General features: G+C 38.4%; 2 protein-coding genes and 1 long non-coding RNA gene across 3 annotated transcripts; 2 read left to right on the top strand and 1 right to left on the bottom strand.

Moving 5' to 3' along the window:
* Window positions 1-34,165: 34,165 nt before the first annotated feature.
* LOC149819412 (uncharacterized) lies at window positions 34,166-51,155 on the bottom strand. Its single transcript, XR_016427315.1, has 3 exons — window positions 50,873-51,155; window positions 36,044-36,212; window positions 34,166-34,961 (listed from the first exon to the last, which is right to left on the bottom strand). It is a non-coding gene; the product is annotated as an uncharacterized LOC149819412 (long non-coding RNA).
* Window positions 42,622-46,737, top strand: LOC149819413 (uncharacterized). Its single transcript, XM_089985207.1, has 2 exons — window positions 42,622-45,841; window positions 45,928-46,737. The coding sequence occupies exon 1, from the start codon at window positions 43,933-43,935 to the stop codon at window positions 45,667-45,669; it is 1,737 nt and encodes a 578-aa protein (XP_089841333.1). The 5' UTR covers window positions 42,622-43,932; the 3' UTR covers window positions 45,670-45,841; window positions 45,928-46,737.
* Window positions 51,156-54,887: 3,732 nt separating the features above from the next.
* LOC149819411 (bifunctional protein FolD 2-like) lies at window positions 54,888-60,825 on the top strand. The gene is made up of 5 exons (XM_089985968.1): window positions 54,888-55,032; window positions 57,284-57,467; window positions 58,536-58,693; window positions 58,870-59,082; window positions 60,364-60,825. The coding sequence occupies exons 1-5, from the start codon at window positions 54,919-54,921 to the stop codon at window positions 60,592-60,594; spliced, it is 900 nt and encodes a 299-aa protein (XP_089842094.1). The 5' UTR covers window positions 54,888-54,918; the 3' UTR covers window positions 60,595-60,825.
* Window positions 60,826-72,089: the final 11,264 nt, after the last annotated feature.

Genomic DNA, 72,089 nt, shown 5'->3' with positions numbered 1-72,089 from the left:
ATGTTTGCATTTGCATGGTGGGGCCAGCGAAAATCGCTCATGCATTTCTGTGGAAGCTGCCCATTAAGAAAAAAACATTGCATATTTACCATTTAGGTTGGTCTTTAAGATCATGACTAGGGGTGTCAATGGGTCGGGTTTACCCAGACCAAACCCTATAGGGTCCGGGTATGGTGACAAATAAGAAGACTCTATTAAGACCAGAAAGGTCCGATTAATACATGGACTCGGGTATTGTTTGTGAAATTTTATACCAGACCTGGACCCGACCCAAGTTCCAATTAAGGCCTGCAATTTTTCAAATATTCACACTCATAAATTTGTGAGAGGAATATCCAATTTCTCCTACTTCCCTTATTTGTCCTAGTCTAAATCGCACATATATTTTGTACTTGCGCAGAAATATATATGATGTTCATGGCTCATGGTACTGGTAGTGCAAATCATTCACTGGGTCATGCTGGACCCATAGAGCATTCACTAGGTGTTGTCTCAGAATCTCTTAGACGAACATGATTGGTGTTCACCCCTTTGCTTCACTGGTGCATGCAACATAAAGCTGTCATTCTGCTCCAAAGAATGTGTGGAAATAGCTTTTACTATAAACAATATTTTTCTTAGTTACAGAAATGATTAAAGTTATCGTGGAAGACAGGACTGCAAATGAAGTTCAATCTGAGACTTTCTAAACCTCGAGGCTTGAGCCATTAACAAAATTCAAAATGGTTAACTTCAGTTTTCAGTAGGCGTTTTGCCTTTAAAAAAAAACATCCCATGTATTATGATCACTTTACTGTTATGCTTACAAAAAGGCTGGGCACTTAGTCATGCCTAAGACCAATTCAAGGCTTTGTTCACAAGGGTAACCAAGGTCACTTAACATTATGATGAGGGCAGCTATCTACATCCACAGGAAAACCATGTTTCAATTGGAAACTTCATGAGGGGCAAAGCCCACTCAAAAAAGGTATGTTTGATGTGTAAAATTCTTTAGCAGTTGTTTCTTGTCTACGTTGACATTTTTTTCCTACCTATTTTCTTATAGCTGAGGTCTTTAGAGAGAGAGAGAGAGAGAGAGAGAGAGAGAGAGAGAGAGAGAGAGAGAGATTATCTTTGAGTTGACTGACCTGTTGGGTCTTTCTTTCCTTAGAGCATTTATTGGGGAAGCTTCTGTCCCTTGAGAAATTACAGAAGATTTGGGTGGTCTGCTGCTCTGTTTTACTTTTCTGAATAAGCTTCTTTATGGTGTGGGGAAAGACTTTTTTGGGATAACGACCCGCCATCAAAAATCAAAGGTCCAACCCGGACAAGGTTGCTGGATCGACGGTAGAACGTACCTATTGCTTTCGATGGTTGCTAGCACAAGACATGATCCATGCATCATTTTCAAAACTCATCCACAGCTGTGGTTAAATTAAATTCCTATATAAACTGTTTAGACAGTCATATGTTGCTGCCACTAGGGTCTGAACAATGCTGGGCCGGATCCCACACTTGCATGAACAGCCAGACCCGAATCCGGATTTCACTCTGGTTGGTATGTATCCATGTCAAAAATCTCTCAATATTTTGATACTTTGGTTTTTCTCAGAAAGACCTCAGAAACGGCATGTATAAATTATATACAATATGTTAAGTCTGAAAGCATAAAACCACACAATATATCAATCAGGCATATTTCTTTGGATATGAGCCAAGTTATCAAAGTTGGATTTGAACCAAGTGAATCAACCACACATTGATGAAGAGTGTGCACCCTGTATTCACGGTTGTGATGCCTTTGACCCACCAGGATCTAGCCTTACTTGGACCCAATCTTTAGTGGTAAACCCTGGATTCTTGAAGATTGGACCAACCCCACAGTGCGGGTATATCTGTTGTGGGTTTGATCAAAGGCAGAATATAAATTGTGATGTTGGGGGCCTTTAGATATCTCAATTAAGGGTGTCAACGAGTTGGGTTTGGTTCGGACCCAGGTAGAAGCAGACTGGCCCGATTTTTGGGGATGGTATCGGATCCGAACCCAGGTCTAATTGGACCCACCATAAGAGAAACCATACCCGGACCCGATAAGAACTGCATGAACCAGACCCCGGCCATACCCAGTAAAACAATATTTATCATGTTACATTGAAAATTTGTGGGTCTTAATGGGAACTCGGGTCAGGCCCGGGAATGGTATAAAATTTCACAAACTATACTCAGGTCCATTTATTAATCGGACCCGAGTCTTCTTATTTATCACCATACGCTGACCCTATATGATTTGGTATGTGTCGGGTCCGGATAAACCTGGCACCCCTAATCCCAATGTTTGTACTAACCAACAGGGCTACCCCACAGAGAATTTTCAATAAAATGAGTCTAAGCTTTGTTTTTTAATGATGAGGAACCCTTACTGAGAACCAGGTCACTTAATGGGCCTGCCCTTGCGAGGTAAACCCCAAGTGGGGTCACTGATCCAAATCCTATGAAGCGCACCAACAATTTGTTGCTACTATCACCAGCAACATAAAACTATTTGGCTAATCTTTGATGCCATCAACGGGCACCATTAATGGTGCATTGCATGTAATATTCGACAATTTTTCTTTACTTTTGTAGTTTTTAGAAAATAGCAATAAAGATAGATTTTTCATGCAATTGTCCTGTCTAGTTACGCTCTTACAATTTTTTTCAGAATGGTCTTCATTTTGTCGAAATTAGAGTTAAAATGAGTTTGGAGCCTGTTCAACAAGTTTTGAAGGTATTTTGGTTATTTTTTAGTTGTTTAGAGGGTATTTTCATTTCAAAGGACATAGTTGTACAACTCTGAGTTGACCAGGTCATTCAACTGCGTGAGGAGATACATTTGATATTATTTGAATTGGTTTAATGCAATTCTTGTGATTTGGGCTAAACAAACACTTTTTCTTTTTTGAAGGCATTTCGATCTTTTTCGTTGGGGCAGCAGCTGCAGCCATCGCCCAGCTCAGAGCAAGTCAAACCTGCCAGGGTCGGCTGGACCTTGTCACTTTGTTGTTTTACCTTTTGGGTTGTTTACCTTTTGGTTAGGTCAACTAGGTGGGAACATAGTTAACCCAACTAGTGGGATACCTAGGAGCCCACGCCCCTTTGTGATTGGGATATGGTTGGAACCCAACCAGCTTTGGATCACTAAGTGTGGAATCGAACTAAAATACCTTAGGGGTCGACTCCTACATTTTTGAGATCAACTTCTGTGCATTTTCATGTTCTGGTTAGTTTGATAGTCAATTCTTTTGTGATAGAGTCAACTCCTTTGCAAAATGGTTGACTCCTAAAAAAAGAGTAAACTCCTTTGTATAAAAGTTGACTCATTTTATTAAAGAGTCCTCGAGTGGAGAGTTGACTTTTGAAATATGAGACTTGACTCATTTATATTATTTATAATGCAGTTAGCTAGGGTCGACTCCCGAGTCAGGAGAGTCAACTCCTAGGTATTGTTCATGCTCAGTTTAGCTCATAGTCGACTCTTGTGCTTGAGAGAGTCGACTTTTGAGTAGATTTTGCGATAAATATGTGAAATATGTGTGATTTTTTTATTGTTATACTTGGGTTTTGGTGGAACGAGCCCAAAGGATTTTTGCATTGGTTGGTTGAACCCATGCTATTATATCTTTGATCTGCACCCATGTTTTTCATGAATTTTTAGATTCATGGTGCATTTTGACAAGTCTTTCCTTGAGTTATGTTTTAAGAACAAAAAAATATATTTTTATAGCTATTGAGAAAAGTGTATATGCAAATCAACATTAGTTTCTATTATATAAAGTGTTTACAAACCAACTTTCTATAACAGTTTTATGAATTAAAATTCATGTAGCTCTCTCTTGTTTTCAAAGTGTTTATAAATATGATTATGTATATGTTAGATAAATATAAACTTGTTTCTTATTGCAATGTATGTTTAAAAATTTGGTTTTGTAACCAATATATGAATTAAAACTCTACTTTAACTTGACGGGTGTTTTTAGGAGTGTTTTAGCCGAAATCAAGACACTTATTTTTAAAGAAAACCCATGTTTTAAAGATAAAATTTTTAGAAACTAAATGCGCAGCAGATTTCATATAAAAATGAACGTTTGAGCATGTTTCTTGGTTTTACAGGCTTCTAGTGTTGCTGATGTTTAAGCATTTGTGTAAAAACTATGCTGAAAATGAATATTAGTTTGAAATATATATGCATTAGCTTATGCTGCTTAAGTTCATATTCATGTTATGAATGTTTAAGAATCTATTTTATACCTTAGATTTTATGAATGATATGTGTTGGATCATTTGTTTTAACTTTCTGCATATTGGGTTGGAGTTGTTGGGGTAGAATCACCTTTTTAGTGTTGTTTCTTAGCTTATAAATGGATTTGTGAGAGCTACCTGATTCTGCAAAGGGTAGGAGTCGACCCTTGCTGAACTGGAAGTCGACCCCTACTGTTTGAAGAAGGTTGGGTAGACCCGAGGGTCGACCCTTACTTTAGGATGTTGCCTCCTCTCTCTCTTGACATGATCGACCAATGTTTTTAAACAAGAGTCGACTCTTATTTTGAAAGAGTCGACCCATTTCAAATGAGTTGACCCTTGTTTAAAGGAGTTGACTCTCTCTTAGTGGGCTTTCTCATATTCACATAAAATATATGTGAACTTTCTCATCCTCGCATAAAATATATGTAGACTCCATCATCCTCACCTATATTTATGTGAACTTCCTCATCCTCACAAATATTGATTATTTTTTTCTATATTTTATGCAGCCTTTGTGGGGTTAGCAAAAAATCGTGTGAATCTACCTTATAGTCAGAGTGTATGATATAATTGAAAAGTCTATCTTTCAGATGCCGTTTCTCCCAAACTGCTCATCTGATCAAGGCGATCTTTGTGGCATTGGAAAGATAAAGCGTCTATCTGTCGGTACTTTTTATTATTTTTTTTTTATGCAGGTGGTAAGAAAATAACATAGAATAACTAGGGTTGGCACAACCATGTCTGTTCATCTTCTTTTTTTGGAATGTTACTGGGGATGTATCTGAGCATTCTTTTGTCAGTTTTTAGCGATTTAGATATTGTTGGAAAGATATTTTTGATCAGTTTCTTTGTTCTTTTTTGTGTTCTTTCAAAATTCTTCATTTCTTGGGTTAAAACATCCTTTAAAAGATAAATTGTTTGGTTGTTTCAATCTGTAGAGCATGCTTGTATTCCAGTTTTGGAACTCAAAAATGAAAACCCTAGAGAGCTGACTTAAAAAAAAAAGTTATATGCGAGTGTCTCAAGTTTTCAACGATTATCAAAACACAAGTTTTTGATGTCAGATAAGAGAGATACAAAACTAAAAACATAGACTATTTTGTAAAAAAAAGTTACATATTTGAGAGAAAATTCACATATATTTAAGAAGTTTGCATGTGAGAAGAGTAAAAATGACTTTTGAAAATCGAATATTTGCAATTTTGGACATGGGGAGAATAGTGAAAATTTTAATGCATTTCAGAAAATGTGTCATTTTAGCCATAAAGTACAATCATTTTTCGAAAAAAAAACTCTTAAATCATGTTTAGCAATATAACATTTTCATGTGTAAGCTAACCATGCTTATTTTGCATGTAATATTTTTGTGTGTAAGTTAGCCATGCTTATCTTGAAGAAATATACTCTAGTTGTTTATAATATCCCAAAAATAAGTTTTACAATATATTGGTAATACTTTAACCTACTAGAATAACTAAAAACCATGTGCATGCATTCTGATCTCATTAAGCAAAGGTTAGATTCTTGGAATCATCCGCAACCAAGTCATGACTTAGAATCATATTAATTTTTGGTGTGACTTTATCAAGGTTGTAACTTATGAGTATTGTATCATTACCCGTATCCGTCTAGCCCAAAATAAGATACATATTGTACCATAAAAAAATCATAATTTTTAATAAAAAATAAAAAATCATGAAAAAAAAATTAGCAAAAATTCTAAAAAAAGCATAACACATGAAACGATGATTAATTGCATAAAATATAACCATAAAATTATATATGAAACATTTATGTCTCTATGAGCTGCATAAAACATTATCAAACATCAACTATCTCATAAGAACAATGCAAAATATTAAATATCTTGCAATTAAACATGCCACAAGACTCATACTTTTATATTAAATAAATAAAAATATTATGACAATAGTTTTCACTCATTACTTGAGTGCCTTATCGTTATGTTAAATCATCTAATACCATCTTCGTTGAAGGAGTGTGAAACCTGATTTCTATCTTAATATAAAACTCTATTTTTTGTTGATTACCTTAACCCACTTTCTTGAGTAGAAAAATAGTGAAAATGCCCCCAAATCGTTCCCACGAGTCCAAGAGTGTGTGGATACCTCTCTAATGGCTTTTACACAAATAAAAGAGTTGGCCCTCAAGAGGTATTTAAAACTCAAAACTGAAAATTTATGATTCAGCAGTTTTTTAAGTAATTCGATTATGTATCATATGATGCACCTTATATTGTAAGATACAAGTATGTATTGTATAATGTATACAATGAAGATATAATATGTACTTGTATTATAATATGAGTATGTATCGTATCGATCTTTCTTATAATTTGTACCATACAACATTAGTCTTTATCACTATAGAGTTATGCTACATCAAGGCCATAAGAAGATGATGAACATACTTCGGAATAAGTTAGGTACCAACATTTCTCTCTAAAAAAAATATAAATACTAGCATGTAATGATAGTGGAAATTTAATTGTGCAAAGTGGAGTTAAGCCAATCAGTTAGGCCTGCAAATTCTGTCATAGAGAAAACTTGCATGGCAAGATAAGTGTTCTTGCAATTGTGTTCCTTGGTATCAATGACAAAACCACCAACCAGGTAAGTACAGGTTATAAGTAGGGATATAGTTCAAGGATACATATTTGGTACTCTCTACTGTCTGCTGTATATACAATCTAGTTGGAAAATCATAGGTGAAATTTGTATCTGCTCAATCTAATCAAATGGATGTCACTACAAAAAAACAGTTGATTAGCGACGGAATTTAGCGACAGAGTTATATCGTCGCTACTTAGCGACGGATTAACGAGAGAAATGAATCCGTCGCTATATTTGGAGAATTTTACGAAACTAGCGACAGATTATATTCCCTCGCAAAATCCGTCGCTACGTAGCGACGGATTGTGCGAGAGAATATTTTGTCGCAATAAATACGGCAGTTAGCGACGGAATTGCGATGGCTAAAATTTCGTCGCAACATAGCGACGGCCTAGGCGACGGAATATTTTCTGTCGCCTTTTTCGTTTTTTGAATTACGATGGCTTAGCGACAGAATTAATCCGTGGCTAAATGTCGCATTACCCCTAATCCCAGCCCTCTTTTTCCTTTCTCCTTTCGCTGCTCCCGCCCGCCATCCTCTCCCTCCTGCCGCCCTCTTCCTTCGGCCGCCCTATCCATCCCGTCGACCTCTCTGTCGGCCCCCACCGTTCGCCGGAAGTCGATCTCCGTCAACCTTCCGCTGCCGCCGCCGCCGCTCGGAGCAACCGCAGGTATTTCTCCGTTAAATGGATTGGGGGTCGACCCCCTGCGTTTTCCGGCAGGGGGTCGACCCCCTGCCGTGTCCGGCCGGGGGTCAACCCTGGTAGGGGGTCGATCCCCTCCCGTGTCCAGCCGGGGGTCAACCCTGGTAGGGGATCGACCCCCTACCGTGTCCGGCCGGGGGTCAACCCTGGTAGGGGGTCGACCCCCTGCCGTGTCCGGCCCCCCCGCCATGTCCGGCCGGGGGTCAACCCCCTGCCTTGTCCGGCCGGGAGTCAACCCCGACAGGGGGTCAACCCTGGCAGGGGGTCAACCCCTTTTGATGTCCGGCAGGGGGTCGACCCCCTACCGTGTCCGGCCGAGGGTCAACCCCCTGCCTTGTCCGGCAGGGGGTCAACCCCTTGTCATGTTCGGCAGGGGGTCGACCCCGGTAGACGATCGACCCCGGTAGACGGTCGACCCCGGCAGGCGCTCGACCCCGTGAGGGGGTCGACCCCGGCAAGAAAAAGCCCTTTCCCATTGCACCCTCTCCTTCGTTGCACTCGAGTTCAACCCTCACACATCTCCATCCACAGCCTCCTGAGCCTCTCCCATGTCCATCAGAGCCTCATCGGAGTCACCTACATGTGCCTCCAATCGCCAGAGCCACCTCAACTAATCTTCCACAAGAGCTGAGCCCCGTTGAATGCTCAGCGGGGCCCCCCACACCTCATTTTTCAAACGGCGCTGCCCATTAGCAAATTTAGTCACAATTCCTACAAATATGATATTCGTGGATCCATATCCGCCCAAGGATGAGTTGGCAGGATCCTATTGTCCTAAGCTTGAAAGGGTTTTTTTTCATGGTGACTTCATTTTAAAACATCATTTTTTTTGTGCAGATTTCTCAACGGAACTCGCTTGTGCCCCTCCACCCGTGGTAAGTAAGTGACAAAAACAATGCAAATCGGGTAAATACCCGTGGTGAGTAAGTGATGCAAGCGCATCACATGTTATTTAATTTATTGAATGTAACACTTTATTGTTCACACACTCACTTAGTTGTTGATATCTAGGACTGCTTTGTTGGAGTTCGGAGATCATGCTGAGCATGATTTTAATGTATGAATATGGAAGTGTTCTTATTTTTGGAGTACGGAGTCCATGCTAGGCATGGTAGTAGTTAGTGGGATATTGAAGTGTGTTTGCTGCAGGTACATGTTTGAGATTTGTTTGATATGAATTATTTCGATGTATTGCAATGTTTGATGTGATTGTATCCATGCTTACATGTAGTTACTTTCAATTTGATTATGTCTACCATGTGAAATTGTATACTGAAATCATGCTTCAAATGAATGTATCGTGTCATGAATAGTTTGCACATGACAATTTTAAGTTATCAATGCATGCATCATAATTCTTGTGATTGTATGACATCATATATTGCATGATAAATTTGATATTTTCTTCATCATAGTATTCTGATGGTTCTCTTTTAACTGGTTAGGATACTATTCGCAACATCATACGACAAAATGACTGCAAACCGTGAATGGATGTACCGTAGGATAGTGGACAATGAGTTATCGCATGAATATATGGATGGTGTTGACAGTTTTATTGAATTTGCAACGGCAAGTGTCAGTACAGTAGATCCCACAGGTCAGATTAGGTGTCCCTGCAAAATTTGTAAGAATTATCGATTTGTAGAACCTCATGGTGTTAGACATCACCTATACAGGAAGGGTTTTGTGAGTGATTATCAGAACTGGACGTTTCATGGAGAAGAATTTAGAAACGATTTTGATGCACGGGTGAATGTGGTGCACGATAATCCATATACGAATTTGATATTTGATGCCGCAGGAACAGAACTGGGTTCTGCTATGAGTTCTAGTGATGTAAGAACTGCCATAGATGAAGAATCACCAAACGATGCAGCTAGTAGATTTTATGATTTACTTAGAGATACTGATGAGCCACTTTGGAACGGTTGTGAGAGTCACACTATCTTATCTGCAGTTCTTCAACTAATGAATTTGAAGTCCGAGTATAATTTGAGTCAATCATGTTTTAACCGTTTGTGCATGATTGTGAAGAGTATGTTGCCCAAAGATGAGAAATTGCCACAAAATTTCTATTGTGCGAAAGTTATGGTCAACGCTCTAGGTATGGGTTACAAAAAGATTGATGTTTGTCCAAATCACTGCATGTTGTATTTCAAGGAGCAAGAAAACGACATATCATGCCCGTCATGTGGGCATCCTCGGTTCAAGCCAAAGACAAGAGGCAATGGTAGCACGAGATCAAAGGAAGTTTCATATAAGTCGCTTCGCTACTTTCCTATCACTCCTAGATTGCAACGATTGTATATGTCTTCAAGGACAACTAAACATATGAGATGGCATGCAAATAAAGTTCGACACGATGAAAACAAGATCACGCATCCTGTTTACGCTGAAGCTTGGAAGCACTTTAATCGTACTCATCAGAACTTCACAATGGAAGTGCGAAATGTTAGACTCGGTCTATGTACAGATGGATTTAATCCATTTGGGGGTAGATCAACTCCATACTCATGCTGGCCAGTATTTGTAACTCCATACAACCTTCCACCAAGCTTGTGTATGAAACGTCCAAATCTTTTCTTGTCTCTGTTGATCCCTGGTCCGACCTCACCTGGCCAAAATCTTGATGTATATCTAAGGCCATTGATTGATGAATTAAAAGTACTGTGGGATGACGGTGTTACCACATATGATGCCCACAAAAAACAAAATTTCAACATGAAGGCTGTTGTTCTATGGACAATCAGTGACTTCCCTGCATATGATATGTTATCTGGTTGGAGCACACATGGGAGGTTGGCTTGTCTGTACTGCATGGAGGATTCCAAAGCTTTTAGATTGAGGCATAGAAGGAAGCCTTGCTGGTTTGAGTGCCATCGTCGATTTCTACCCAGCGATCATCCGTTCCGACGTCAAAAGAATGCATTTAAAGCAGGCACAACTGAAACGGAAGGTCCATCCTCAAGATTGTCCGGCATAGAGATTCTAAGAAGATTGCGATACTTTCCAGATGTATTAACAGATGCCCGCAGTCCTACACCCTTCCGTGGATTTAGGAATGATCACAATTGGACGAAAAAATCTATTTTTTGGGAACTACCGTATTGGCCGACCCTATTGATACGACATAATTTGGATGTGATGCATGTAGAGAAAAATGTGTTTGATAATGTGTTCAATACAGTAATGAATATTAAAGGAAAAACGAAGGATAATCCGAAGGCCCGTATGGATTTAAAATTAATATGTAAAAGACCAGAATTGGAACTCAAAGAGTATAATGGCAAAGTACTGAAACCAAAGGCGAAGTACATGCTCGGACCTGATCAAATAAAACATGTATGCCAATGGTTGAGACAACTGAGATTTTCATATGGATATGTCTCTAACATTGCTCGGGCTGTGAAGATTGACGATTGACAGTTATATGGGTTGAAGAGCCATGATTGTCATATCTTTATGCAACGATTGATACCCCTAGCATTCCATGATATGTTAGTCAAACCTATATGGGGGATATTGTCTGAGTTGAGCGGATTTTTCAGAACATTGTGCGCATCGGAGGTCGTTGTATCAGATGTAAAGAATCTCGAGGACTCTGTCATCACCACTGTTTGTCTGTTAGAAAAGATATTTCCGCCAGCATTTTTCGATGTTATGGAACATTTGATCATACATCTGCCATATGAACTAAGGGTTGGTGGCCCTGTGCAATATCGATGGATGTACCCATTTGAAAGGTATATGTTTTTTTAGATTTGTCTCTTTAATGACAGATATTTAAAATTTGAAATGTATATTCTTGTCAGATGCATGTTCGACCTAAAAAAAAAGGTTCGTAATAAAGCAAGAGTAGAAGGCTCTATTTGTGAGGCGTACACTTTAGAAGAGATTTCAAATTTCTCATCTATGTACTTCGAACCTCATATTCCAACACGTTACACATGCCCGCCCCGTAACGATGATGGAGAACAAGTAACTGTAGCTGACAAGCTATCGATATTTCAACCACTTGGGCATGCATTTGGTAGTTGCCGATCAAGGCTATTGACAGATCGAGAGCAAGATGCGGCACACATCTATATTCTTTTTAATTGCTCAGCGATCGACCCATACATCGAGTAAGTATATGTATATGCAACTCAATTATAAATCCTTTTATGTTCTATATGTGGATACATGGCTCGGTAATATAAGTAATTGTGGTTTGCAGACAATTTGATCTGGAGTTGCAAAACGAAGTTTCACATCTCACTGATGCAGAAGTACAAAAAGAACGTGAAACTAAGTTTGTGGAGTGGTTGAAACAGTTGGTAAAGAAGCTAACATAAATTTTGTACTTATAAACAACACTAAGTTACTTAATTGATCGTGATCACAATCATTGTTTATGTCTGTGTGTAGGTTTGCAATGGTGATGTTAAAGATCAAGGAATATGTGATTTAGAAAATGGTCCGACCAAAGTTGTGCAATGCTACAACGGGTATATCGTAAATGGTTATCGATTCCATACAAAAGACTACGGTATAAATAAATCAACTATAAATAGTGGCGTGTGTGTCAAGGGTAGCAGCTACGGTGAAAATGAATATGATTACTACGGTGTTATAGAGGAAATAATGGAGTTGACTTACTTAGGCATGAATAACAGGGTTACGATATTCAAGTGTCATTGGTTTGATCCAACTGCAACAAGACTCGACAACGCTTCAGGCATTGTGGAGGTGAATCATAAATCCAGGTTTGGAACATATGAACCATTCATATTAGCCTCGCAAGCTCAACAAGTTTATTATACTTCATATCCGAGTATAAAAAAGTCAGATAGAAATGAATGGTGGGAAGTTTGCAAGGTGAAATCCAAACTATACCCTGAGTATGATCAGTTACAGGAAGATGAGTTAGCTGAAGACAGTGATTACTATCAATCAGATGATGTCTATGATTTCGCTTATGGTCACGATGTTGCGCATGATATGCATGTCATATCTCCATTGGCCGATAAACATTCATAGAGGAATGTGATCCAAATGATGTACCAAGTGGATGGGCAAACAATGAAGAAGAAGAAGAATAAGAAAGTCAAACTAATAACGAGGAAGAATTCTCAAGCTAGTGAGCAAAATCTTATACTACAAACCTCTATTTAAATGCATTGTAATACTTGATGTGAGTTGTATTGCAATACTTGGTGTGAATGATTAAAAATTTTATTTGAATGTATTGTAATACTTGATACGAATGATTCGAATGCATTGTAATACTTGATGTGAATTACTTGAATGCATTGTAATACTTGATGTGAATTATTTGAATGTATTGTATGACATATGTTATTTGTTAGAATATGGTTCGTGGAGGTTATAGTGGTCGCTCATCCAGTAGTAGCCAGGCTCAGCCTTCATCTTCACGGGCTCCTGTGATAGGTATATCATATAACTAATTGGATGCTTGATTAGTTCAAATGCGCATTCTGAGAAGTTCTAATATATTTTTTTACAGATGATGTTGCGCCTGTACACGACCAACCTACACCAGTTGATCACACAAGTCAACAGCCAACACAGGAAACAGGGTCTTCTCAGCCTGGCATAGAAAGACTCATTCGAATAGTGTATATCGATAATCGACCGTAAGTATTTTGTTTTCAATTATTGCATATCTTTTAAATATTTTATATTGATATTTACTGTGTAACAATTCATGTGCAGCATGAGGTTTGAGCCACAGGAAGTAGTACGGGAGATTAGGAATTCACTTCTTCAACATCTACCAAGACCAGTTACTCAATGAAAAGAGTACCCAAAGGAGGTGTTAGACAGATTGTGGTCCTCATTCATAGTATACAGTTGTTCCTTATAGTTAATGTGTTTCATATTTAATTTATTTAAGCAATGTCTACTAACTTTCTGAAAATATTTGTAGGCTTCGAATCGCTTCGCAACTACGGTGGAAGAAAATGATGCAAGGAATGTGTGGCAGAAGGTGTCTGCCAATCGATTTGCAGACATGTTGCACACTATGAAGACTGCAGCAAAAAAAACATCTGGCGTAGTAGATGATCCATTACTGTGGAAGGGCCATGGTCCTATTACTATCAGAAGAGATTACTGGGATGAAATGTGCGATAAGTGGGCGGGAGATGCATTTAGAAATCGCTTTGCGAAGGCTGCACAAAATCGATCGAAGATGCCCGAAGCCCATCTACACAGAGGTGGATCTAAGACATTTGGGAGCCACCTAAAGAAAATGGTAACTCATCAATATATAATATTAATTTTATAAGTACTATTGCAAACTTGTGTACTAAATCTTTTGTCATTTAACTTCGCAGGAAGCAGAAAAAGGAGGCAGTGTACCATATAAGGATGTGTTTGTAGAAACACATAAACGGAAGACCATGGGAGTCTTTGTATCAGAGAAGGCGAGAACGACAACGGTATGTATTAATTCTATTAATAATCATTGCAATATATATGCAAGTTATCATTAATTATTAATGAATACTTTAAACATTATTTTATAGGAGGCATATGAGCAATAGATGGCAGAGCGATATGGCGATGACGCTACTCAGCATCCATCATTTGATCCTACAGCATGGGTGACTGCAGCAGGTGAACCCAAAAAAGGTCGCGTGTTCGGGTTTGGGAGTAATATGAACACTTCACCAGTTATTGGTTCTTTCAGTTACGGCTCACCGACTTCTTGCGCCGACATAAGCTCCAAGCAGCCGACTATTCTTTCCGGTGATGATGTACGCCATATCATTAATGAATCACTGAATAATTACTTCCAATACACCATCGCCCCCTTTCTCCGAAATGAGATCAAGGCCGCTGTTCAGGATAGGGGATCTTCGATTCCAGGTCCCTCTCAGGTATAATCACATATTCAGTTTTTTTTTCTGCCTTAGAACACATATGAGCATATTATAATCACATATTCAGTTTTTTGACTGCCTTAGAGCACATATGAACATGCTATAATAACATATAGAGTTTTTTATTGCATTAGAGCACATATGAGCATGTTATAATCACATATAAAGTTTTTTTGTCTGCCTAAGAACACATATGAGCATGATAGAATCACATATAAAGTTTTTTTGACTGCATTAGAACACATATGAGCATGCTATAATCACATATTCAGTTTTTTGACTGCCTAAGAACACATATGAGCATGTTATAATCACATATTCAGTTTTTTGACTGCCTTATGAGCATGCTATAATAAATATAGAGTTTTTTTATTGTATTAGAGCACATATGAGCATGCTATAATCACATATAAAGTTTTTTTGCCTGCCTAAGAACACATATGAGCATGATAGAATCACATATAAAGTTTTTTTGACTGCATTAGAATACATATGAGCATGCTATAATCACATATTCAGTTTTTTTACTGCCTAAGAACACATATGAGCATATTATAATCACATATTCAGTTTTTTGACTGCCTTAAAGCACATATGAGCATGCTATAATAACATATAGAGTTTTTTTATTGCATTAGAGCACATATGAGCATGCTATAATCACATATAAAGTTTTTTTGCCTGCCTAAGAACACATATGAGCATGATAGAATCACATATAAAGTTTTTTTGACTGCATTAGAACACATATGAGCATGCTATAATCACATATTCAGTTTTTTTACTGCCTAAGAACACATATAAGCATATTATAATCACATATTCAGTTTTTTGACTGCCTTAGCACACATATGAGAATGCTATAATAACATATAGAGTTTTTTTACTGCCTTAGAACACATATGAACATGCTATATATCATTTATGATAGAATCACATATAAATTTTTTTGCTTTGCCTGCCTTAGAGCACATATGAGCATGCTATATTCACATATTCAATTTTTTGACTGCCTTAGCACACATACGAGCATGATCGAATCACATATATAGTTTTTTGCCTGCCTTAAAGCACAACTGAGCATGGTAGAATCACATATAGAGTTTTTCTAGATGCCTTAGAACACATATGAACATGCTATAATCACATATTCAATTTTTTGACTGCCTTAGCACACATTTGAGCATGATAGAATCACACACACACACACACACACACACACACATATATATATATATATATATATATATATATATATATATATATATATATATATATATATATATATATATATATATATATATAAAACTTTTTGTCTGCCTTAGAGCACATATGAGCATGATAGAATCACATATAGAGTTTTTTTATTGCCTTAGATCACACATGAGCACATGATAGAATCACATATAGTGTGTAATTTATTTCATTATATTTTGTTTATCAATACTGACTGTTCTTTTCTTGTGTAGGCTGCTAGCGATAATCAGCGTAGTGGAGCTGAAGGGACGGATAAAGACAATGAACAAGAAGACGCACAAAATCTTGGCGATGATTAGAGGACTGTGTTGAAGAAGTTCTATTTTTTTTATGTTTCCTAATTGTAATTGTTGAATTGTAAATAATTAAACTTTTTAATTTTAAGGTGGAACGATTAATTGTTGTAGATTCTTGTTATATGAAATTTTTTTTGTGGTTTGTTTTTTATTTACAGGAAATATAAATTGTACAGGAAATAGAAATTGCTCGGTATTTAATTTTCAAATAATTTTTTTTAATTTTTTTTCGTGTTTGCGACGAATTAGCGACGGAACCATCCGTCGCTATTCATATTAATCTAGCGACGGCATAGCGACGGAAGTAAATCCGTCGCCAAGACGTAGTCGCCGTTTAGTACCGGCGGATTGGCGACGAAATATACCGCTCGTTATTCCGTCGCAATTAGCGACAGATCTGGCGACGGAATTATTTTGTCGCCAGTTAGCGTCGAAATATTCGCGACGTAAGCATACTGTCGCCTCGTTGTCGCTAATCCGTCGCTAACATGGTTAGCGACGGAGTAGCGACGGAATGTGGTCGTCGCTAATCTACTGCTTTGTTGTAGTGTGTCTTCTGCTTTATTTGTTAGGGATTGGATTCATCTCTTTTTATTTTATTGTAAAAATATGATTTTTTGAGTTGTGAAATTTTGGTACGTTGTGGGCTAGTGATTTTTGAAGCTTTTGGAAAACCAATTTATATGTTGCACAAACATGATCCAAAACCTGTTTTTTACTACAGAAACTATATAAATAACGTCTATAAGTTTATATATGCAAAAAAGGTGAAAAAAAACATGAAAATAATGGTGTTTTAGACTATGTGCATGTACAAGCGACTGTAGCAAATTTATATCGATACTTTGGAAGACTTTTTCTAAGAAAGTCATGACACCAACTTGTGTTATAAAGAATGATTAATGTCAAATAATTTCTTTCTCAACAACCAGGAAACCATTGCATTGCATTTGGCTGAAGGTTCTAGAAACTCTGCTTCTGTTAGGCAATGGCACTGACAAGAATAATTGATGGCAGCAATAATTAAAATGGTACCACACAGCTAATGAAGTGAGTATATTTGAGACAAGTTCGGACCACATAGTTAAAAAGATGACCTAGTTTTACACTTGAAAAAGGGCCAGATTCCAATTCGACACTGATTCAGCCAACAACCTGCATGGCTATCTGTGGGCCAAGAAAAACCATTTACTAAATTTTTCCTGTTCTTCATTAAAAGAACCATGCACTAACATAATATCATCGGTACATGGTTCGTAGGACAAGCTTGGAATGCCATTGGAGTCATTGGGTGGATCAATAAGACATTCATATTAATCCAGTGGAAAGGTAAATATTAGTTTCCTATAATGTATATACAATTTATTTTATTCTGATTAACAATGCAATAATAAAACCTTTTGAGTATTTTCGTCAAAAAAAAGACATTCGAGTACCACTGGTCAGGTCGCTATTTCTTTTTTTTTTTTATGATGAGGAATCCTTGCCGAAGTGAGAAAAAACCCCGAGTGGGGCCCCACGACCACCATGCCTTAGGTGTCCCACCTCTAAGTCATGTCACTATTCTAATCAACAACATCAAAATCCTTGACTGCTACTGGTCTTGCACGTCTTTTGAACGGATGCATATGAGAGCGATTTGTGCAAATTGGTGTCGTAGCTAGGACAGTGTGCATCATCAACTGTCTTCGTTGTTCATGATTGCATCTATCTTCCGGTGAACGCATCTTCACTTGAGACCAATGGTCTTGTCAGCATTGTTGCGGATCGGCCGCCTGAATCAGCGGATTCGTATCGTATCAAGTTCCAATTGTTCGTGCTCTGCTCGTTAAGGGTGAATTCCTACTCGTGCTCAGATTGTGGGATCATCAAGAGTTGAGGCTGAAGCACTTGTGTTCAGGGCCGCCGGCTGGCCTCTTTGATATTTGAGGCCACCTAAATATATATATATATATATATATATATATATATATATATATATATATATATATATATATATATATATATATACTCAAATGAAACATGGCACATGCATGTGCCTCATGCTGAAGGCCTCCAATGAAAAAAAATTATGAAGAAATATGGGCCTCCAATGAAATACGCCTAGAGCCTCAACTCTCCTGCTTGTGTTTAAAGTTTAAACACTCCTTGCCCAACACCAGTTGGGACCTTATGATCTCTTATGCCATGAAACCCAGATATCCCATTATATCGAAGCAAATTTTTTTTTTTTAAGACAAGCTGGGGTCAGGCAGACCCCTACCAGTTATACATACACTTATACCATTAGGTTTTGAACCTGTAACGTCCCAACACAAGGTGACATGCACTAGCAACTCCTACCAGACAAGCGGAGCCCCGGTTGGTCTCTTAGCTACTTACATCAAGATTACAGTACACTTCTCCGCCCACTGTTCTATATATGAGGCTTTCTTGATATTTTCTGGACATATTTCTCAATTCAAAAGCTAGAATGAAGATACATCCAAACTCTTTCAACGAAGTCGATTTTCATGATATTTTAAATAACAATTTGAAGAGAATCAGAAATATCTTTTTCTTTTTTGAAAGGCAAGCTGGGGTTAAGCAGGCCCCTATCAGATTCAATTCACGGTAAATATTGTGTACATTTGTCAATCAGTTCCAATGGGGAACCAGTCTGGGGGGTGATCTTTCCAACTTTTCTCAACACCCACTAAAGCTAATTTTGATAACTGTTTTGTTATAGAGTTTGAGTTAAAATTAGGTTTTTGTACAGAGAATCTATCTAAGCTATACAAAAACTTCTTCACTGATTGAATGATGTTCTGACCTTGATCATGACCTTCAATAAACTTGATAAGGTGCACTGCAATGTCCTTTCAACCTGTTTCCAGAATAACTCTTCGATCAAGAAAAAAAAAAGAAAGTAACTGAAATATGAAATATGGTATCAAAAATATGCTTGGGCTTCAAGCTCGATCTAGCCAAGACAATTCAGTGTCTAGGTACGGCTAGAAATTAGTATTGGTGTTCATGACCTTGGAGACATAGACCCCAAAGAAAGCCTAAAAATTGTGAACTATCTTCACAGCCAATGTTACCAGTACCGGTGTCTGTCTGATACTCATCGTATTGGCAGAAAATCGACACCCTTCACCCTTGAATCGGCTAATTTTTAATAAATTTTAAAAAATATTAAAAATTAATTTTTTAATATTATTTTAATGGTTTATTATTATTATTTTCTGGCAGATACAAGACGATTCACTTGACTATTGGTATCGGCGATACAACTGAATTGGACCGATACTGACAACATTGTTCACAACGTCAAATTTTAAAGAAGAAATAAAGGATGAGCCATGATTTGCCATATCACACTACATGCAAGTGGGGTACTGTCACAGTGACTTAGACCTAACAAGGGTGGCTACTGCGCAAATGCGTGGTCCACAACCCTACATACCAAGCAGACTGCTTATTTAATCATGGTGGACAAAGGGTACATACTTTTAACGAATTTGAGGTGCAACATCTATAGTCCAATTAGTTACTGAAATGGGAAAAAAAGACACAGATGGGAAAATCTAGGCTTCATTCCTATTGTGAAGGGGTTGTTTTTTGGGGGAAAAGAGTCCTATGGTATAAGAAGGACCAAACAGAGCTTTGAGAAAAATTTGGTAGGGGGAGCACAATTCGAGAGCAAGCATGGTGGCGGGGTTACATAGGTTAAGCAATCAAAGGCAATGATCCCAAAAGAAGACGTGATTCAGTGTTCAGAGCTAGGGCTAATGTTGAAGTAGACCTAGATTGTAAGATCTATAATTTTTCAGCAAAAGTTCTGAATAAATTCGTGAGTCATTTTTATGTGAAAATAGCATATGAACCCAAAATATAAATCGAATTAAATTCAATGAAGTAGTTATACTTAAGATATTCGTATTTTCGTGAATATAAGCCCTAACTTTCTTCCTGAGTAAAATTAGGACATTTGCATGAATCACCTTTCTTATTTTCGTCAATATGAAGAGAATGATGTACTCAAGAATTTTCAGAAAAAAATCATCGAAAACCCAAAATTTTTGTCGGACCCACAAAAATATTTCTCAAAAAATTTCTTGTGAGACCCACAAAATATCCCATGAATTTTTCCATGTGGGCCTCACATCAAAGGAACCTCCGGTCTTTATCCAGAAAGCCAAGGGAAAATCAGGAAAAAGATAACTTTGAGACCAACTTTTCTTTGGCTATAAATAGCTCCCTCTCACTCTCTTCTCATAAAAATCACCCCCTTCTCTCTCTCTCTCTCTAAAACCTCTGCTACCTAGCCTAGCCCTTTTGAGTCTGCCTGACCTGGTTCAAACCTACTTGACTTGGCTTGAACCTAGTTGAGTCTAGTCAAAGTCAAAGTCTCTTTTGATCCTAAAACCAGGGTTAATTCACTTAACCTAGACCTAGCCTACTTGAACTAAGTCTGAACTCACTAACCCAGTTGACTTAGACCGAACCCAGTTTGGTTCAAACCACTTGGGTTTAGCAGCTTAACCTGCTCTTCCACTTTCTCAACTAGGTCGAATATATCTGACCTAGTTTGACCTCTCAAAGGAAGGTTCAAACCCAGTTTGAGGCAGACTGAGCACACCAGAGCCGTTCTTCACCGATTGGAGGATAAGTTTGATTCGTCAATCACTCTCTCTCAAGTATTTGATGATTTGTGTTATGCTATATATTGTATACATTCAAAAATAGTATCTGACCCTAGTCCTTGGTTTACTTCCTCTGGGGCACTTCAGTGTTCATACGCGTCTTCTTGTGACTATCGTTGGACATTTATGATAAAAGCTCATGCGTATTGTAGTATATATTGATTTGAGATTGTCGTCACATTGAACGATGCCAAGGCTCCTGCTTTCTATATATATATATATTTGCTTATGCTTTTAAAATTATCATAATATCGAACGATGCCAAGGCTCCTACTTTCTGCAATTTAAATTATGCTTTTAAGATTGTCGTCGCATCGAACGATGCCAAGGCTCCTACTTTCTGTAATTTAAATTATGCTTTTAATATTGTCGTCGCATCAAACGATGCCAAGGCTCCTACTTTTTGCAATTTAAATTATGCATTTAATATTATCGTCGCGTTGAATGATGACAAGACTCTTGCTTTCTATAAATATATATGTATTTGTTTTCTACAAGTTATTTAGTTTATTTTTTCTGCCGAACATTAAATATATACTCATTTATGTCACCACATTATAAAGCACATGCTCCTTCTTATATTACATATATTATGCATAAATGAGCATTCAAATGGAGATCAACTCTAAATCACCAATGTGATTCCATTGTTGCTCTTCGATCAAGATTCTGCTTATCGAATAAAGCCCCTATTGAAAAGGCTTTGCTTTTACGTAAAATTGCTTTTTAGTAAAAACCAAAGTCACTTACGCATGGCCTCGTTATGGCCAAAGGTTCTAACGAACCTCAATGGATACGAAGTACGCACAATGGTGTGCATCCATCTCCGAGTTAAGCGTAGCGATTTCTCTATCAAAGAGAAAAAATATTGTATTTTATTTATCAAAATATTTCATAAGGTAACCTTATATGTGTTGATGACATAATAATAAAAGAAATGGTTCAACAACTCATTGATGAATTTGGTGTAGAATTTTCTATAAAGGACTTAGGAGTTTTGCATTTTTCCTTGGGTATAGAGGTTGTTAAGAATAACCTAGGGAGTTTTGCATTTTACGTACCCAAAGAAAGAAAATATATGATCTCTTTGTCATAATAAGTATGAAAAATTGCAAGCCTTTGTCACTTCCTGTTGCAGTCAATGTATAAATATCCAGATACAATCTCTAAGACCTAACTCAATGCCGCAGTATTGTGGGTGCTCTCCAATACATGATCTTCACTAGACTAGACATATCCTATGTTGTGGAATAAGGCATGCCAATTTACGCATGAACCAACATATACCCATTGGCTTCTTGTAAAGCATATTCTAAGGTATCTCAAGGGCACCATTAATTTGGGTCTTCAAATATCCCGATCAAATAATTATGTATTGTCTAAATTGTTCTATCTTGGCTCAAATTTATTATCATGGAAGTCCTCTAAGCAACAAATGATGTCAAATCTAGTACGAAAGCTGAATACAAGGCGTTAACTGGTTACAACAACTAATGATGAAACTTGGGATCCAATAATCTAAACCCCCATTCATATGGTGTGACAATCTCAGAGCTACTTATATGTCTGCAAATTCTATCTTTCATGCTAAAACTAAGCATATTGAAGTAGATTTTCACTTTGTTAGAGAAAAAGTTGCAAAGAAAGAAATTGAAGTCAAGTTCGTTCCTCCTCAAGAGCAGTCTGCAGATATCCTCACAAAACCATTAGGAGGATCAATATTCAATCACCTGAGAAACAAGCTTAATCTCAAGGAGATTAGCTTGAGGAGGCATGGTGAAGTAGACCCGGATCCAGCTCAATATGATACAGGCCTGTCTCAGAATCAGTATGATCTAAATCCAACTCAAGAATATAATTGAATAAATGCTAAAATGAAAGAGAGATATTTCTTGCGACGATATTTGTTTGCATGTAATAACTGGATAAAGGCCAAGACCAACCCTGGTCGGGCTAATTTTTTTTTTTTTACTTAAAGAAACCCCTTCAGACACATAGACCTAGCTACGTTGGCTCAGCCTGCGGTACTTACAGTCTCTGTCCATGTCAGCATAAAACTCTGAGGGCTTAGCCTTTGACCACAGGAAGTCACCAAGGTTCGGTTTATAAGGGATGACACCCATGGGATATGAACCTGGACTGCCCGTCAAACAGTCTAGGCCCCATTCCACTATGCCAAACCCATAGCAATACGTGAAGCCTAAAAGTTTTGTTGAACAATGAATGCATGACTGAAAATGCTTCTCCATTAAAAAAAAAGTCATTTTAAAAAAGCAGGGATAAAAATGAGCCACATTAATTTAGCAACTAAAGTATACGAGCTTACCATTTAAGGGACAACTTTCTTCCACTAATTTCAAAAATGGGTCGCATGTTTCTGAATTTCCCGTTACTGACCTCATATTTTATGAGAAATACCAAACAAAGACTTACCCGTACTGTCCATTAACTTAGGATAAACATCAGTTAAATTAAATAAAATGACAACAATAATACACTCCACAGTCACCAAAATTCTGTCCTTCTCTCTAATATGGAAAACTAAAAAAAAATCGTGATGATGGATGTTGGCAATATCAAGAAATTCCAGAAAAATGAGGCCTGTTTTGGAATTAGGGGCAAAAGGTTGGCCACTCGTTAGAGTTTACCCGATTAATAATGTGAAACGAGGTCAAAAGACAGAAATACATGTGAGTTTATTCCATCAAAATCAAGTCAGCGTACGGGAACAACAGGGTTCAGATCCAAGACTCGATGTGCATCGAACCCAAGATCCAAAAAAAAATAAATTTATATTAGATTTTCTTGGAATTTTTTTCTATATAAACTTTTAGGTCCTAATTTTTTTCTCGAGTAGTGGGTTTTTCGGGCATTCTAAAAAAATGGATTTTTTTTCTAAGCTTTACTGAAAAGTACCTGTATTAAGTGGGGGATTTGCTATCTGTGGTCCGACCAGTTTATGACTTTTAAGACAATTGAACATATTAGGTCTCATTTCTCGTTCTGCCCCATAGTTTGGAAGTATTTTATGATAGATCTGAACCGTTAGATGTATTTAGAGTAGTCGATTTTAGTGCGAATTGACTCTTGGATCATGTTTTTTTATGAAAATACATGATTTTATGAATCGAGAAAAACTGATACCTTCGTGGCCATTGATTTTGGATTACCAGGAAAACCTGAATATAGGTCAGATGCTAGTGACCCCAAAAGCCAGTTCCTACTAAACAAAACCTATAGATCACATCTATGGTGTTAGATGTAAAAAAAAAAAAACCAAAAAATGATATTTTTTAAGGGGGCAGGAAGAGCGCATTACTCATCTTTTAATTTTATATTATTGAATAACATTTTATTTATAGCAACAGCTCAGCTGGATCATCAAGATACACCAACATATCCCTATTTATTTGGTAGGACAGAGGGCAATGCTATGCCTTAGCATCATTTTTTTTTTGTAAGGCAAGCTGGGGTTAGGGCATACCCTTACCATATATCTCTTAAGCCTCATGTGGCAGAGGAATTCGAACCTGGGACGTCAGTCAGCTTGGCACTGCAGGACTCCAGTTACCACATGGGATACCACCGCTCATGATAAGCAACAATTGCCTTTCAAAAAGAAAATCATGATAAGAGGAACAGGAAAAAGGAACCAAGTGAAAATAGCAATGAGGTCATGGACTTGATCAAGTTTTTCATGATCCAAAATTTTTCTCTTAGTTTAGGGGGTGAAAAACAAAGCAAGATACTTAAGAGAAACGTAGAGAGCAGGAGATAGAGAAACGTAAAGGGCAGGAGATCCCATGGAGAAGACCTAGCAAAGCAAAATGATCCTACAGAAAAAGCATGAGACATTGAGCCATGCCTATCTTTCTTTTTTTTTGCCAAACGAGGAAAACCCCAGGTGAGGCGTGCCTCCACTCCACTCTAAGGTCCAACCTTGCTTTGGGCACCGTCCACTCTTTGAGATGAACGACATCACACGGTGTTGCCAGTATCGGTGTGTAACACATCGCCAGAAAATCAATACGATACTGACCTGAATCAGCTATTTTTAATAAATATAAAGAATAACTTTAAAAATTATTTTTAAATATTATTTTAATGACTTTAACACGTGTCATGTTCTGATTGTCATGTAATGTTTTTTTTTTTTTGGCTAAACGATACAGGTCCTATTCCGATACTGACAACATTGACATCACGTAAGTCCCGTCCCTTTTGCCCACCGTCCACTTTTTGGATATGGACATCGCCTATGTCCTATTCTTTTTGCTCCAAGACCAGTCCCCAATTGAAAATTGGATATTAATTTGAATGGCTTCATTTTTTTTTTGTTTTGAAAGGCAGGCTGAAGTTAGGCAGACCCCCACCAGTTAATTATTCAACGTACCATTGGGTTTTGAACCTGCAACGTCCCACCACAAGGAGACGTGCACATACAGCTCCTACCAACCACGGATGGGGTTTATTTTAATGCTTTTATTTTTTAATAATTTTTAAATTAAAAAGTAAAAATGGTGGACTCAGCTCGATTCGGTTAATCCGCCGATTCTCTGAGGGCCTGAAACCGATATTGACAACATGTTTCAAGGACCATTTGGGTTTGGCTGGGGTCAAGTGGTATGTGTTTTTAGAGTAATCAAGAATGGCACATATTGCATTAAAACTTGATGAAATAAAATAAGATCATTAAGTTGACTCCATTGAAAGTAAAATTGTTAGAAATAACAATGATAAACACATCTACAGGTTTGGAATAAGCAAAAAAAACACCTGCAACTGTATCTTTTACAAGTGATTAGTGCATAAATTGTTTAGAAATTATTAACTTTCTAACAAGCACCCACAGACCACAGTGCCATGTACAGAGAGAAATACTCTAATATAACCTCTAATTAATTAATAAGCAAATGACGTGTCCTTCAGCAAAACGTGGCTAACGTTCATCTAATTGAAGACTTGGCTTCCTTTTCCATGTTCCTAATTGTTGAATGGGCTCACCATTCTAACTCATGTATTTACACTTTGATCATGGTGCTTTGATCCGCCCAACATGTTGCCTTGATGTGGTGATTTCAGTATATTTTGGTCTCAAAAAATTCTGATCTTCACTGAATTGGTATATCCTTGAGAGTTGAGACCATGTTGAAGCGAGAGTGCACGTGATTTTGCTTGGATTTGGCATAACAGTGCTCCATTCTATCAGATCTTGCCCTAATGATTCAAACCCAGACAGGGTTTTCAAGATTAACTTCTCAGATATCTTACTCAATTCCATACCATTTCCAGTTGTTGGGACTTTTATGCACGAATGCATAATTGCAGTGGAGGTGAAGATGTCGTTGTTATGCTCGAAATCGTTAGGAAGTCTACACTCTCAACCCTTTCACAAGTTTGAATGCCTTTAGTAACTGAAACTGTTACTTTCCGTGAATGCTTATATGATTCCTTGAATCATTCATCATCTCTATACTATACCCTTTTTACTGCATTTATAGTGTGAAGAGTTTAAATTTTTGGGATACACCTTTGAGAGAAATTCTTTCATCCCCCAAGAGACGTCTCTTGCATTTGAGTATTGTGACTGTTGGAATGGCCCCCAACCGTCACCTTATGACCACATGACCTTACATCTCCCATTTGGTCATAAGGGAATTTATGTGTTTATATGCTTGTTCTCAACCAAAATCTTGCATACACACTTTTCGAGTGATATTTACTCACTCACCACTTAGACATATCTGAGTTTCGTCTGACTCACATGTTTAGTGAAAATATCTTCAGTGACTGCCTTGGTTAGTGGATCTGCTACCATGTCGCTTGAAGAAATATAATCCACTACTATTTCATTTTTCATAAGCATGTCATGAATATATTGATATTTAACTTCAATATGCTTACTTTTAGAGTTATTTGTTCATGCTTGTATTAGTCTTATAGCAACTTTATTGTCACAATAAAGTTGAACTGAATCTTTTAAAATGTCCAATTTTAACTCATTTAAGAAATGATTTATCCACACACCAAATGTGACTGCCATGTTATAGGCAATATACTCAGCTTCCTGGGTATATTATGCCAGACACCCTTATTTCTTATATGATCATACAATTTCCCCACCTCCTAACATAAATACATAACCAGAGGTGGACTTTGCTTCATCTCTATCACCAGCAAAATCAACATCTGTGTAGCCTACAAGCTTTAAACTATATGACTGATAGCATAGCTTGAATTCCTTAGTTCCCTTTAGAAATCGAAAAATTATCTTCATTGTTTCCTAGTGAGAGAGTCCAAAATTACTTTGATATCTACTCACTAGACTTACAACAAAACTCAAATCAGCTCTAGTGCAAAGTATTGCATACATCAGGCTTCCAATTGCCTGAGCATAAAAAACATTCAAATTTTTTTGTTCGTCTTTTGGACAATTATTCTTACTTAACTTTTGACCTTTTACTACAGGAGTACTCTTTGCCTTGGTACTTTTTATTCTAAATTTCTTTAGAATGTGGTCAATATATTTTTCTTAACTTAGACATAGCAATCTCAATTTTTTATCTCTCTTTATCTTAATTCCAAGTATATATGAAGCTTCATCCATATTCTTCATTTCAAATCGAGAACTTAACCATGATTTAGTCATATTTATCATGTTTATGTCATTTTCTGCAATTAATATATCATCAACATAAAGGGATAAAACACTAAACTTACTCTCACTATTCTTAACATATACACAGTGGTCCAAACTATTTGCCTCATAACCCAATTTGGTTATAGCATTATGAAAAGTCAAATACCACTGTCTTAGTGACTACTTAAGTCCATGCAAGAATTTATTTAACTTGTATACATTATCCTCTTGACCCTTAATTTCAAAACCTTCTGGTTGCTGCATGAAAATAATTTCATTTAATTCATCATTTAAGATGGTCATTTTTCACATTCATTTGATACAGGTCAAGATCAAAATAAGCTACTAATGCCAAAATAATACGAATAGATGTCAGTTTGGCTACAGGAGAGTAAGATGCTTCATAATCAATCCATTCTCATTAAAAATAGTCATTTGTTATTAATCTTGCCTTGAATATATCAATAGATTCATCTGACATTTACTACCAATTGCCCTATATCCACTAGGCAAAGTAACTAGTTCTCAAACTACATTCTTTTCTATGGAGTCCAACTCATCTTTCATTGCTTCATTCCATAGTTCAGACTCATTAGAAGCAACTGCATCTTCAAAACTCAAGTTGTTAAGAGTTTTGTCCAAATTCATGTAATGGCCTAATTTCTCACTCAAGAATGTATAATAATCATTCAAATAGGATGAAGGAGTTCTTTTTCGTTCAATTACTGATTGTGAATTTTGCTCATTACTCATAACTGGATCATTATACTATAACTCTTAATTTGATACCCAGGATCATTTATGATATCAAGAAAAACATCATCATCTTCATGATCAAAATTGCTTTCTTGAGTTTTCAAGAATTCTACCTTTCTACTCTCTATAAATCTCTTTTCAAGATTATATAGTCGATATCCCTTTGATCATTTTAGGTATCTCATAAAGACGAATTTGATAGTTTTGATATCTAACTTGTCTCTCATTTGACTAGGAATCAATACATGAGCAGGTGACCCTCGCAAATGACTCAAGTCTAGCTTTCTACCAGTCCATAATTCATGAGGTGTAAGCTCTACAACCTTAAAAAGAATCTTGTTTAGGATATACATGGCAGTGCAAATTACTTCTCTCTAGAATTTTTTAGGAAGATTTGCATGTGCTAACATGGACCTTGTCAGATCCATTAAGGTTCAATTCATTTGTTTTGCTACACCATTTTGTTGTTGTGTATAAGACATAGTTGTATGAAGAGTTATATTATTATCAATACAGAAGGTCTTAAATTCATCAAAGTTATATTAATTTCCTCTATCAAATCTAATAACTTTGATTTTTCTTTCTAGTAATCCTTCAACTTCATATTTATATGCCTTAAACTTTTTTAAAACTTCAGATTTGTTAGAGATTAGGTATATGTAGTCATACATTGGGTAGTCATCTATAAATATGATGAAATACGATTTTCTTTCATGTGTTTTTACTGTTAAAGGCCCACAAATATCTATGTATACCAAAACTAGTAAGTCACATGACCTATTACCCTTAGAAAAATGTTTTCTAGTCATTTTACCTTATATGTGTGGTTCACAGTTTTTAAATTCTATATTTTTAAGAGAAGGTAATAATCTCATGCGAATTATTTTTTTCATTTTATTGATATTTACATGCCCTAACCTTAAATGCCATAAATATGCATCAACATTAAATGCACAATCAATATAAACACAAATATTCATTGTATTATCTATAAAAGAAACTACATTAAAACGAAAGAGACCATAGTCAGCATCATAGTGCCCCTGAGCTTCACTTTTTCATATTTCCTAATAGTGACCTTATCACCTCGAAAGCATATTTCGAATCCCTTTTTAGCAAAATCTCTCACTGCTAAAATATTCATTCTCATGAAAGGTACATAAAATATATTTGTTAGTAGAAGATTGGTCCCTTCTAGCTGAAGCATGTAGGTCCCTATCACGACCACATCACTATAGGTGTTATTTCCCATATACACCTTATGATCTCCATGCTTCAATTCCTTCATCTCCACAAGTTCTTCCTTTGTATTAGACACATGTCACATCGCCCTTGAATCAATCCACCACCCTTGGAGATCACTATTTGCGATCAATAATTCAGACACAGTGCATACTAATTCTCGTTCTCCATTTACTTGTTTTTTCCGGATTCTCTTTCTTTGTTTTATTTAGGTAATTATTTTTTAAATGACCAGCTTTTTCACAAGAGAAATATGCTCTCCTGATTGCAGTCTTAGAGTTTTTGGTTTACACTGGATGCTTCTTATTGAATTTATTCTTCTTAAATTTTTTGAAAAATATGCCTTTAGACTTAAACTTGTAAGAGGTTGGTGAGAAGGATTCTTGGGTATTCATAATTTCTCTCTTCTTGTCTTTTGACATGTGCTCTTGCTCAAGGGCTAATTGTAGAGAGAGTTGAGTTAGAGTAAGACTTTTCTTATTTAATCTCATGGCAATGGACACCATCTTTCAAGTTGAAGGAATGTTGTTTAGTATGATGGAGATTTGCATGCGCTCAAGAATATCATTTTTAGCTATGGCTAAGTCCTTAGCCATTACCAACATTCGATTCACATGATCGACCACGTTATCTGACTCTTTCATCCTGCATGAGTTATATTGCTCCAGAAGAAATTGAATGTGGGTTTTTGAAGTCATATCATACTTTTTTCTGACTTCTTCTATCATTCTCTTTGCAGTGTCAAAGTCTTTAAATACTCAAATGAGATCATCTTGCATAAATGTTAGAAGAGTTGCTCGAGCAAGTTGATCATCTTCAATAAACTTATTATGAGCTTTCTTCTCTTATTCACTCAATTTATCAGTTAGTAAAAAATTTACATTGTTCAATACGTATAGGGTCTTGTCATGTGTTAATAGATATTCCATATTCCTTCTCCACATTCCAAAATTTGTCTCATTGAGTTTTTCGATTTTGGATAACTCAGTCATGACTATTCAATTTTCCATATTTTTAATTATAAACAAATATTAAAATTAATAAATCTTATTCCAACTAATATTTGTAAATATAACTAATTTTGATCCTTCTAAACTAGTTTAGCATGCAATATGGTCTTTAAGTACGCAAGAAATTCTCAAAAATTACTAAATTTAAGCACTATTTAACAAAAATAAGTAGCAGGTGATTTTCAGAAACTTAGAACCACTTTTCTGCAATTTCAAAAAGTAATATGAGAGGTTCTGTGTAAACAAAAATCACAGAAACCTGTTTTTGTAACTTTCTGAGTTAAACAGAAAGTTCTGACTCTCTTTCTGTAATATGAGAAAAGTTCAGAGTCCCTATATATATAATGTCCTAAGTTTAACAGAAAAGAAAAGAACCACTTTTTTGTAATTTCAGAAAAGATAGTATATTGTTTTCTATTTTTTAGGAAAACCAACCCTTTTTTTGAATTTATAGGAAATTTCAAGTTTAAACTAAAAATTTTATTTATTTATTTTATGTAAAAAGGCTTATGTGTTAAAACGAAGGGGGGAACCTGATTAGGGTTCCCCTTTTTCGTTTTCTTTTTCTTTTGTTCTAAGAAAGAGGGGAACCCGCCGGAGCAGTGTTAGAGAGGCATCAAGTTTTCTGGTGCCTGATAGTCTGGCAAGGAACGACCACCTCATCCGGCATGTCCATAGATGCCCCGACGAGTTGAAGACCTTGTTCCCCTTCTTCTTCTTCCCTTTTTTCTATCTTTTTTTTTATTTTGTTGTCTGTCTACCGCTGTAGGTGAAAATCTGACGTCAGTCCGACAACAGCACACCACACACAACGACACCTGGCTACCAGTCCGATAACAACACACTACACCAGACTAGGTGGCCGTCGATCACCACACGACCTCAAAGGTTTCCGCGGCCTCTGTCTGTTGCTGCAAGCAAAAGTTTGGCAACAAATCCGGCCTCTAATCGAAAAGGGTGTGTGATTTTGGTCCTTTTTTTTCAATGGCTTCAGTCGATGCCTCTACAAGCGTTTTTCGTTCGGTAACACCTCTATAGGCGTTTTTCGTTCGGTAACGCCTCTCAACAGAGAGAGAGAGGAAAGAGAGAACCAAACCCTCTTTCTCTTTTCTTTTTTTTTTTATTTTATGCAAATCGAGAATGCTTGGTTCACCGATTTGTCTAAATCAGAAAAATAAAAAAATGACCGCATGTTTTGAATTTTGATTTTTCTTTATACACATTTTTCTGGCTATGAGATGTTGGTGTCACTGGCGTTCAATTTCTGCGTCAACACACCCGCACACACAGACTGCTTCCAACACCGTCAAGGATCTGTTGAACCTGCTTTGATACTAATGTTAGGACCTTTATGCACGAATGCATAATTGCAATAGGGGTGAAGATGACGTTGTTATGCTCAAATTGCCAGGGAGTCCACATTCTCAACCCCTTCACAAGTTTGAATGCATTTAGTAACTGAAACTGTTTCTTTCTGTGAATGCTTGCATGATTCCTTGAATAATTCATCATCTCTGTACCATACCATTTTCACTGCATTTATAATTGTGAAGAGTTCAAGTTTTTGGGATATACTCCTGGGAGAAATTCCTTTATCCCCCAAGAGACATGTCTCTTGCATTTGAGTATTGTGACATGAAATGGCGCCCAAAAGTCACCTTATGGCCACATGGTCTTTACATAATTGGTTATCTGCATTCGATTTGGGACCTAAAGTTTTGAATGAACAGTGGATCCTTGTAAGTTGCTTCAAGACACTGCATGTTGTGTCCCAAAAATCCACAGAAATTATCCACGGGTCGTCAAGGGCAGCACTTGTTAGGCTTGAAGGGTGTAACGTCTGTGGGTGTTGAGCAGGGGGTCGGGTGACGGGGGTTGGATCCAGGTAGAAGAAGAGGAAGAGATGCTTGTTGGGTGTAAACTCAGTTTTGGTTTTCAGGGACAATGAAATGGATTATGGCGGAAAGACAGAGGAAAACCATCACAGCTTCAGTGTAGCTGCGGGTGCTTGCAAGGTTTTTTATTCGGCGGCACTTGTGAAACCATGAGAAGATAGTGATTTGGAGGTACCCACAAAACCAACAGAAGATGGTCGATGATCCATGGTCCTTTTTTATCAGATTATTCTTAACTTGAACTCCTCTTGATCTAAGAGTCTTGCTTTCTTGAACTCCGTGCTTGAAAGGACTTCTTCACTTGAAAGACTATCTAAATGAATTTGAGTAACAACACTAGATTTGGATTCAGTTACACTATCTGAATCATGTACTCTAACACCATGGAGAGACAGAAGGTGTCACTTCGTTTTTTCCCTTTTTTGGGGGATTACCTGCGGTAAACTGGAACAACCGGTTGGCTACCCCTCATCTCAAGGATGAACGAGATGGGCGGCTGTGAGCAGCGATGCTACAGGCTAAGCCTGCAGTGTCGCTGCATAAAAAGTGCTCTTTGGAAATATACTGACAGGAGTCTGCCTAACCCCAGTTTTCTTATAAAAAAAATAGACCCTAATAGCCCACCTCACATTTCAGAATCCAATGCACTAAACGAGCAGCGTTATTATGGTTGTTGGCCAATCCGTCGTCTGTTTTTCTAGTCAATGGGGTTTTGCTTTCCTACTTTTTTTTTCTCGTTTTGAGTGCTTATTAGTACTTTAGCAGGCTTGTACACTCTTTGTACACTCACCTTAGGTAGAGGCTGGTGGTCCTTGTAAGTTGTAACCATAACTGAAAAAAGAGAAAGGAAATGAAAGAGGAAAACATAAAGTAATGTGATCTTGATGTCCCTTCAAGAACTGCCTGTAACTGAACATATTAGAACTCATTTTTCGTTCAGACCCATAGTTTTGAAGTGTTTTATGATAGATCTGAACCTATGTTTAGCATGCTGGATTTTGTGGGAATCAACTCTTGGATCATGTTTTATCAACAAAAAACATATTTTTATGAACCGAAAAAAACTGGTACCTTCATAACCATTGATTTTGGATCAGATTCCAGTGATCCAAAAGTCAGTCCCCACTAAACAAAATCTATAGATCACATCTATGGTGTTACATGTGAGAAAAAATACCAAAAAATGTAAATTTTAGGGGGGCAAAAGGAGAAAGCGGGAAGAACCATCTCTCTCTCTCTCTCTTTATATATATATATATATATATATATATATATATATATATATATATATATAGGGTAATACATTAATGAAATATGTAAAAGAAAACATGATAGATGGGTTTTTCAGCTTTTTCTTTTCAGTATTTTTTTAAAAGTTCTGACCCCATAAATATGTTCTGCATGGTCGATTTACTAAGAATTCACACTTGGATTATGTGTTTTCGATAAAAAAAATGATATTTAGAACCTCAAAAATTTACAAAAAAATTGGACAATTGATTTTTGGAACCTTATAAAAACCCATCCATGTGTTGGAATTGAACGCTTCAAAAGTTGATCCCTATAAAATCAAGTAGATAGATCACATATGTACGGTTATAATTCAAAAATAAAATGAAAAAAAGCCTGAAAAGCCCATTTAGCATGTTTCAATTAGCATGGATTATATATATATATATATATATATATATATATATATGTGTGTGTGTGTGTGTGTGTGTGTGAGAGAGAGAGAGAGAGAGAGAGAAAGAGAGAGAGAGCATTTCTATAAAACAAGAAGAAAGGAAGCAATAATAAGACATCCTAAAAATGATCGGCCATCAATTTAAAGAAAAAGATGGTCGGGACCATGTCTAATATGATAAGGACTGTAAAAACCACAACCATTGCAACCTGCATGCTCCTTTTAACACAGTTTGTCAGCTTGTTCATGGACATGAGTGGAGAGACCCCAAGCTATTGACGTGAAAAAAATATCAATGGAACAGTGCCAACCATGAATGAACATAAAAGACCACGAAAAAAGATAGCCCAACAAATTATTGGTATACTCATTGGTACAATAAGCAGAGGAAAGAAAGAGATCTTGTTACATAGCACGTCTGACCAAGCCCATGCAAGAAAGTTGGATCCAAACCTCCACTTGGCACAAACCACAAGAGTCTTTTGAAAACAAGACATGGAAATGAGTGCCTTGGTGGGAAAAGGTAAAACCATCATATTAGACCAACCTGAGTCGTCCTAGCCGCATGATTGCAGGCAGAAAAGCTTAGCCATAGAAGTCACTTAAAGGTGGGCCTAGTCTAGCCCAAAAGGTGCGAGGCCCTACCTCATACCTTTTGTCCGGTGCTTGCTATCCTTGGCATCGAATTAATAATTTGGTCCAACAAGTTGAAGGGGACCGGTCAACCCTACCACAAAAAAGTTTGAAACTCATTTTACTTTTTTGAGTTGCCATGATCATGGCCTTATTATTGGCAGATAAATGTGTGGAAGCAACAAACGCGTAGTTTCCACGCCCATATAAGCAATAGAAAAGTATCTAGCAAAGACAAAAGTTTGAACTTTTCCTTGTAAAACTTACACTCTCCAATGGCCACAAACGTCTCAAACATAGCTGTTGGTTATGACCAAAGACGTAATATGTTGCCAATATTCGGTTCTATTAAATGTGGTGTCTTGGGGTATACCTGAAACAGAGAAGAATATATAATACAAGCAAGGGAAAGCAAGTTAGTGACACTGTTTGTGTTATGGCCACCAAGAGAGATGAGTAAGTACAATGCAGCATGACTAAAAGTGCTTGTCATGTTGATGGCGCAATTGGTAATGGTTGTCCGAATCTTTAGGCACTCACTACTAGTTGCTGAACCAGCACAAAAGCGTAAATGCCCTGTGTACAGCTGATTATGAGAAATTTAGACCATGAATTGAGAGTTGAAACTTGCTAAGCTTCCATGCACGCTTTGCTAAATCTATTCCGTTACAAGTTGGGAAGGGTCTTGTTGAATAGATTCTCTCTCTCTCTCTCTCTCTCTCTCTCTCTCTCTCTCTCTCTCTCTCTCTCTCTCTCTCTCTCGTGCATGCACACACGCACTGCTTCACTCCTGTGCTTTCACTATTTAGAGGTGAACCGAACCCAAGGAATTGAAGTTATCCTAGGACGGCTAGAGAAAATGAAATATTAGCTTTCCAGTAGGTAGGCTAGCTTGTAACTTGTAAGAAGCTCATGTTAGGACAAGGTCTACTCAAAATCATGTTGAGTAGACACGGCTAAAGTTGGACCAAGCCCAACCTGGTAGGCTAGTACCCTCAAATCAGGTGGGACAGGCCTAAAGTTTTGATAACCTAGATCTAAGCCTAATCCAGCCTATTTTGTTTAGTGGCCTATGAAACAGCACGCAGAACAATGCACGTGTACCGGATGAACCCAGCCTAATTTGGTTCATCCAGCTAAGACTGATAAAAGAGCAAGCTGCTCGCAGGCTCAGTTTCGCTGGGTAATGGGCATATTCAGGCTCATAAAACAGGCCCCTATTCAACTTGGCATGAACCTGTAAATAAATTGTTCGATGGGCATGACCTAGATACAAATGTTTACGGCTGGTAAACGAGCACTAATTTGGATGGGTACAAATTCACATGTTCAAATTTATGGGAAGCATTGATTTTCTTCCTTACATCTACTTGAGAAATAATGCCAATTTCATTTAATATGGCAAAGAATAAAATAAACAGCATCATAAAGCAGGAAAAGTTTCAACCAGTATACCTGATTCAACTGGGAACAGAAAATCCCATTTGTACATTTGCCATGAAACATGCATGGAAATACCCAAGTCAAACTCCAAATAGCGCCAAACCTGTTTTGACAGAGAGTGCATCCATGAACATACAGCCATCTATTTTGTCAAGCAAGCCTCCTGCAAAACCCTCCACAACTATTCCTTAAAATGAGTCAATAATTTTGAGAATTTGGTAGATGCATGATACATATAAGACAAAGCTCTTGCAAGTTTAAAACTATATCTCAACATGCCAATTTTACTAACCATGCAGAAAAACACGAAAATATGAAATTTAGCCCAGACACTGGCAAGCATCAATCGGTTAAATCGCAAAAGACCACAATCATAAGAGGTTAGAACTGGAGAAATGAGATTTGTTGATTGCCCATTTTTTCCTTGTGTTTTTCTGTTTCAATAAACCCCCAACTATAACTCTCCCAAGAATATCCAGAGAATCATAGTAAAATCACACATGTTTAGAACTGTAAAGGTGAAACTCGATTTACTTATCACTTAAGTCAATATTGAAAAGACACAGAAATGAAAGGAAAAAAAAGTTTGGTAACATTCTAAGATTTAGTGGAACAAAAGCTCATAAAAGATTTCCATTCTCTGGGTCTAATATCATAAAAAAACTCATAAAAATGTAGTTTGCAAAGTCATTTGGATCAATTTCATCAACTCAAAGTTACCAAAAACACGAATGTGGCAGAGAAAAAACATGTTTATTCCAAATAACACAATTCAACGTGAACAGAAAAAAAGAAGTCGTATATCTAGTCTCCACAATGTCAAAGTATACCATTTTCACAAGGAAAATTGTAATATACTGCCTTCGCCTCTGAAGTCTGAACAGTCATGAAATGGCACATAACCCAAGACACAAGAAACTTAAAAATAACAACATAGATGAAATCCAAATGCATTTGGCTAGATACAATAAGCCATGCAAATACAAGAAATGAAACAAGATATAAAAAATTAAATATTTTATTGATGTAAAATAAACACAAAAAATATACAAGAAAAACCTCATTACAAGATAAATACACACTCTCTCTCTTTATATATAAGAGAGAGAGAGAGAAAAAGAGAGGACTAGCCTAACTAAGGTTGTAAGTATCGTATCATTACCTGTATCGGTCGGTCCCAAAGTAACACTATATCGTATCGTAAACGTATCATAAATTTTTAATAAAAAAATCTAAAAAAAAAGTTGGCATAAATTCTAAAAAATCATATCACATAAAACAATGATGAATTGTACAAAATACAGCCATAAAATCACATATGAAGGCAACTACATAATTTAAATGTATAACAAACCATGCAACTGATAACTGACAATATAAATAAAAGACAACTACATAATTTAAATTTTAAACACAATTAAAGCCTTACATTTAACCAACTAACTAACAATATTAAATTCACATCAAGTCATACTAAAATGTCATAAGTCATAACTAAGCTACTAAGAGTTCATGATAACTAAAAACATTACATTTAACCAATGCCTTGCATGCCAATCTTCGTCACTAGAGTTCTAAACTATAAGGATCCTAAAACTAAACTATCTTCTAGAGCCTATTTGCCAAACATCAGGACAGTATTTCCTCAGTTCTGCATCCAACTGTCGCTCGATGATCTCTTTATATTGGGCCATTTTTTTGGCAAGTAGGTCATCATCATCATCTTTAGAATCTGAAATAATGGTTGGAAGTCATTCATCTTTGCATTTTTGCAAAATACTTAGAATTTTTTCTATTTCAGCAATAACATCAGCATGAAAAGTTGCAGGAATAAATGGAGAATCACATGAACGTACATTTTAATCTTAACCTACAATATGTTGCTTAAATCTATGCAGTTTACCTATAATAATAGCATCACAAAGCAGACATTTTAAATTCAATGGTAACCCTAGTCGTGGTACATTATCAATGCTTCTTTAACATCTCTAATATGACAAGAACACAAAGACAACATCGAATGATCTAAAATAAAACATAACCAATTAAAAAACTCAATAAGAAGCAAAGAATAAGAATCACCATACACACATTTCCTCAAAAACACTCAATAAAAAGCAGAGAATAGGGATTTTGTACCTTAACCCACTTCCTTGAGTGAAAAAATGATGAAAATGCAGTCTTACTTGATAAAATCACAAAAGCATTCTCTCTTGCACACGTGTGAAGAACCTCACAAATAATCAAGTTCAAAAAAACCTAACAAGAACATTCACTCATCAAATGCGCTAAGGCACAAATATCAAAAAGTGCACTAAGGCACAAGAATGCCGAATATTATTGAGAGAGAAACCTCACTAAAAAGATTATTTACAATGGGGAAAATAACCCCTTATTTATAGATTATGGGAGAGAGCAATAGCCGTTGGGCTACTTCCCAACGGCTCTAATTAGAGTCGTTGGGAACAGCTGAACGACTGGTCAATTAGTCAAAGTTTGACTATCGACTCAAAGACAAAAGAAAAAGACAAAAATAATAGTAAAAAAATAAAAATACATATTACAAAATTATATCTCATACGTATATACTTTAAATATATATATATATATATATATATACATACTCGTGTATTATGAAGAGTATATATATACACACATATATTCAAGTATATACATATATATGAGATTTTCTAACAGTCTCCCTCAAAATTATGGTGTAATCATGATGCAGAGCAGGACTGGGTCCAGTCTACACCGAGTAATCCCGACAGGGAACTGGGTCTGCACCGTGAGATTGGGGATTGTACCCAAGTAGTGGATCTGATCCAAAGTTCTGTACCGAGACGCGGAGAAGAGGTCCCTCTTCATACCTACTCCAGACGAGCACAGAGAGTACAGGCTGGGACGCCCCAGATCCAGCAACACTCAGAAATCGTCTCGGGTGTGGGACTGGACCCGATACCTGGATCCAACTGCAGCCTTTAAATACCCATCTTAGGGTTGCAAGCAATGATGATGAAAATTTAAAACAACTTCCTTTGTTATTTTCCCTACAGCTGCACGTTTCTTGCTGCTGTTTTTTTTTTATTTTATTCCTCTGGCATTCCTATTCCATTTTGCTTATGTTTTCACTGTTAGATTATTTGTTTCCCTTGTTTTCAATTGTAAGCACCATCAGTAATAAATAAATCGTGCTCGGATCCATTGATCTGAGTCATCTCTTTGGGGTTCAATGTTGCCAATGCGTATGTCCGAGTTGTATGATTGGGCATTGGAAGGAGCAGCCACCGTCAGTCCATTAGCGCGACGATTGCGGTTCTCTCACTGCATCAAAGTGGTATCAGAGCCCAAGGTTTTCCTCCTTCGACAGCGACATGGGTCAAGAGGCGAGGAGCAATCCAGCGACTGGAAAGGAATGGGAGGCGACCGACAGCGAAGATCCAATGGCGCAGCTGATGGCCATGATGACCAAAGTTCAAGAGGGTATGATGTGCGTAAGGACATCGTCGGTCTGTCGAAGCGTATGGACGAGGTAGAAGCGTGGATGGGTAGCCTTAAATCCAAAGTAGACGTGCATGCGGTGCTATTGAACCAGTTAGGCACGTGCGCGAACAACCTCGATGATATTGCCACCGTCGATCCAGCCTCGTTGACACCCCAGCTCGCGACGCAACGGGAAGACGTTGGAGAGACTCTGCACAGGGATGCAGGTCGCGACAATTTTCATTCGGTACACCCTCTCCAACTTGACCCTGTTACAACCGTGGGTCGCCCAGTTCCGAGTTCCCTCCCACCGAACCAGCAAGGTGTGAATGCACCCCAGTCGTGGCAGCGAGTCCCTGCAACTGCATCGCAGGCTGGGCCCAAGCTGCAGGACCACAGCGTTACGCTGGGTCCTGTCCCAGGCCTGGGCTCGTGGCCTCGCGCTGGGGAGCTCGTGCCACAAGGTGGGTCGGACCTGCAGGGTCTCGGCATCCCGCCGGACACTGCTGCAGGCCCGGGTGTGTCAACCCGACCCGGGAAGGAGTTGGTCCTTCCCCTGATCCCGCGCGTGGAGGCCCTATGGCAGCAAACCTGCGGGTGCGAGCAGGGGGACCCGTGTGGATGGGTCCGGACCCAAGAGGGTCCAGACCCGAGTTCGTGAAAATGGGGCCCGGGTCTCGAGGACCATCCTTTGTGTCCTCGAGAGTGGGTCTGAACTCTGAAAACCCCTACCCAGCCTACCCAGTTGGGTTTGGTTCGCGGGTTGCCCCGAATCAAACCCAACCCATTATGTTTGAACCCCAATATGAGTCCAATGCCGACCAAAACCCATATCGGAACCCGAACGGAGCTCCAGTTTGAATTTGAGTCGGGTCACAGCCAGACCCATAATCATATGGATCGTGGATCGAGTTCAAACCAAGCCTGTTATCCCCACAACTCGATCCCCGATCCAACCTACCAAAATCTGGGTCTGACGAGTAGCTTAGGACTAGACCCGATCCATATCCAATCGGACGAATCAACCCAATATTATACCAACCAGACCCAATTCTCGAACCAGAACCAACTCATTAACCCATTCCAGATCCAAAACCCAATACCATACCCGACCCAATACCATTGTCCTAACCCGACCCATAACCCAAACCCGTACTATCCAATTCCTACCCACCTAGAGCCCGAGGCCCGACCAGCCCTTCCACCTATCGCAGGACCACCTGTCATACCGGTGCCACAACGCAGGCCGTAGATGGCGCCCCCTCACGGGCGAGCTAGACAGATTCCTGTGCAGATTCAGCAGGGACCGGCCCGACCAGAGCGCCGACCACAGGTCATCGAAGTTCGTCAGCATCAATTACCAGGAGAGCAGTATCGTGGTGAAGGAGATGAGATCGTGATGGATGATGATGCCTTCTGGAACGAGTACCCCGCAGGCATGGTGGAAGCCCGTCAGCAGAGAGCACCAGAGCACCCCTCCACGTACGGGGTGAAGCTGGAGCTTCCAAAGTTCGCAGGCTGGTTCGATGCGGAGCAGTTCTTCGACTGGTCTTACGTCGTCCAGTTCTTCTTCGACTACCACGATATCGCTGAGCACCGTCGTGTCTCCCTAGCCTCTACTCGGTTGAGAGGCCTAGCGCAAACATGGTGGGTTGAGCTACAGAGGTCGAGGAAGCGGTAGGGACTAGAGCGCGTACAAACTTGGGAGGAGATGCAGCGATTGATGCAATCTAAGTTCGTGTCGTCAGATCACGTTGAGAGAGCCTACAAGGAGTACCTGACCCTGCGTCAAGGCACCAGTACTATGGCGGAGTACACTGCTGAGTTTCATCGTCTTTCCCTACGAGTGCAGATCGGGGAGACCGCCCTCCAGCAGGTCACGAGGTATATTTCTGGTCTTTTCCTGCTATTTCTGACGACTTCAGGTGTATCACAGTTGAGTCATTAGATCAGGCAAGCAGTTATGTTATGAATGTGGAGGAAAATTTGAAAATGAGGCAAGAACATAGGACATCCCGTAGTGATCAGTCCAGTCAACCCAAGTCGAGTTTCCCAACCAAGGGAGCGAGCTCCCTTGGTAAAGAAGACTCAAAGTCCACCCCTAGAGTCGACCCTAGCACGCCCGATCAGTCCGGACCCGCGTACTACACCAGATCCAAAGGTAAGCCCAATGAGTCTACCATTCGTTGTTTTAGGTGTCAAGAGTTAGGTCATGTTACATCCAAGTGCCCCACTGTGAGCAAGAACACCCATCTCGCAGAGGACATTGTTGAGCCAACGTCCGATAGTGAGAGCAAGGGTGAGTCGCTTGTTGAGGGGGATGACGAGATGAAAGTCGTAGAGTTCGATGGCAGCATCCAGTGTTGTTAAAAGCGCGCCTCAAGGCGCAAAAAGCGCGCCTCGCCTCGAGGCGAGACCCTTTTCGCCTTGAGGCGCACGTAAAAAGCGCAACAGCCTCAAGGCGTACGCCTCATGCGCCTTAAGGCGTATGCCTTGAGGCGAGGCGCGCCTCAAAGTGAGGCGCGCATTAAACATCGGATGGCCCGGACCCGAGTTCGACCCGGATCCTGGCCCGTATTCTCGAAAGATCGAGAACCTGTGTCTTTAAAAAAGACACAGGTGCTTCGGGGCGAGGGAAAGCCCTCGCCCCTTCTCTCTCCACTCCGTCCCCTTTCGTCCACCGCCACTGCTCGCCGCCGGCCACTGCTCGCCGCCGGCCACCACTCGCCGCCGGCCACCACTTGCCGCCGGCCACCACTCGCCGCCGGCCACCACTCGCCGATCACCGCCTCTGCTGAGAAGGGATCACTCGCAGTGCGACCACTCGCCGTGCGACAACTCGCCGCCGCCACTGCTGTCGCCGGCCACCACTCGCCGCCTCTGCTGAGAAGGGATCACTCGCAGTGCAACCACTCGTCGTGCGACCACTCGCCGCCGGCACTGCTGTCGCCGGCCACCACTCGCCGCCAGCCACCACCCGTCGTCGATCATCGTTTTCCTTCAGGTATGGCTTTTTCGTTGTTTTTTTTATTAACCAAGGGCGTATCTAGGGGGGGGCAGGACTAGGCTGTAGCCCAGTCCTGCCTCCCGAAACAGTTAAATTTTTTTTTTTTAAAAGCCCAGTCTTACCCCAACCCTGATTCCATATGAAATAGATTTTTATCTATTTTTGTAGCTCAGCCCAGTCCTAGCCCAGCCCTGACTGCAACAAATAGTTTGATTTGTCCATATGAAATAGATTTTTATTAATAATTGTAGCCATTTTTTGTCCATATGACTGCGGTCCCTTGTTTTCCTTTTTTGTCCATATAACTGTAGCGATGATGATTTCTTGGTGTGCAATCAAATATGCGATGTCCTGAATTGTTTAAGCATGCATTGATTTGGTTTTTCGTCAATAATGCTTGCTTACTTGAGGCATATGAGAGAGAGAGAGAGAGCCTGGACATCTTGTGCAGAATACAGTCCAGAAATTAATTCCTTGCTGCTAAATTTGCATATTTTATTATTCTTTTGGAAAGCATCATTTGCTTTTCATGGTGGCGAATATCAATCTGCTTTGAAAAGAAAGGAACTGAAAAGGCTCTTATGGAACTTGTATCCCTTGTCATGTTGGTGGTCACTTCAGCGCAACTTCTCTTGAAGATAAAAGTTGGACATAAAGGAGCAGTTGTATGGTTATTTCAATCAGTTTCTGATGTATAGGAGCCCACCCGACCTACATTTTGGAAATAAATTTGTTGAATGAAACAATAAAAAGCAACTTTTTCTTCAAACTGACTATTTAAGGATCTCTCAAGATGCTATTAGGTCTATCTAGATGTTGATCCATAGGATATTTTACACTATAACCCATTTTAATTGAATTAATTTGTGATTTTTATTGGCTCACATCTTTGAGTATGAAAACAGTCTCAGTTTTGAGTGTTTTTACAATAGGATAATGAAGCAAACTAAAACAGATTGTGGGGTTGTAGGTTTCTTTTCACTACTGTGTAAACTGAGATAGAACACACAATTGAAATATTCAAACATAATGGTGACCTCTGTTTAGCATATTCAATATATGTTTTTTTTTCTCGGCATTTTCACAATTTCTTGGGGTTGATCTCCGGAGTTGGTTGGTGTTTTCTTTTTGTTTTTGAGAAGAAATCTGGGATCCAAACCACCTCCACTCTATCTCTACTATGTGTGTGTGTGGCTATAAGTGTGCATTATTGAATGAACTTTGAGACCCAATTAAAAAACTGACCTAATTATATTTATTATTTTTTTCTCGTCAATTATGTTTTTTTCTAGGATTCGTATATAGCTTATACACCAAGATTGTCTATTTTGCATTTGTTTTCATGTAATGTGGTCAGCAGAATGCATGATGTTAATATATATTTTGTGTTATGTATTTTTGCAGTTGAAAAATGGCAAAAGATGTAGGATGGGATCATGGAGTTAAAGTTCCAAATCCTACTAAAGATCCCAAACTTGTAGGACATATAATTTGCAATTACTATCATAAACAGACTACAGGAGGCATCTATAGGCTAAAACATCACTTAGCTGGCACAAAGCATGGTGTAAGCATGTGCGAAGCGGTTCCACCTGACGTGAAAAGATTTTTTCAGAATCATCTAAAGGATCAGAGGCTAAAGAAAGAAGAGTTAGAGCAAACCAAGTTGGATATCGGGAGAAGTGTTTATTTTGGATCATCAACCGGCGATAATGTGAATAAAGAAGCTAGTAGATCAGGTAGTGATGCAAAAACAAGTGCAGCTGGTCCTATGGACCTTTTTGTGAACAAAGAAGCACAACAAACCACAATAAACACTGCTTTCAAAAGGGATGAAAGAAAAAATGCATGTTGTGCCATTGGTAGATTTTTTTATGCAAATGCCTTATCATTTAATCTTTGCAACAGTCTATATTTTGGTGCAATGGTAGAAGCTATTGCAAATTATGGGCGAGGGTTCAAACCACCTTCTTATCATGAGATCAGAACGTGGATTTTGAAGGGCGAGATAGATTGTACTCATGAAATTTTGAAAGAGTTCAAAAAAGAGTGGCCAAAGGTTGGTTGCAGTATTATGGCAGATGGTTGGACAGATGGGAAAGGAAGAAACTTAATTAATTTTCTTGTGAACAGCTCATCTGGGACAGTATTTTTGAAGTCCATTGACATCAGCGACATGGAAAAAACTGGTGCAAATTTGTGTCAGTTGTTTGAAGAAGTTGTTAAAGAAGTTGGTGAAAGTAATGTGGTGCAATTCATTACAGATAATGCACCAAATTATGTGGCAGCTGAAAATATGTTAACAGCAGGAAAAACATGTTTTTGGACACCATGTACAGCCCACTGCTTGGATCTTATGTTAGAAGATATTGGAAATATATCAATTTTTAAAGATACAGTGGAAAAGGCAAAAAAAATTACAAGATACATTTATAGTCATGCATGGGTATTAAATTTAATGAGAAAATTCACAAAGAAGAAAGAACTTCTGCGTCCAGCCATCACTCGTTTTGCCACAACATATCTTACACTTCATAGTATTGGATGTTATAAGAAAGAGTTAAAGTCGATGTTCTTATCTTCAAATTTTAGAACATCTAATTACTATAAGAAATCTGATGCTAAGAACATTTCTTGTATTGTTCTTGATGATCATAAGTTTTGGGCTGCCATATCATATGCAATTAAAGCTACACTACCTCTCGTCAAAGTGTTGCGACTCGTTGATGCAGACGAACCTGCTATGGGATTTTTGTATGAGGCAATGGATAGAGCGAAGGAGGAAATTGCTTCAAACCTTGACAATGTCCAAAGAAAATATAAACCTATTTGGGATATCATTGATAGACGATGGGACTTGCAACTTCATAAGCCTTTGCATGCAGCTGCCTATTATTTAAATCCACATTTTCATTATGCTGACAACTTCAACCCTGATGGAGAAGTTATGGGTGGCTTTTATGATTGTGTTGAAAAATTAGTTTCTGATGCAAATATTCGGTTGAAAATTACAACACAAATCGATGCATTTAAAAAGGCAAATGGCTTGTTTGGCAGAGAGGCAGCTGTTACAACAAGAAAATTAAAAAGTCATGGTAAGTTTGCAATTATGTTGTTATTTGTCAATATTTTTTTATGTTTTTGTTAATTATGACATTCTTAATGTTTTTATCAATTTTTTATTATTTTATTTGAATGCAGCTGATTGGTGGAGTTCATTTGGGCACGAAAATCCTGAGTTGATGAATTTTGCAATTCGAATTTTAAGTTTGACATGCAGTGCATTGGGCTGTGAGAGGAATTGGAGTACTTTCTCATTGGTTTGTGACTTTGTATTTTATTTTTGAAATACATTTTTATATTTTAATTATCTTATATTTTGATTATCAATGATTTGAAATTATAGGTGCATACAAAACGAAGGAATAGACTTGAACAAGAGAAGATGAATGCATTGGTTTTTGTAATGTACAATATGAAATTAAGAGAGAGAAATATGAAGAGGAGGGCTACCAAAGACCCTATATGTCTAGATCATATAGACTCAGACGATGAGTGGATTGTGGAGAAGGAAGATCCAGTGTTGCCAAGTGATCCCAATTGGTTGGAGGATTCATGGTTGGATCCGAACTTCGACATAAATGCCATTGAGCATGTTCCTATTGAAAAAGTCACTTCACCTCATGTTTCACAAAGTGGTTCTAGGCAAGACATGTCTTCAAGAGATCGAGGTAAAGTTATATTCCTTTTACCTAGCTATGAATATAAATGTATTTTTTTAATTACATAACCTAAATATTTAATACATGTTTTTTTATTGAAGGAAAAAAAAAGCAAAAGAAGTAATTGAGGACGTGGATGAAGAAAGTGTAGATGATGAAGAGTCAGAGAATGAAGATGAAGAAGAACCTATTTATATGGATTCTTCAGATGATGATATTGAAGACTTAAATATTGATGATGACGAGACACAACAAGAGCCTAGGCCCTAATTCATATCATAGAGCTATTGGCCATTTATATGTTTTTTGGGACTTTCAGTTGTAATTGTGAATGTTAACACTCTCATTTTGAAGAATTCTGGACAAATACATTAACATTTGGTTGTTAATGTTAACATGCATTTTTTAATTATGACATGATGTTGTTAGTGCTAATATGCATTTTGTTGTTAATGTTAGTTTTTTATTGAATGAATGCTCATATTTATGCAATTAGATACTTATATAGATCAAGTTGTTTCATTAATGCTACTTTTACATGTTAATCTCATATTTTTTTCGTATTTATTTGAGATTTTTTATTTCGTGTTGGTTGGCGCTTCATCAATAAAGCATTTCTTATTTATTTATAATTTTAGATCATTTTTATAGTTTTTTTTAAGTTAAAATTTTTTTTTTTGAGGCTTACGCTTTGCGCCTCGAGGCTTACGCCTCGCCTCAGATTTTGGTGGAGCGCCTCACTACGCCTCAACGCTTTTAACAACACTGGCAGCATCAAAAATTTGTTAACCATCCGTCATGTTTTGACCACATCCCGAGAGTTGGCCCCGACAAAATGGTTGCAAAATAATATTTTTAGAACCCGGTGCAACTGTGAGGGGCATGCGTGTGATGTTATCATTGATACCGGGGCATGAGAGAATATGGTGTCCGAGAGTGTCGTGTCCACCTTAAACCTAAAAGCGGAAAAACTGTCCCAACCTTATAAGATGGCATGGTTCAAGAAAGGGAACGAGGTACCTATCACCCTGCGTTGTCTAGTTCGGTTCTCCATAGGGGAGCATTACCACGATGAAGTGTGGTGCGATGTGGCTCCTATGAGTGTGTGTCACATCTTGTTGGGATGTCCCTGACAGTTTGACCGTAAGACCATCCATGATGGCCGTAGGAACATGTACACATTTATCTTTAAGGGTCATAAGATAGTTCTTCTTCCCACCAAGGAGACTGGGTTTCCCTGGCTCGCGGGCCTATTTTACCGGTCTTACCTCCTTGAGCTGCCCAAAAATTGGCACCTTTCTCCTAAATTTAATGTGTCTGATCTAAATGCTTACTGTAGAGATAACAAGTCGTCAAAGCTGACTTCTTCCCAACCAGGGGAGAATGATGCAGAGCAGGATTGGGTCTAGTCTATACCGAGTAACCCCGGCAGGGAACTGGGTCTGCACCGTGAGATTGGGGATCGTACCCAAGTAGTGGATCTGGTCCAAAGTTCTGTACCGAGACGTGGAGAAGAGGTCCCTCTTCGTACCTACTCCAGACGAGCACAGAGAGTACAGGCTGGGACGCCCCAGATCCAGCAACACTCAGAAGTCGTCTCGGGTCTGGGACTGGACCCGATACCTGGATCCAACTGCAGCCTTTAAATACCCATCTTAGGGTTGCATGCAATGATGATGAAAATTTAAAACAACTTTGTTATTTTCCCTGCCGCACGTTCCTTGTTGCTGTTTTTTTTTTGTTTTATTCCTCTGGCATTCCTATTCCATTTTGCTTATGTTTTCACTGTTAGATTATTTGTTTCCCTTGTTTTCAATTGTAAGCACCATCAGTAATAAATAAATCGTGCTCGGATCCATTGATCCGAGTCATCTCTTTGGGGTTCAACGTTGCCAATGCGTATGTCCGAGCTGTATGATTGGGCATTGGAAGGAGCAGCCACCGTCAGTCCATTAGCGCGACGATTGCAGTTCTCTCACTGCATCAAATCAACAAAAGTTTGTCAAGTAAAAAGTTGAATCTTGGTGAAGAAACCAACAAGTTGATATTGTGATGTCACATAGGAAAGATCAATAGTCTTCTTTAAGTATTCTTCACGAACGAAGTGGCAGTCCATCTCTATATGCTTAGTCCTTTCATGAATCGTATGATTTCGAGCAATGTATATAGAGCTCTTGTTGTCACAACATAATCTTGTAGGATTCTGAAGATGAATTCCCATATCTGAAATTAGTTGTTTGAGCCACACGATTTTCATGGTAGTAGTCGTCATTGCTCTATATTCAGCTTCCATAGATGATAATGACATCTGTTGTTGTTTCTTGCACTTCCATGAAATCAAGGATTCACTCCAAAATACACAAAAACCAATTGTTGAGCGCCTATTATTTGGATCCCCTCCCCAATCAGCATCTGAGTATGCAATAAGATCTAATGAGGAAGAAGATGATAGAAAAACTCGCTTATTTATTGTGCCTCTGATGTATTTGATAATTCTCATGATTGTACACATACATAACAGCTAATTTTTTTGTTATGAGTTGGCTTTTTCCCTTTCACGAAATTCTTTTTGATTTTCTGGGTTTTCATGATTTTGCCACCCTTGTTACTAACAGAATTCACTTTAGGATAACCCTCTTTAGGACTCGAATTCTTTTTGTCACGAAAACGTGTCTCCTCCTCAATTCAGATATCTTTAAGAAGATCATCTAAAGTGATTTTCTCATTTTTATGTTTTAGGTGATTCTTATATTCTTTCTAGGAATCCGGTAGTTTCCCAATGATGACAGCAACTTGGAAGTCATCATCAAGATACATACTTTCTCCTTTGATCTTATAGGCCAAAATTTGCATCTCATGAATTTGAGCAGGTATAGTCTTATCATCAACAATAGAAAAATTAACATACTGATCTACGATAAACATTTTGTTACCAGCATCTTCTGCATTGTACTTGATCTCGAGAGCATTCCACAACTCTCTAGCCGACTCTAATGGAGAATATAAGTCAAAGAGAGAATCGGCTAAAGTGTTCAGGATATACCCTTTGCATCGGTAGTTGCCAGTATGCCACTTCTCTCACTCTTTCTTCTGTTCTTTTGTCTCAACTTCTCCAACAGTGACAGTGGGACAAGCCTTTTTTAGGACATAGTCGATATGCAGCTCGGACAACAAGAAAGAGACCTTTGATTGCCACTGCTTGAAGTTTGACCCATCAAATCGATCTAGTTTTTCAAGGTCACGGCTAAGCAGATTGATGGAGTTGGATGTTGAACCAGAGGCCATATTGAAGTTCTAAAATTGTTAGTCCAACCTTGTGATAAAATGGATTTAAGAAAAGAGATCTCAAGCCTAGAGGCACGTTCTTAAGATCACTATCTTTAGAACTTCAATCGCCCCACTCCGGGAATTCCGAAGATGCGAAAAAGGGGTTGGTTTCGACTGAGTTCCCAGGATACAACTAGGCTTGAACCTCAAGATAGTCACTGCTTCGCAAGAACAGATGACCTCCCCCACACCAGAACTCTGCAAGCCAAAATCGGGAAGAGATAAAGGAGAAAACTGGAGAGTCAGAAATTCGTTTTTCTAAAAGACGGAAGAAGGAACAGATTTATAGATTTCTTAGAAAGATCAAAACGTTTTACGATAAATGAGATTAATGGTCATAAATCCGACAATTTGAAATAAGGATGAAAAAGGTCCTAAACGGTCACCCACCTTTGACTGTGCTTAAAGGCCTTCAAAATCGTCCAACAGTCACAATGCACCATAAAAGCATATTAAAACCTTTTAAAAGGCAGACAATCCGAAAACCGAAAGGTCAGAACGGGCCTTTGCACCTCATACGCACCTCGCACCGCTGCGAGCGTGCGAAGTACAAAGTGCGCCATCAAAACGCCACATTGTGCCTCAAGCGCCCTTGCGCACACACGCGCGTGTGCGCGAACGGCGCGTCCGTTCCTGCATGATGCGCAGCAACGTCCACAAGTCACCCCAAGACACATGGATTACCAAAGTAAAGAATAAAGAACAAACTCTCTAATTAAACCACTCGAAAAACTTATTTCTCTTAGATATGGGACTAAACTTATTAAAGCACTTTTGGTAGGAACAAAATCATCAATTTTAAAACTTTTCTAACAGCTTTTAATCCATCTCAAACATGATGCAACACAACAACCAAATAAAAGCAATAGTTGTATAAATAACAAATTATTATCTCAAAACCCAATTAAAAAGCTGAAAATGCTATAAATTAACCCAAAAAAAATAATCAAGCAAAATCTATCCAAAAACATGCAATGATGCAATCCACCTACCAAAAAATAAATAAATAGCAATATTACATAAATAACTTTCTCTCCAAAAAATGCTACAGAAATACTTAACAATTGTCCCAAAACCCAATTAAGCAACCATAAATGCCACAAATTAACAAAAATAAGAAGCTAAATTAAGAAAAAACGAGTGCCCGAGTAGTGAATTGCTTCTCCACGTTGCTTCTTGGATGGAACAAAACATGTCCATTTGAGATTTCTCCTTCAGACACTGTTTACCCAGAAAATTATTTCACGGCCTAATTTTCGCTATAACCCTAGATCCCAAAGAACAATGTCAACAATGGCTTACCTGCTGCTTATTAACTTCCTCTAGCTTGGCTCCTGCAGCAGGCAGCAAGATTAGCAAAAAAACGGCAAGATCCCGGGGAAAAAAGAAGTTCGAACGCAAGGACCAAACAGGGATTTCAACTTCTCCGCCCGACTGTGTGTCTGGAGAGGAGGCATAATCAGCAGGTGCAGAGGGAGTGGAGGAACAGGAGCCAGAGGGCTCTGAATCAATTGGAGTTGATACAAAAGCCATGATTGAATCTTGGATGATCGAACAGCTGTTGAGATCTCATGGAGAGAGGGGAGATCATCGTCTTCCCCTCTCAGTCGGAAGGAGAAAAACCCTCATTGCCACACAAAACTGCTGTACGGATTCCAAATCCCAACTTCCAGGGTGAAAACAGAAGAGACCATCGGGGCATTCTCCTTCAATTCAAACCCAAGAACGCTCGAGAGGCGTTACAGACGGAGGCTGGGCCTGGTGACTGCGGGATAGATGCCACGCCACAAATCGGAGATCAAGCAATCCGGCTGCGCCTTAGGTGCAGATCTCCTTAAACGCCGCCGAGACGATGAAATTCATCGGAGATCAAACATCCGGCTGTGCCTTCGGTGCAGATCTCCTTAAACGCCGTCGAGACGATGGAATTCACCGGAGATCAAACATCCGGTTGTGCCTTCGGTGCAGATCTCCTCGAACGCGGCCCAGATGATGGAGTTCATCGGATCTCCGATCGAAGAAAACAAGAATTAGGGTTCCTCCGAGAAGTAACCGAACACGTTGTGGATTGAAATGGGGGAATTAGGGTTCTGCGCGAGCTTGGGAATTTGGGTGACCATCGTACCTCGATCGAACGAACCGGGAATTTTTGGACTCCTTCTAGAAGAATCTAAGGGGTTCCGAGGGAGAGATTGAAGGGATTAGGGTTTTGTATTTCCGATCGGGACGGAAAAGAAATTAGGGGCTCGAGAGAGAGAGAGAGAGAGAGTCCGAACTTGAAAGAGGAGGGAATTATGGACGTTAAAGAAGAAGCGGGAAAGTGAAGCGGTGGCGGGTAAGGAAGAGAACAATCTGTTGGATTTGGATCTGAGGTCCGAGAATCGATCCTTTTTCACCCCGGAGGCGAACAGTTCGGATTTGGCTCGGGTTTGGGTTAAAGTGATACCAAATAAACTTTATTTGAACAGGTTGTGATCCAGTGGTCTGTTCCTATTCATGGGTTTGGATTTGGACTTGGATATGGATTTGTATGACTATCTACAACGCTTAACAGGCCAGTTCTTTTTTTTTTTTTATAATAGCACATGAACTTTTTTTTGTAATTTATAAAAACAATTCATCAAAACATTAATAAAAGCTATTGAAACTACTATCTTAAAATAATGTCCATACATGGACATGTCTGTGTCAATGTATCATAAAGGTGTCTAGGTTGTGTCATATGGACGTATGACCAAAATGGTGACATATGACATGGGCGATAGCTGCTATTATAAGCAATAAAACCATTTATGTTTCAAAATTATCAGTGATATTTGAAACTATGTTCTAGTGTAGTGTAGGCACCAGACATTTTGTAAAAGTGTGGTAGGTGTCTTAGTTCAAGCTTTTGAAATGAAGCATGTTTAGTGAAGAACTCTATTGAGTGAAAAATGCATTGAGTGTAAGAATGTGTCAATAAAACCATTCAGCACGTGAAAAAGTGTTGGTACCCAGCCTGTTCAGATTGAACAGCCTAATGCATCGCAAGTTTGCAAAAAAATTCTTGGTCTCCGTCCCGCAAGGGTTTTGATTTTTAACTTCTATCCCTGTTTCATCTCCTCTATCCTCAGTCCATAGTGGGTGAGGCCCTGCCGGGCCATAGGCGGAGCGGGGGGGGGGGGCAGGACTCAGCTGCCTCCGAAAACAGTTAATTTTTTTTTTTTAAAAGCCCAGTCCTGATTCCATATGAAATAGTTTTTTATCTATTTTTTTAGCCCAGTCCTAGCCCAACCCTGACTGCAGCAAATAGTTTGATTTGTCCATATGAATTAAATTTTTATTAATAATTGTAGCCATTTTTTATTTTATCTTAAAAAAAAAATCGGGGGCGCTTCCCCCGACCCCTCCAACTATCAAACCAGTTTTTTTTTTCTTACACCCCTGTTTGCCCCCCCCCCCCCCCCCCCCCCCTCACATGAATCCTAGCTACGCCACTGGGCGGGCCCCCGTTTCCCCCTGCCATCCCTAAAGACATCGATAGCTTATCTATAAATTAAGGTTGTCAATGGGTTGGGTTTGTGTTGAATGCAACACACTTCAACCGAATATCCGAGTATGAGAATTGAAGATACTGACCCAAGTATGATTCGAGTTGACAAAACTCAAACAGGTTTGAGATATGATTTTGTCTGGATATTCAATCAGAAGCGGCTGACCCCTCCCCTCAATCATGATAGTGTGACCTAACCGTCCAGCTATCTCATTACCCTCAAAAAGATGGGTACCACATGATGCCATCTACCACAGTTGGACCGGGTAATCAATTGCTACATCACATTGGCCGTCCACTTTTTGACTCAAATGCCCCCAAAGAATCTGAATCAGATAAAAGAAAAAGAAAAAGAAAACCGATGCATATGAAAGTAGTTATACCAACCACTTAATGCTTTGCATGTACAACCTGAAGTTGGTATCAATGGTGCTATTTGTTAATAAATGTTAAAAAAAATCTTAAAATTATTTTTTAAATATTATTTTAATAGTTTTAACACGTGTCATGTTATGATTGACATGAAATATTTTTTAATTATTTTTAACCGATTCCGAACGATTTACTTGAGAATCGGTTTCAGCCTATTCACCTGAACAACATTGGTTGGTATACTTGGCCTATGCTTTGGGTTAAGACCAAACTCATTGATGCTTTTCATGAATGTTTTTTAGCACCTTTTGAATGCATGATTACATACTAGACTAGTGCTGTTGGCCCTCAATGTTGAACCGAAAATGGCTTGAACTCCTAATATTTGGACCCTTAATTAACTCAAATAAAGTTATGACTCAATAATATCACCTATAGACCTCCTGCTATAAGACCCGATCCAAGAGATACTAAAATAATATAATGTATTGATGCAGGTAAATTCATGTGCTAAATAAGTGACAAATAAGTCAAAATATGCTTATTAGAAAAAGAATATGGCTACTTTTTTCGCCAAGGTATTTTACTTGGAAAATTTGTTTTCTATTAAAATTTAACAACAAATGTTGTTTCCCTTGCCAGAGTACGCCAAAAATAATTAGCACATAAAAATATCATAATGTTCTAAAAGCCACGAGTCTTCAACAATCAACCAAGCTAAACAAGTCGAGTCCAAGCTGGCTTGTTTAAAGAAAAAATACATCGTTTAAAAGCTAAAAGTAATATATTTGCAAAAATAGGTTGTTTCATATCTGCCAGCAATAATATCATACCTAACCCAAGGAAAATGGGTTCGTGCTAAACAAATTTGGTGCTAAACTGCGTGCTAAATGGGTTTTTCGTTTTTTTTTTATGCTTTTTATGCGGTTCTGGCCCATAAATGTGTTGGGCATGATCGGTTTACTAAGAATCCACGCCTGGATCATGTGTTTTCGATGAAAAAAATGATGTTTGGAGCCTCCAAAATTCACAAAGATTTTGGACCGTTGATTTTTTGAACTTTATAAAAACCTACCCATGTATTGGAATCAAACGTTTCAAGAGCTGAAACCTATAAAATCCAGTATATAGATCACATCTGTACGGTCAGAGTTTAAAAATAAAATGAAAAAAGCCCGAAAAACTTATTTAGCACGCTGTTTAGCACCGACCCATTACTCTCAAACCAAATACCTCAATGATTTGTTATAGACTATATCATACGATGTAAACTACATTTATTGTACGAACCGGGTTGAGCCGAACACCTATGGGTCGTGTTGGGCTTGCCGAGATGAGCCAACGGAACACGAGCCGAACCGCTGACTGTGCTCTTCGCTTCCAGATGGATAAATAACGAGGAAACGGAAGGGACAGATGATAATAACAGTGTTGGGCGGGCAAGATGGCGTCAGGGGGCGAGGATGGCTGCATCATCATCGACGGCAAGGCCGTCGCCAGCACCATCCGCAGCGAAATCGCTAAGGACGTGCTCGGTCTCTCCGAAAAATACGGCAAAGTAAGCCCGCCCCCATCTTCTTGTTCGTCCCCGTTTCATCGACTTTCTACTCATGCCTATTGGTGGTCATCTTGATTAAGTCGTATTGATCCACTGTAGATTAGAATCAATTTTTCATTGTTGGTATGATTCAGATGTTTATCGAATTTGAAGGCAAAGAATTGTAATCATGATTGGTATTTTTCTATTGGCTTGAAACGTGGTGTTTGGTACAAAATGTTAATGCCACCTTTGGGTTTTGATCTTGTTTCAGTTTATTTGCTTTGTCCCAACGAGCTATTCCCTCCTTTGTATAAGCGTTACGATGAGTTTGTTTATGCAGGTCATGCCCCACATTATGTTAATGAACATCTTATCATACCCGACCCAGCGACTTGAAAATTAGGCATTCTTTAATGTCCAAATGAAGGAAACCATTTATGTGTTGAACGGTTGTTGTTGAAAAAAAATGATCTCTTAAGTTGAAGAAAAGAAAACTGCCAGTTGCAGGTGGTTATATGATTTGAAGGTTCAGCTGCAACAATAAGTCAAAAGGTGCAAGGCAAGCCCAGTTGCAAACAGATGTAGTCAATCTTAATTTTGGAAAGGTTTTGACCAAATTCATAAAGTAAAAGATTTGTGGATATCCTAATAGTCTTGCGGCAAATAGTGGTGTGTGGCACCTGAAATCGTTTAAGTAGGAGTTGGGAAAATCATGCATGGACTAAAGCTACCGCCAAGAGTATTGTTAGAAAGGCCCTTGGATGTTCGAGAACCTCTGGTATCATATCCTATTTGTCAGGAGTGGAAAATTGATTGCTTTTTATACGGTTGAGATTGTTGTAAAGGATGATGAAATCATGAAACAGTGATCCGATCACTACGAGCATCTTGGTCAAGATTTTATGTAACAAAGAGCCACCTATCTTGCAGAAAAAACGAGTACTTGACCTTATAAGCAATTGATATTGTCCTTCTAAGATGCTACATTAAGGTGCTCTATACACAGCACTGAGATACTTGAGGCTAGCTTAGGGAATTGAATCTTGTCTTCTCAAAGATTAGATTAGGGAACCGAATGCTGTTTGCTAATTGTTGTCACTTGAATATATGTCTATTTGGCTGCACCTTTGGTTGGATCCCTTTGCGATAGAAAGTTATCTTCTGCTTATCTCACAGTATTAGGTGGTAATCTTGTTGAATAACATGTATAATAAGCAAATTTCTGTTGCTATATCGAGTGCTTGAACCTGGTATAGATGTATGAAGCTTAGGCTTCCGCACAACCCTTCCTAATCAGCACTTAAAGAATGTTAAGGCTTACAAGAACTAAATCAAGAAATTGGTATAAACTGCTGGGAAGCTATACAGGGAAAAGCATGCATTCATACATATTACTGCATATCTGTATTTTGTGAAGAACAAACTTGTAGAGGACTGCTGCCTCGTTTAGAGAAGGCTTAATCAAGGGTTCTCATGACATTATATGTATGATCACGAGATCAAGTTGCTGATATGTTGGGAAGAAGGTTCTGCAAGATCAAGAAATTTTGAGGTTTTCAGTTAATAGTTTTACCCCAATAGATATGCTAGGCATTTTTAGTTTTTTATGTGATTTATGCTAGGGGTGCTTTTGCCAGTTCTGGAAGTGATTTTTTATGTGTGTACATGGTTGATCTTATGACTGAGACTGAACTTTCATGTTCTTTTCTTTGCTTATGTTTTTAATTCTTTTTGAGTGATCACTGGAAACTTCTTGTGCCTGTTTCTAACCTGCACGATTCTCCCTTTGTCATGATCTTGCTCAATATTTGTTTTCAAGGTGCAATTCAGACTGCCAAATTTGATGTGCTTGATGATTTTTGCTTCATTGATTATTTGACATACCATGGCTATATGACATTAGGAATTGAAGCATGGTGATACCTATGTGTGTTATCATTGGTATCTATTAGGTATATGTTCACCTTTCCAGTATCAAAGTGGTTGTGGCTTTATGCAGTAACATTGATTGATAGCACACCAGATTCATTGAAATTGTAGCACACAAAATTCTCATGTATTAGCTTTCATGGAACTATTACTGATCCTACATCCTCATATATTTTCATTTCTATCCTGGTTGGACAATAACTTGAGCTCATGAAATTCTTTTCTTGTTAATTTGTTGAAAGTCAATTAAATTAGTAGCATTTTCCTTGTGCAAGTTTCTTGGATGTAATCCATATACTATGTTGAATCTATTAAGTCTGATGTGTATGTTATTTTAAAGGTGCCTGGGCTTGCTGTTATCATTGTGGGGAGTAGGAAAGACTCCCAAAGCTATGTAAATATGAAGAGGAAAGCATGTGCTGAGGTTGGCATCAAGTCATTTGGTGTTGACCTGCCAGAGGAAGTATCAGAAGAAGAACTAATAAAAAAAATTCATGAGTTCAATTCTGATCCTGATGTGCATGGTATTACATTACTCTTGCATGTTCATGTCAGGCTGATATATGTTGCTATAGTGTATAGTATAGTCCAAGTTTTTGTTAATTTATTTACTTAGAAAGTATCTTCAGGACTCATCCTGAACCCTGAACCTTCACATATATGCATGCGATTTTATGATTTATCAAATGATTTTTTTTTTGCATAATCCGAGGGAAAAAAACCCCATCACCGGCCACACATTGGCTGGCCTCCGGTTGAAACTTTTATCTTAGGTTGGCAAGAGTAGATGGATTTTCATCTATATTTGTAAAACAATTAACAAGTTCCAACTTGTGATGAAGAGTGACCAATTACTTTCATTATACCAAGAAAATGCTGGTAGACTTTATAATTGACCATTCAAAGTGAGTCAAAATTCTGAAGCATTTTTTTCAGTAAATGACTTAATTTTCAATGCTGACATCTCGGACTGGATAACCTTCCCTGCTAACTAGCTACTATGGGGAATAAAGCATCTCCAATTTTCCTCGATGCGTAGTTTGGGAGCTTTTTTAAATTAAGTGACTGAAATATGAGCTCAAGAATGTGTTTGGTTGCATCTCATGTGATTTGGAATCACATGAGATGGAATTAAATGTGATTTGAAGTCATATGATTTCAAATCACATATTCCACCATGTGATTTGGAATCACATGACAGTGACAGTCACTTCAAATGTGATTTCAAATCACATTCCTTTTCTTATTTGCATGAGATTCCAAATCACATGTTGTTTATCTGTGCAAATGAGATTCATTCTCTCATTTGCATGAGAATCCAAATCACATTTGAATGAAACCAAACATACCCTAAATCTCATATATGCAGCTAACAAACATATTATTGTACTGTACAAAAAAGAAAGGGCAAAATTACCCACGATATCTTATGTACCGTTCACCCGACCAGCTGTACGAAACATTTCTTTTTCTTTTGTACCTATTGCCAGTTAAATTGTTGATTACAGATCCTTACATGTGGCACAGTTCTAATGACACTGGTGCAGAAAATCAATTTTATTTATCACAAATTTCGTTTATTGCATATGCAGGCATACTTGTACAACTTCCCTTGCCGAAACATTTAAATGAGGAGAGAGTCTTGAGTGAAATCTGCATTGAGAAGGATGTTGATGGGTTTCATCCTTTAAATATTGGTAAACTTGCAATGAAAGGCAGAGAACCATTGTTTCTACCCTGCACTCCAAAGGTATATCTGTTCTTCAAAGTAATTAGACAGTGTATTTTATCCATTCTTCATGAGCAAAGTTAAAACATCAGTTGCACATTTTCACTTGTAACCTGGGTCAGAATGGTTCACGATGTAATAAGCATGCTCATAATTTCCTGTTTTGCAATTCTTCATGACTTCTCATTTCTCTGCAGGGATGCCTTGAGTTATTATCCAGGAGTGGAATCCCAATAAAAAACAAGAGGGCAGTTGTTGTTGGCCGTAGTAACATAGTTGGGCTGCCAGTGGCATTGATGCTTCTCAAAGCTGATGCAACGGTGTCAGTTGTTCACTCTCGTACTCGTGATCCTGATAGCATTGTTCGTGAAGCAGATATTGTAATAGCTGCTGCTGGGCAGGCAATGATGGTATGAGATGCGTTTAGTTGACACTGCTTTGAAAAAAAATCCTTGTTTAAAATACTTTGGGCTGCAGATGTGCATGATTATTTACTAGGTGTTGCAGCTAAAGTTTCTAGGCTTTCTATACTTTGTGTGTTACATTTATAAGAGTCACTTTATTGGTTGCATTATGTGTTAAGTTACCAATAAGAGTATTCCATCTTTTAGTTGGAACTGTTGTTTTTGCTTGCAAAATACCAAAATGTACATGATGCCATATACATTGTGTGTGTGTGGATTATGTTTGTCTGCTAGTGTCTATTTCTGATTATTGTTAGGTGTGAATTAATGGATTGATTTTTGTTTCAATTTTCATTTATACTTTGGAAGATGGTGGATCTCAGGCGCCCTCTAAAGTTAAAGTGGTTTTCGTGTTTTATTCCATTGCAAGTGCGGAATGTTGTAAAATATCAAATAGGAGCTCTTTATACTTTTCTATTTCTCATCTAATTGTTCGGCATTTGGAAGAATGAGCGATTTGGGCCCTTTACATCTTGAATGATTTTGTTCTTTGTTGCAAAGTTTGGTCTGCTTAAAATGCAAGTGATCAAGAGAACCAATTTCTAGGGAAATCATGTGACAAGCTGCTGGCAATTGACCTTTTTTAAGTAGTAGCAAAATTTCCTTGGATCTCAGGTTTGCATTCATGGAGGAATAGGTTTGGAAGTTTTTATTTCTTGATAGCTCCAACCAATTTCGTGAAGTGATCGGAATAAAATATTTCCTTGTTGGTAAGCCAAGCAGTTCATGTTCCAAGTCTGGATTCCCAATGTTTTGGTGAACCTGTTTGGTTTTAGAATTGAGGGCAATCTAAGATGCCAGATGGCTGATATGTCATAATTGTAGGTGGATGATACTAAGGCCAAGACACAAATCTATTTTCAGGCATGATGGTTTTCAGTGCACTATATTGAGAAAGGGTCTTTTTGGTGCTAATTGCTCGCTATACTGAGAAACAGCCTTTTTTGTGCTAGTTGTGCTCTTCATCATGTAAAAGAAAATGATGTTATTTCCCTTTTTAGAAATATTTCCTGGTTTAATTGTACACCTGTATTTAATCCTTATGTGATTACAAATGCTTATTCAACAGAAATTATCTTACACAAGAACAATGCTAACCCCACTTCAGTCTCATGAAATGCAATTGAAGGTGGACTGACTTGATTGAGAATCAGTGTTGCATGTACTGTTTTCTGTCATTTTATTGTGCGGCCATGCTAATGCTTTTCTCATTCTTTATGTTATTAGATCAAAGGGGATTGGCTCAAACCTGGTGCGGCAGTCATTGATGTTGGAACAAATGCTGTTGATGATCCAAGTAAGAAGTCAGGCTACCGTCTGGTTGGTGATGTTGATTTTGATGAAGCAAAGAAGGTGGCAGGATGGCTGACCCCTGTTCCTGGTGGTGTTGGTCCCATGACTGTTGCCATGTTGCTCAAGAATACATTGGAAGGCGCCATACGTAAAATCAAGATCTGATGATGGATGGTGCGCATGTGGAATCTAATTCATCATTTCTTTAAACCCTTCACTTCCAATGTCTTTCATTTCTTTGCAATGTCGTTGTAACATTTCCTACACAGGTATCAGTTGTGATGTGCGGTTAGAACACAGGTTGCATTCTGCGGTTCTGTATTTTAGATCTGATGGAGGATCAACTAGTTGATGTTGTTAGCATGCTAAATCTACTAATATATAATGCTTCTGAAACACCATGCAACTCAAGTTCATTGGAGATAATTTGTTGAATGTATTTGGAGATTTGCCGTGCTGACAACATTCTTCATTGTTGTTGTTGGATTGCTCCAGCACTCTGGTGTTTGCTGGCAACTCAGGCTTATCATGCCAATTAACCCGTTTGGTGGAAATGTTCTTCTTGGCTGGGTTACATGAAGGGACAAACGCTTCTTCCCCTTGATGCATGACTCATTGTTGTCATTCAGGGCTCCGCATGGTTGGTAGGAGATGCCAGTGCACGTCTCCCTGTGGTGGGACGTTGCAGGTTCAAAACTCGCGCTAAGGTTGAATAATAACTAGTGGGGGGCTTTCTAGATGAATTATAGGGCCCAAATATAGGGATGACAGTGGACTGAGGCAGGTGCGGGGGACAAGGTCTCCATCCCCGCCCCGTATCAAAATCCTGTCCTCCATCCCCACCTCCATCTCTACATGGGTTTTGATTTTAACCTTCATTCCCGCCTCCATCCCCGTTTCATGTACTCCATCCTCGGTCCAAATGGGACAAGGCGGGCGGGACCTCGTTTTCCCTCGGTCCATTGCCATCCCTAAAGAATGATTGGGGACAAGGCAAGGCGGGGGCGGGGCAGGGCCAGGAAAGTAAGTCCATCCCCGCACAGGTTTTGATTTTAACCTCCATCCCCGTCTCATGTTTTCCATCTCCAGTCCAAATGGGGCGAGACAGGGTGGGGCCAGTTTCCCCCGATCCACTGACATCCCTAGCCAAATATGGCAGACAACAGCGTGGTTCTGGTTTTGGCTGGGGCTCATTCTGCCAGATCTCTACTGGTTCTTAAATCTGAAAAAAAACTGCTGTGGCACCAACTTGGGCAGGCAAACCGCCAAACAAGGGCCTGCCTTTATTGTTCATTGGCTGTTAATTCATAAGTCAAATTACAGTAATAACCTTCATCATCAATAGTTCAAATATATCTTTTTTTTCTTCTTATGAAGCAGAATGAGTATTTTTTAATTTCAGAGGTCAATACAGAAAATCAAAAAAGAATCACGCTTTGTCAAGATCTTGAATGTTGACATGAGGCCCCTATTTGACAGTTTTCAGAAAAACTATGATGAATATCTGGAATTTCATATAGGTGAGGTTAGTTTAGAAATTATGAGAAAAAGGTTGGCTTCTAAATGAAAATTTTCCCGACAAATATCGCGCATGAGGAGAACTTGACTTTTGCAGTTCGGCGTTTGAGTAATTAAACAAAGGTAAATTGCAGAAAACCACCGACTTTATCAATTAGTTACAAAGGTCTCAATTTCTTTTAGTTATTGCACATTGCCACCTATGTTGTCTGCTTGTCTTAGTGCATCTCATTACTCATATAGCTGCTGCAAGTATAAAATTAGTTTTTACCCCACGCTGATAAATTAAATCATGTTGTTTATTTAGTTATTTTATCTGAATAAACAATCATCAAACTCCATCGGTTTGAGAACCATGCATATCTTGTAGTAAAGATGAAAATTCCAGACAGCTACATGTAATAACTGAAGAGCTGCGCAGATTTTCGTGAACATATAAAATTGGGGTGGACTTTTGTAATTTACCTGCTAAAGAAAGAGTCTTGGGGCAACAAAGCATGAACTATTATTTAAGATCCGAGCGGTCTACACCAACTTATCAAACTTACAGAACCCAACAGTCCCAGACTAAACCACAGAGATGAAGTAGAGAAACCCACCAGATAAATTTATTCAACATTCTCCTAGAGGACTGACATTCCACATGAAACTAGAAAAGAAAAAAAGGGAGAGCAAAACCTACTAACTAACTCCAATGCAGCAATGCAATTCAAGCAGGGCAGACAAAACCAGGAGGGGGATCCTTCCCACACGTTACAAGCACTTGGAGAGCAAGAGGGATGTATATGCGAACAAGGTTCAAAACCTTGAGCCTGATGGATGTGCAAAGGCAAAGAGCAGCATCTAGCCCCACAAGCCCTTCAAGCAAAGGGCAGCAGGCATGCTCTGGTTCACCAAACCCAAGATGCACCAACCCACCAAGCACATCAACACATGCACCCAACTTCAAGGCATTGATGGGGCACGTTGGAGACGAAGTAGATGGTGGTGGCTTTTCAGTGCCAGGTGGCATATATCCAACAATGCCACTTCCACCACCACTGCCACTGCCACTGCCACTGCCACTGCCGCCGCCATTGCCGCTTCCACCACCATAAGGTGGGTAAATTGGATATCGGCCATCACCACCACCACCTGGATACTGGCCATTACCGCTGCTGCCACTACCACCACCATAAGGTGGGTAACTTGGATATTGGCTACTACTGCCACCACCGTCACCATAACCACCACCACTGCCACCACCATAAGGTGGGTAACTTGGATATTGGCCACTACTGCCACCGCCACCGCCTCTACCATAACCACCACCACCACTACCAATGCCACCACCATAAGGTTGTGGGTCACCGCCACCGCTGCCAACACCAACACTACCACCGAAACTGCCACTGCCACCACCATAAGGTGGGTTACCGCCACTGCCGACACCAACACTACCACCGATACTGCCACTGCCACCACCGTAAGGTGGGTAACTGGGATTCTGGCCACTACCACTACCACCATAACCACCGCCAATGTCAATGCCACCACCATAAGGTGGGTTACTGCCGCCGCCAACACCAACACTACCACCCACACTGCCGCTGCCAGCACCATAAGGTGGGTTACTGCCGCCACCAACACCAACACTACCACCCACATTGCCGCTGCCAGCACCATAAGGTGGGTTACCTCCACCACCAACACTACCACCAATACTGCCGCTGCCACCACCATAAGGCGGGTAACTTGGATATTGGCCACTACCACCACCACCGCCACCACCACCGCCACCACCACCACCACCATTGCCACTGCCACCATTATAAGGTGGAAAACTTGGATATTCAACACCACCACCACTGCGGCCACCATAAGGTGGGTAACTTGGATATTGGCCACCACCACCACCACCTCCTCCTCCTCCACCACCACCACCACCACCAACACTACTACCAATACTGCCACTGCCACCACCAACACTACCACCAATACTGCCGCTGCCACCACCATAAGGTGGGTAACTTGGATATTGGCCACTACCACCGCCATCATCACCACCACTGCCACTGCCACCATTATAAGGTGGGAAACTTGGATATTCAACACCACCGCCACTGCGACCACCATAAGGTGGGTAACTTGGATATTGGCCACCACCACCTCCTTCTCCACTGCCACCACCACCACCTCGTCCTCCACCGCCACCACCACCACCACCACCACCACCACCACCACCACTTCCTCCAGGTGGACATGGAATAGTTATGTTTGGAGGCCTTACAATTGGCGGAAGTGTTTTACGTGGAGGGATATAGGTAGTGGGTGGTAGATTGGGCAGTGAGCAGGAGTCACATTCCAGTATAGGAGAGGCTGAAGATACAATAGTCATGCAAATGATCAACAAAGCTCTCATTTTTGGAGTCCCCATCTTTGGACGCTTGGAGGAATGCTTCACACTGATTGGATTATATAGTGAGAGAAAATAGATAAAATAATCAAGATTGGTTGAATTTTATGTGAATCCGTGACCCTTTTCTAAAGTGGTAAGTTCTAACATTGTGTGTAGACATGAAAGCCGATTCAACTAGGATTTGAGTGCCACCTTTCTTGCATTCTGTGAAGTGAACTTAAACAGCTAGGGTTTTCTTGGAACAAGAAGAAGGAGTTTGGAGCGACGTGCACCTCCATGCTGATCCGTGATCAAGCAATAGACCTTTTCTGCATAGATTTTTGAAGCACCAATCTCCATGCATCTTCAGTGGCTTCTTCGGCCAATGGCCGAGGACTTTCCCAATCTTTTCTGTTTAGCTGTACATGGACTTGCAGCTAAGGAACATTTGTCTGTGAGTATAGTAAAGCTACGGATTCCAATTGGTTCATATCAATGACTCAGAAACCAAGCTGAATTTCACTGTTAACACAGAGAACAGAGAGAAGGTTACTTGTGATATTATTCTCAAGTTAACTGGCGCTGCTTCCCACATGTTAGATCCATCCATGCAACATGTGAAGACGTGATATCTAGCTCAATACTCATCCACGTATCTTCTAGATATTGATTGATTTCTGTATCTTTCATTAGTGGTCTGTTCTGCAGGCAGGGCTTACATGATTAATTTCAGGGTTTAATTGGCATGCGTTTGGAACGTGACAAGTGAAACATGACCAGTGCATGAATTCTGATGTTCCGCTTTCTGTTAAAGTGAAAAAAAAGGAATTTTAAGAACTTGGTCAAGCATTTAGCAGAAATTGCTGGAGTTCATGACCTTGGTCATGTTCTACGTTACCTCTGTTGGTCTGTAGACTCTGTACATTATGATTTCTTTTTTTGTTTTGTTTTTTGACAGAAAACATATTTCATTATGAAACTAGTCAGAATGCAGAAGCATGTAGAAGTGATAGTGATTCACCCACCACAAATTAAAAAACAAAAGAACAGCGATAACTGAATAACAAGAGTCTGGACAGAGGTAATTCAGCACCCAGACGTCAAAATAACACCCTGTTAAAGCCATTCCAACACAGATCCTGGTTTGGCCATTTCCTGCAAACTCTACCGGTGATCTCCCATTTCAGCTGCTGAAGTAGGTGATCCGGTCTCTTTATCTCGTTCCTGAATATGCATCGTTTGTGTTCAAACCAGATGATTCTCCATGCCGAGAGCAACTAGACCCGCCATACTAACCTCCGTCTCTTTCTTTTAGACTTTAGAAAATCAGCAATTAAGACCTGTCTAGGGAACAAATGTGAGTTTATGTTTGTAGGATGTTACCATGTAGTGGTGTTGTGGTTAGTTAAGGGTAGAATATTGGATGCTAAAAGTTAGGAAGTGGAGTAGTTGATTGGGTGGTTTCTACTTTTTAGGAAAAGTAACTTTATGGCTACGTGAATCATGAAATAGTGGTTACAAGAGGATACGTGTGTGCCAAGTAACAAAGTCTATATATGTGTATGCAATCTTTTGAAAAATCAATATAAGAAGTAGCCTTTCCATCTTTACCGCACGTCTCTCTCCTTTTTTAGCAGGTTATTTTGTGAATAACAAAGAATTACCAATTGTGGTATCAGAGCAGGCAGATTTAGATCAGAAAAGAAAGGGACCATTTGTACAAGTAGTCATTGGTAAGAGAATTGAATTAAGGTAAAAAAAATGGCCAGTAACTCAAACACGTAGAATTTATCAGTCTTTGGTACCAATTTTTAATGGTGAGAATTATGAATTTTGAAGCATAAAAATATTTTTTTATCTTTCACAAGATTTATGGGATTTTGTTGAGAATGGTTATGCAGAAGCAAATGCCTCCAAATCAGGAAAGAAAAATGGTGAGAAAAGTGATGCTAAAGAAAATCGCAAGAATCATACTAAGGCATTGTTGGTGTTGCAACAAACTGTAATAGATGTCATATTTCCTAGAATTGTAAATGCGACTAAGTCAAAGGAGGCATGAACCATACTACAGTCAAAATTTCATGGTGATAAAAAGATCACCATAGTCAAGCTCCAAACACTATATACAGAATTTGAAACATTCTCTATGAAAGGCGATGAGTCGATTCATAAGTTTTTTTCAAGGCTTGCTATTATTGTTAATAAAATGAGAACCTTTGGAGAATGTATTGTTCATCAAAAGGTAGTTGAAAAGGTATTAAGAAGTTTACTACCTAGTTTTATCATGGAATTCAAGGATCTTTTTTTTTATACTTTGAATGAATTAATGGGTTCATTATTGGCACATGAACAACATATGAACAAAGTTGCAGAAAATATGACTGAACATGCCTTTTCATCTAAAATTGATAACAAAGAAGCAAAAGCAACAATGATCAGAAAAATAACAATAGAAGTCGAGGACGAGGAGGTTATCGAGGTGGCTATCATGGTAGAGGAAGAGGACGTAGATAGTCAAACTACCAAAGAAACAACAATACTAAAAAAAACAATCAAGGCAACCAATACTTCAAAGGTAAACAATGCTTCTTTTGTAAACAGTTTGGTCACTTAGAAGCAAATTGTTTTGAGAAGGCTAAACAACAAGCAAACTTTGTGGAGGAAAACGATAATCTTTTTCTCACAAGCACAAATTTAAATCTTAATAGTCAAGACGTGTGGTTTTTTTTATAGTGATTGTAGTAATCACATGACTAGTGAGAAAAATTTGTTCAAAAGCATTGATGAGTTAGTAAAATTGAAAGTTTGGCTTGGTAATAACAATCAAGTTCAGATTGTGGGGAAAGGAATAATAGAAGTAAGTTTTAAATTAGGTGAACAAAATTTTTATCAAAAATGTATATTATGTACCTAGTTTGGCACAAAATCTACTAAGTGTGGGTCAACTTATACAAAATGATTGTTTCATTGTTTTCAAAAATAATGCATGTGAAATAATGAAGGATGAGAAGTTGTTAGCCAAAGTTTGTATGGCACAAAATCGCATGTTTGCTCTTGAACCTTCATGTTTTGATCATCATGCCTTAGTTACTAATATTGATGATACATCTATACTATGGCATTTGAGATATGGTCATTTGCATTTTAATGGGTTAAAACTTCTTAGTGAAAAGAAAATGTTGTTTGGGTTGCCTCCGATTATATCCCAAAAAATATATGTGAGGGGTGTATTTACGGGAAACAACATCAAATATCATTTTTAGTTTTAAAGACATGGAGGGCTTGTAGGCCATTAGAGTTAGTACATGCGGATTGTGTGAACCAATGAGGACACCATCAATGAATAATAGTAAATATCTTTTATTATTCACTGATAAAAATTTTCACATGAGTTGGGTCTACTTTCTCTCTCAGAAGTTTGAAACCTTTGAGAAATTTAAAGAGTTCAAGGTTTTTATTGAAAAAAAATGGTTGTGTTATCAAAATTTTATGCTTAGATAGAGGGGGAGAATTTTTGTCTGATGATTTTGACAAATTTTGTAAGGAAAATGAAATCAACAAGCAATTAACAGTAAGAAAGACTCCTCAGCAGAATGGGGTCGCTGAAAGAAAGAATAGAACAATGATGAAAATGGCTAAAAGTATGCTAAGTGCAAACCAACTTTCCTTGAACTTTTGGGCAGAAGAAGTAGCTACTTCAGTGCATCTATTGAATATATCACCAACAAAGGCCGTGAGGAATAAAACACCATATGAAGTATGGAACAAAAGAAGGCCCAATGTAAGTAATTTGAAATTTTTTTAATGTATTGTTTATGCATTAATTAACTCAAGTGATCATTCTAAATTAGACAAAAAGAGTGAAAAGTGCATTTTTGTTGGCTATAGTTATGAATCCAAGGGTTATTGGTTATATAATCCTGGTCCAAAGAAGTTAATTGTTTGTCGTGATGTAGTCTTTGATGAAAATAACAAATGAGAATGGTGTAAAGAAGAAGCCAAACACTTAGTATTTCATGCTGATGCATTTGAACAAAACAAACAGGATCAGGCTTCCATTGATGATGAGTCCACATCTAGGCCAAGAAAATCATCGATTTACAATGAAGAAGAAGGCTCAATAGAAGTTTATGGAGATACACCACCTAGAAAGGTACGCTCTCTTGAAGACATTTACAAGTGTACCTTTGCCTTTATGATAGTTGAACCATCAAATTATGAGGAAGCTTGCGAGAATGTAAATTGGATAGAATCTATGGAAGAAGAAATGCAGGCCATTGAAAAAAATAAAACTTGAGAATTGACGGAATTACTACTTGGAAAGAGTCCTATTGGTTTGAAATGGATTTATAAAGTGAAATATGATGAAAATGTAAACGTAAAAAAATATAAATCCAAGTTGGTAGTTAAGGGATATGTTAAAAAATATGGAGTAGATTTTTTGAAACATACTCTCCCATAGCAAGGTTTGAAACCGTTAGAATAATCCTAGTGGTAACTGCACAAAAGAAATTTGAAGTTTATTAGCTTGATGTTAAATCAACCTTTTTAAATGAGTATTTGAATGAAGATGTTTATGTTGAACAACCTCAAGGTTTTGTTGTTACAGGTCAAGAAAAGAAAGTGTACAAGTTAAGGAAAGCACTATATGGTCTGAAACAAGCTCCTTGAGCTTGGTATAGCCGGTTAGATACCTATTTTTACCAAAATTGTTTCCACAAAAATGAAAATGAACCCACATTATATATTAAAGTGGAAAACAATGAAATTTTGGTTGTGTGTGTATGTAGATGATATCATATATACCGGCTCTTCAAAGAAACTTTGTGATCAGTTTAAGATAAAAATGATGAAAGAGTTTGAAATGAGTGATTTAGGGCATTTATACTATGTTTTGGGTATTCAAGTAAGACAAACTAATGATGAAATATTTGTCTCCCAAGAAAAATATGCAGAAGGACTACTCAAGAAGTTCAATATGAAAAATTATAAAAGCAGTTCGACTCCCATGAGTGCAGGTGAAAAGCTCAAAATTGAAGATGGGACAACTATGGCAAATGAAACATTTTAGAAGTTTAGTAGGTAGCCTAATGTATTTAACACATACACAACCTGGCATTTTATTTGCAGTTGGATTAGTTTTCAGGTTTATGCATAAGCCAATCATTCATCATCTTGGAACTGCAAAAAGAATCCTTCATTACATCAGCGGAACCTTAGACTTTGGCATTTGCTTTAAACTAGTCACTAATTTTATTTTGTATGGTTTTTCTTATAGTGATTGGGTAGGTTCGATGGAGGACATAAAGAGTACAAGTGGTCTTGTATTCACACTTGGATCAGGCATCGTATCTTGGAATTCAAAACAACAAAGTTCGGTAGCATTATCATCCTTTGAAGCAGAATATGTAGCAGCAACAACAACATCTTGCCAGGCAATTTGGATGAGGCGAGTCCTTGAAGACATTCAAGTCAAACAATTGCAAGCAACAAAAATATTCTACGATAATAAAGCTACTATTTTGATAGCTAAAAATCCAGTGCTACATGGAAGGACGAAGCATATAGAACTCAAACATCATTTCATTTGTGAAGTTGTAGCAAATGGAGCTATTGCAGTCAAGTATTGTAGCACTAATTATGACCAACTTGTGAATGGCTTCACCAAATCTTTACCATATAAAAAGTTTATTAAGTTTAGAGAGTCATTGTGTGTATATGGGTTCTCACATCAAGGGAGAGAAGATGTGGGTTGATGTTCGTAAGATGTTACCATGCATGTAGTGGTGTTGTGGTTAGTTAAGGGTAGAATATTGGATGCTAAAAATTAGGAAGTGGAGTAGTGGATTTGATAGTTTCTACATTTTAGAAAAAGTAACTTTGTGGTTACGATGAATCATGGAATAGTGGTCACAAGAGGATAAGTGTGTGTCAAGTAACAAAGTCTATATATGTGTATGCAATCTTTTGAAAAATCAATATGAGAAGTAGCGTTTCCTTTTTATCTTTACCATACGTCTCTCTCCTTTTCTATACTAAATATTAATGCAGGTTATTTTGTGAATAACAAAGAATTACCAACAACACCATGGTGGATATCCATGTCATCCCAAGGCAGCCAAATGAAGGTTTGTATGAAGGGGGTAGTCCTAGCAGAGATGTTGGATAGATTCTTCATGAGCAAAACATAGGACGAATATGCTGGCCAGGTTAAAACTTGCCATTAATTATTAACCAAGCTGTCAACTATCCCCGCAAAGGTAACCCGCTCCCCACACTGAATCTTTTGGCATCCAAACAAGAGAAGGGACACCCAATATGACAAGCTTTACTTCACATAGAACCATCATTAAGAACTAATACTAGACTCTTACTACCATTCATTTTCAATCTCGATACCTCCCAAAATATACCTTAGAATCACCCATACAATTAACATGTTCTCTTCATTAGCATCCTTAAACACTAATAAATCATCTGCAAAAAATAAATGCGCAATAAAAATAGAATTAGAACCTCTACAACCCTAAAATTTACCCGCATGATTAGCTGAATTGATCATCACTAACAATGCTTCCATAACCAATATAGAGAGGAAAGATGATAACCTTGCCTCAATCCTCTTTTCCACTTGAAGGACTCCCCCTTCTTACCATGGAGACAATAATGTTGGTGGCGTGAAGTAACCCTTCAACCCAACAGATTCATTTTTTATCAAAGTTCATGCATCTCAAGTAATTAATCAAAAACTTTAATCAAGAGAATCAAATGTTTTCTCAAGATAACGTAGGCTTACCTGATTGCTTGATGGAATGAATGGATTCATGCACCATAATGCACGCCTCATGCAACCTCTATCCCAAAATAAAAGCACTTTGTGAATGAAAGATAAGCGAGCTGACGTGGTACTTTAATCTAGTAGCCAATGCCTTAGAAATTATTTTGAAGCATGTAACCGAAGGGATAGGCCAAAATCTACAAATATCCTTTGCATTGGCCTCATTAGGAATAAGGATGAGTGTCGATCTACAAATGATGCCCAGGATCTTCACATTTGCATAAAACTCATTCACCACTGCAAATAAATCACTCTTAACACAATCTCAATTCTCTTTAAAAAATTCAATAGGTAAACCATTCAAACCTAGAGTCTTACCATTAAGAAGAGACCAAACCACATTCTTAACATCTTCCATGCTGAAAATCTCCTCTATGTTAGGGCAACCAACATCACAAAGGTGATGAAAACTCATGCTTGAGATATCATAAACCGTCGTGACCATACAAGGGAATCGATTCTTGAAGTAGTCAGACGCTTTAATGAGCATGTTCACGCCCTCCCAATGTTAGTCATTAATTGACATAGCCACTATCTTATTTTTCCAAATCTTTATGGAGGCACACATGTGAAAAAATTTTGTATTTGTTTTTAATTCCAAGGACTCAGAGTCATCACATACACTTTCTTCTCTTTCTTGAATATCTCTCAATTATACCTTATGATTTCCATTGTACCATTACACATAAAATTAGTGTCGGTAGCATCACAATTGTTAGTACGTCTGCTAAAGAATAAGATCGCAGGATAGATAATCTGCACCCTATTTCTTCCAATCATATTACGAGTTGAGAACCAAATGGAACTTATCCCATTTACAATTTACAAATGTGAGCATTTTCATGCAGCCATGGGGGCGAGCATTGTTGATCTAATCAATTTATCTTAATACACTGCTAAACGACAACATATTATGTTTTTTATTAT

This window comes from Nuphar pumila, chromosome 13, assembly GCF_984573655.1.
Source record: "Nuphar pumila chromosome 13, dmNupPumi1.hap1.1, whole genome shotgun sequence".
NCBI classification, from domain to species: domain Eukaryota; kingdom Viridiplantae; phylum Streptophyta; class Magnoliopsida; order Nymphaeales; family Nymphaeaceae; genus Nuphar; species Nuphar pumila.
Note: the sequence above shows the minus strand (reverse complement) of the source record. Positions and strands in the feature narration are given on the sequence as shown.

What these genes read in the sequence shown, in the direction of transcription:
- LOC149819413 (XM_089985207.1), top strand. Translation starts at nt 43,933, where the DNA reads ATGGCAAAAGATGTAGGATGGGATCATGGAGTTAAAGTTCCAAATCCT.
- LOC149819411 (XM_089985968.1), top strand. Translation starts at nt 54,919, where the DNA reads ATGGCGTCAGGGGGCGAGGATGGCTGCATCATCATCGACGGCAAGGCC. An exon ending in TCTCCGAAAAATACGGCAAA is followed by an intron (nt 55,033 to 57,283) that starts GTAAGCCCGCCC and finishes GTTATTTTAAAG; the next exon opens with GTGCCTGGGCTTGCTGTTAT. An exon ending in CTGCTGGGCAGGCAATGATG is followed by an intron (nt 59,083 to 60,363) that starts GTATGAGATGCG and finishes TTATGTTATTAG; the next exon opens with ATCAAAGGGGATTGGCTCAA.